This window comes from Dipodomys merriami, unplaced genomic scaffold (assembly GCF_024711535.1).
Source record: "Dipodomys merriami isolate MVZ:Mamm:240054 unplaced genomic scaffold, mDipMer1.0.p SCAF_16, whole genome shotgun sequence".
NCBI classification, from domain to species: Eukaryota; Metazoa; Chordata; class Mammalia; order Rodentia; family Heteromyidae; genus Dipodomys; species Dipodomys merriami.
This window is the reverse complement of record NW_027202937.1, coordinates 29,095,229-29,156,176: the sequence shown is the minus strand read 5'-3', so window position 1 is coordinate 29,156,176 and position 60,948 is coordinate 29,095,229. Positions and strand designations below refer to the sequence as shown.

The 60,948-nt window shown below is 44.3% G+C and overlaps 3 protein-coding genes across 3 annotated transcripts; all 3 read right to left on the bottom strand.

The window, feature by feature from the left end:
- Positions 1 to 7,350: 7,350 nt before the first annotated feature.
- LOC138827714 (PRAME family member 12-like) lies at positions 7,351 to 8,961 on the bottom strand. Its single transcript, XM_070023327.1, has one exon. The coding sequence runs from the start codon at positions 8,959 to 8,961 to the stop codon at positions 7,351 to 7,353; it is 1,611 nt and encodes a 536-aa protein (XP_069879428.1).
- A 7,244-nt stretch (positions 8,962 to 16,205) lies between these two features.
- LOC138827713 (PRAME family member 8-like) lies at positions 16,206 to 17,825 on the bottom strand. The gene has a single exon (XM_070023326.1). It carries the CDS (start codon positions 17,823 to 17,825, stop codon positions 16,206 to 16,208), a length of 1,620 nt encoding a protein of 539 aa, XP_069879427.1.
- Positions 17,826 to 34,153: 16,328 nt separating this feature from the next.
- LOC138827877 (thioredoxin-like) lies at positions 34,154 to 34,447 on the bottom strand. The gene is given in 3 exon segments (XM_070023486.1): positions 34,154 to 34,191; positions 34,194 to 34,272; positions 34,322 to 34,447. Coding segments are annotated over 3 exon segments (243 nt in total).
- Positions 34,448 to 60,948: the final 26,501 nt, after the last annotated feature.

Here is a 60,948-nt window from a genome sequence, read left to right as displayed (position 1 = left end):
CAATAACTGTCATCCCAGACTGGTGTATCCAGCAAAGCTAGCATTCACATTTGACAGAGAAACCAAAAAAAATTTTTTTTTCAGCTAAGGGGTAAGTTTATTCAGTAGACCTGCTGGGACCAGGCAAGGTTGGCACTCCACGCGGTGGGGAAAGACCTGGGAAAGAGAGCTGGGAGAGCTGGAAAAAGAGAGAGAGCTGGGAAAGAGAGAAAAGAGCTAGAAAAGAGCTAGAAAAGAGAGCATCTGGGAAAGAGGTGGGAAAGAGAGAGCTAGGAAAGAGAAGAGAGCTGGGAAAGAGAAGAGAAGGAAAGAGCTGAGAAAGAGCTAGAAAAGAGCAGAGAGAGAGCAGAGAGAGAGAGTCTGGGCCTGGGCTAGGCCTTATCTAAGGTATAGGTGGAGAAAGGTGTGGCCACATCAAATTCAGATGTGACCTCAGCAGATGCAGATGTGACCTTCCAGGTGTCCCAGTTGCCTAGGTAACACAGGTACTGGGTGGAGACTTTGCTGCGAGGAGGGTGGAGTCTGCTCGCCATCCAGGAGCGGACCTTACATTCTAGTCTTTTAATAATCATGAAATAGGGCGAGGATTTTCTCTGGCTACTTCCTGCTGACAAGGGGCATCGACAATAGGGGTAAATGGCTGGAATTTGGTCCCTCCCAGAGAAGGCAGTGAACAGCAGCTGTCCCTTGGTGGATTGAGTCCTTGGGTGAAGTCTGGAGAAGTCTCATGAGCATTGAGGGGCTGGAAAAAAAATACTAGAGAGCAAATAAATGGCAAGAGGAAGGACTTAGGGCTGAAAATGTTGGTAGAAATGTCCTTAGCTACTTCTGATATCTGGCGAGTAGGTAGAGAAGTCAGGTGACAAAGGCAAGAATATAAATTCCTGTTCAGTTAATAGGTAGACAGGTATAGGCATTGGATGGGCAGGCTTCTTACGTTTACTGACCTCCCGGCTCTGGTTAATTTTGAAAGGGCAGGCACAAAGTAGCTGATGTGACATCATCTCCTCTTACTCCTCTCCATGTTCCCTTGCTCCCCAGACTGGCTGAGTCTAGGTGCTCATTGCTGGGATGGCCTGTCCCAGTTGGTATTCAAGGAGGTTTGAACTCAAGGCCTGGGCACTGTCCCTGAGCACTTCTGCTCAAGGCTAGTGCCCTACCACATTGAGTTACAATAGCACTTCCAGTGTTTGGCTGGTTAGAGATAAGAGTCTTGAGCCATGCTTCCAGCCTGGCTCTTTGCAGGTTAGTTGGGAGATGGAGTCTTAGGGATTTTTTGGCCTGGGCTGGCTTTGAACTGCAATCTTTGCCACAAAAGCCCTTAATTATTTCCAATTAAAGCAACAAGGAGATCAAATAGAATAAGTAGAGCTTACCTGCTCCTTATCAAGAACTGACCAACAAATATTCTGCGATGACAAAACTCATTAGATGTGATGAGAATTTTAGCACAGATATGCCCAGTATTTTAGAACCATGTAGTCAGTAGAATACACAACACAAAACAAAAAAGGCAACACTCAAAATCTAAAATTTTGACAACAATATTTAGACATCTTTGCTAACAAAGCACATCATATGGTTGCGCCTCAGTTGCCAGGGCCAGAGTAGAGAAGTGGTGTGGACGTGGCTGTGAAGGCCAGCAATGGTATCCATGCGCTGTGTCGGCAGCAGACAGACGGGTTCGCAAAAGGCTGTCAGAACTGTAGGTATTCCTCAGAGCAGAAAGGGAAGAACAAACAAAAAAGAAAAAAGAGGAAAAAAAAACAGAGAGGAATCCCACCTATCTTGACTTTAAGCCCTTTATCCGAGTCACGGCACCATTTATGTTTTTAAAAAGAGGTAGCCGAGTAAGAACAGCACCACGCTCGTGGTATTCAGGTAAGGGGTAGGTTTATTCAGTAGACCTGCTGGGAAAGAGCTGGGAAAGAGAAGAGAGATCTGGAAAAAAGAGAGCTGAGAATGAGCTAGAAAAGAGCAGAGAGAGAGCATCTGGGAAAGGTGAGAAAGAGAGAGATAGGAAAGAGAAGAGAGCTGGGAAAGAGACGAGAAAAGAGCTAGAAAAGAGCTAGAAAAGAGAGCATCTGGGAAAGGTGGGAAAGCGAGAGCTAGGAAAGAGAAGAGAAGGAAAGAGCTGAGAAAGAGCTAGGAAAAAGCAGAGAACAGAGAGCTTAAATTGCTCTTTAAGAATAAAAAAAAGCACACTTTTTTCTTTTTTATTAACTAAGATGGGCTTATGCAACTAAAATCTGGAAAGAAATACTTTCAGCCTTGCATTTTGTACATAATTTGTGGATAATTTAAATGGAATTCACAGATTTCAAAGAAGGAAGGGGGAAAAATAATTGGTCTCAGTGAAAAAGCAAGGCAATATTTTATATAATGGAAAATTCAGCCTCATCAACACAGAGACATTGATAGTCAAATGACAGAGCTAATCTTCCCTTCTGATGAGACACAAATGGGAATTGTTTTTTCGTGGACCATATTCATGTACAGGAAATCAAGATGGTAAATGCGGGAACAATAATTGACATCAACAAGTGAAGATACGTCAGTCTGGAGGTAACATCCTAGACTCCCGTGCTCTGGGACTTTGGTGTTCTCTGACCCCTGGGAATCTTTATAGCCCAACCACATCCTCTCCATTGCAGATTTAACGATCCCAGTGCAGCTTCTGATGGGATTTCTGAGCCTCACGCCTTGCTTGGGTATTGCCCTTGAGAAGAATCCAATCAGTGGAGTTCACCAAAAAGTGATAGGGTTAAAGGTGTGACCTACACAGCCCAGCTTCTCTTTGAAATATAAAACAGAATGCACCAGAAAGACTTCCCATCCATCTACATAAATTCCTCCAGATATTCCCAGAGGTGTTCCATTGGCTGAACCAGCAAGGGACCCAACATGAGCATCCAGCTCAACTTTCTAACCTCCACAAAGACTTCAGGAAATTGTTTCTGTATTTCTTTCCCTCCAACCCTCCTTCCCTCCCTCCTTCCCTCCTACCCTCCCTCGTTTCCTTCCTTCCTTCCTTCCTTCCTTCCTTCCTTCCTTCCTTCCTTCCTTCCTTCTTTTCTTTCTTCCTTCCTTCCTTCCATCCTTCCTTCCTTTCCTCCTACGGCCTGATTCCTACCTTCCTGCCTTCCTCCCTTCCTTCATTGTTGTGAGTTCAACATTCCAATATGTGAGACTGCAAAATGATGGGGAGTTTGGAAGGCCTTGTCCGAACATATTCCTATCACTAAGAATTTCCTGGAAAAGTGAATCAGTCCTGGATTAAGGGGAAATCAGATTTCTGTCCCGGATGTGGGCCAAGTGCCCCCTAAAATGTGTGGGAGAATGAGGGGAGATTCAGGTTTATGGAAGTTTTAAGGTGTTTACCACTTAGCTCTACTTCCCAAGATAAGGAAGTCATCTACCACTTGTACACCAAATATTGTCACATGTTGAAGGTTATACTTTACTTTCTGCACACACATCCCTGTACAAAAACCAATAAAAAATGTTGGTTCATAGAACCTTGGAATCTGAAGTTTGCAGAAGGCTATAGGTCTCCTGGTATCCCAAACCTCAGTTTCATGAGTTGGACTCCTTTACTGCCTTGATCTCGGTCACAGCAGGTTAAGGGCCATGAGCAGGTTACAACCCCTTCCTTCCTTATTTCCTTATTTCTCTCCTTCTGCATTCCTTCCTCCCTCTCGCTAACCCTCCCTGCCTACCTTCCTTCCTTTTTTCCTTTTTCCTTCCTTTCTAATTTTGTACTGAAAAGGGACTTGAACTCAGGGCCCTGGGCTGTACCTGACCTGCTTCTTGTCAAGGCTAGTGCTCTATCACTGGCACCACAACAGTAATTATGGAATCCTAGAAACTCTTGCCTATTTTTGGCCCACTTTGCTTTCAACTGAGAGTCTCAGAGGTAAGACTTCTTGAGGCACTAGGATTATGAGTCCTAGAATGTGTTCTAAGGTATTTCTTGGAGATAATACTCTCACATACATACATACCGGCCTGGCTGGCTTCTGAGATCCTCAAGATCTCAGCCTCCTGAATAAAATTCCAGATATGAGACACTGTAACAGGGAGTGAGTATTACATTCTCTTTTTGTTTTAGATTGTGTGTGTGTGAGTGTGAGTGTGTGTGTGTGTGCCCACGTGCACCTGGTTGGGCAAAAGTGAATATATCTTCTAGAAGTGCAAAGGAACTGTGATCTGCATATCAAAGGCACATTGGATCAAATCTCAACCACTATAGCTTTTCTTTTTTTTTTTTTAACATATTTTTATTGTGAAAATATTGTACAGAGGGGTTACAATTACGTGGGTAAGATAATGAGCACATTTCTTATCAAGCATTGTAGCCTCCTGCTTTCTTTCCCCTTCCTGTCCCTTCGTATCCTCCTCCCCTACCCCCCCGTACCACCCCACCAAAGTTGTAAAGTTGGTTTTTAGACATAACGACTTCTACATCCCATTGTTGCAATGGGTCCTCCTGTATCCCTGTTTTAACAATTTGTTTTTTCCCTTCCCCTCCACATATACCGACATCATATATAGTGAAAGCAGGGTTATACCATGGGGGAGGGACATACAAGGCAACAAAGACAATCTTATAAATATGTTAGAAACAATTGCATGAAAGATCTCTCTCACTCTCTCTCTCTCTCTCTTTCTCTCTCTCTCTCTCTTTCTCTCTCTCTCTCTCCCTCTCTCTCTCTCTCTCTCTCTCTCTCTCTCTCTCTCTCTCTCTCTCTCTCTCTCTCTCTCTCTCTCTCTCTCTGTCTCTTTTTTGTTTTGTCAGTCGTGGGGCTTGAGCTCTGAGCCTGGGAGCTGTCCCTGAACAATTCAGCTGAAGGCTCATGCTCTATCACTTGAGCCATCACGACACTTCTAGTTTTTTGGTGCTTTTTTTTTTCATTGTGATTAAGTGATTACATAATTTCCCAAATTTCACAGTATTGTGGAATAATGATGCTCATTTAAAGTCACAAGCTCATTCTAACTTTCCTGGAGCAAACTATCTATTACGGTCTATAACATATAACAGTGTACACATACACATCATACATGTGATCAGCAGCATGGGGATATTTAGTAGTGGTGCAACCAGGTGAGTGGAAGTTGTTTGTTTCTTAAGTCCTGTTAATTTTGTCATATCACCTAACATTTTGGATTTAACATCCACTTATCAGGGAGACCATGTAAAGTTTGTCTCTTTGCTCTTGGCTTACCTTGCTCAACATGATTCCTTCTAGCTCCATCCATTTCCCTGCAAATGCCATTATTTTGTCATTTCTAATGGCTGCATAATATTCCATTGTGTATAGATACCACAATTTTTGGATCCATTCATCTGTGGTGGGGCATCTAGGTTGTTTGCATATCCTAGCTATTGTGAACAGTGCTGCAATAAACATGGAGGTGCACGTGTCCTTGTATATTGGTTCCTGTTGTTCAGGGTGAATGCCTAGAAGTGGTATGACTGGGTCATAAGGGAGGTCAATCTTTAGCTTTCTGAGGACCCTCCAGACTGCTTTCCAAAGTGTACATTCCCACCAGCAGTGTAATAGGGTTCCTCTTTCTCCACATCCCCTCCAGCATTTGTCGTTGGCTGATTTGTGGATGTGGGACATTCTGACTGGGATAAGGTAGTATCTCAGGGTTGTCTTTATTTGCATTTCCTTCACCACCAGGGATGATGAACATTTCCTCATGTTTTCATCTGAGAAGTCCCTCTTTAGTTCCCTTGCCCATTTAGTAATTGGTTTGTTAGGTTTGGGAGGGATTAGTTTCTTGAGTTCCCTGTATATACTGGATGTTAACCCTTTGTCTGATATATTGCTGGTGAATATTTTTTCCCAATTAGTTGGTTGTCTTTCTAGCTTGGTTGCGATAGCTTTATCTGTGCAGAAGCTTTTTATTTTAAGGTAGTCCCATTTGTCCAGTCTCTCTCCAATTTGTTGTGACCCTGGGACTCTGTTCAGGAAGTTCCTTCCTGTGCCTATTAGTTCAAGTGTCTCTCCTACTCTGTCCTGCAGTAGTTTCAGAGATTCAGGTTTAATGTTAAGGTCTTTAATCCATTTTGAGTTGATGTTGGTGCATGGTGATAGGCTGGGGTCCACTTTTAGTTTTCTGCATGTGGCCGCCCAGTTTTCCCAGCACCAGTGTTTGAAGGGGCTGTGATTGTTCCATTGTATGTCTTTGGCTCTTTGTCTAATATCAGCTGACTGTAGGCCTGTGGATTTATTTCTGGATCTTCTATTCTATTCCATTGGCTTTCGGGTCTGATTTTGTGCCAGTACCATGCTGTCTTTGTTAGTATAGCTCTATAGTAGAGTTTGAAGTTCGGCATGGATATCCCTCCCATGTTGTCTTTATTCCCTAGAATTGTTTTGGCTATTCTAGGTCTTTTCTTGTGCCATATGAATTTTTGGACTGTTTTCTGTATCTCAGTGCTGTATGTCATTGAGATTTTAATAGGAATTGCATTGAATTTGTATATTAATTTTGGCAGTATTACCATTTTCACTATATTAAGTCTGCCTATCCAAGAGCTTGGAGGTCTTTCCATGTCCTCCACAATAACTTTTCTAATGAGCATTCACAACCCCAAATAGGTTTGAGATGTAGAAAGATTTCTCTTAGTTGGAATGTTATATCATTTGATATTTGATATGCTGTTTTCTCTTACAACTTTTCCCCAGAAGTGATCTATGTCTGCTTGACCTTGGGCATGGGTTTGACGGTCTGTGCCATTGTGCCAGGTCTAGCACCCAGGTGCTGGCCTTGAGCTTTTGTGCTCAATACCAGAACGTTACTATTGGATCAGAGCTCCACTTGTAGCTCTTTGGGAAGTTCACTTGAAATGATTGTCTCAAGGACTTTCATGCCCAGGTTGGCATTGAACTGGGATCCTCAGATCTCAGACTTGCTGAGTAGCTAGCATTCTATACGCATTACTCTCAGTCCCTGGTGCCACAAAATGATCTCACAGTACCATGGGTTTCCATTCTTTTTATTTTTGATTGAGTAATACAGTACATTCTAGATAGAGATTGCCCCACAACTTATAAGTTTGCTTACAACCATTAGAAACACAAATGGTGTTGCACATGTTTCCAGGCTAACTTGACTCCAGAATCCTGATGGTGCATGCACAGGGCACATGTATCTCCAAAGCGCTCAGAGACTGCTGGGGTTTGAGAGCTACCATTGAACTGGAAAGCTCAAGACCAGACTCCCTGTGTCATCCACCCACAGTGAACTTTGGAGCTTATGTCCCCTGGAGAATGTACTTCTCTCCTGGCTTTTGTTTCTGATGCCAAGAAGAGATTCTAGGAGAGAGTTGCCTGATTACACGGCAAGAGCAGAAAGTCTTGCACTACCCTTCCTTGTTTTCACCCAGGAGCCATCAGGCCACAGGATATAGAATTCACAGTCTGAGTCGGAAAAATATTTCTTGCACCAGTTACTATCCTTATTGACACAGATCTGGACCTTGTGGGTTGTCTCCATGTGTGTCAGTGCCTGTGCCAGATCAGCCTGAACCTGGGCAAATCTCCTAGGGCTGTAGAACCCTTGCTTCAGATCCTGAGAAAGATGGTAGCTCTCCAGAGGGGCAGGATAGATCCCTAGTCTCAAGTGGCGCAACCTGGACATGTGCCTCAAGAGGTTCTGCAGGGCGGCCATGGAGATTTTGTTTCCATAGAAACTGAAGAAGCTGAGGTGGAAGCACTGGATCAGAGCAGGCAGGATGGCAGAGAGCCTGTCATCAGTGAAGTCACAGAACTCTAGGGCCAGGGACTCCAGGGTGCTGGTCACTGGATGCAGCAGGGCTCTCAGTCGTTCAGGCCTGAAGGTGTTTAGGACCAAATTCCTCAGACGCAGGTGCTTGAGTTGTCTGGTGCAGGGACATTGAGCCAGAAAACCAAGGTCGGCATCCTGCATCCTAACTTCATTCAGAGACAAGGTCTTCAAAGGCGTCAGTCTCCTCAGGATAGTGGGCAGGTTTCCATCAGAGAAGAAGACGTCATGCACATGAAGCTCCTGCAGGTGCTGTAGGTGCCTTAGCTGTGCCCAGAAGAAGTGGAGATGAATCCATTTTTCAAATGAAGTGTATTGGTGATAGGACCTAAACTTGAGGATGTGAAGGTTTTCCATCTGCCTGAGGTAAGGAGCCAACTTGAAAATCATTTTAACAGAGCAGCTTACTTCATTGAGGACAAGTTCCTGGATGGAGTCCAGACTCACCACCAGCAGAGTCTCGTAGACTTTGGACAAGGAGCTCTGGAGAATCCGTAGCTTTCTCGAGCACAGCTGTACTCTTTTCTTCTTCTTCCTGGCCCACTGGAGCAGGTAGGCTTGGAGATCATCCTGGGCTCCATTTTTGATGGTCAGGTCAATGGCAATCAAGAAGGGCTGCTCTTCAGTCATCCCTGAACGGCGACTTCCTGTGGGTCTGTCAATCAGAACCCCTGAAGAAAAGATTCGGGCCATGGAGGGGTAGCCCTGTGTCCAGATGTCTGGGTGCTCCTTCCGCAGATCTAGCACTTGCAGTTTCACCCCATGAGGGCGCTCCTTGTTGGCAAGTATCAGGTCCAGCCCATCCAGAACAGCCTTGAAGGTTTCCAGGTCTGGTGACTTGGCCAGGTCCCCCAGGGGGAGGCAGGAGAAGGGCCAGGCCTGCACCATGGCCTTGAGCACGTCTGTGTGGCCCCTGGCATAGGCCTCCTGGAAGAGCGAAGGGAACAGCAGCACTGGCAGATCCTCCAGGGCAGATGTGGCCAGGGCCTGGTAGCTCAGCAGACTCTGCATGGCCAGATGCTGGAGTGAGGGTGGAGTCCTGATGCTCATCTTGAGGGAGGAGTCCTGGAGCAAGTGTGGGGCAGCTCTAGGAATCCCAGCAGGGCCAGGCACTGACTGCAGGCTCTGGGACTCTGGTGCTCTTCTCTGATCCCTGGGCATCTTTATATCCCAACCCCACCCTTTCCATTGCAGATGTTCCAATCAGAGTGCAGCTTCTGATGGGATTTCTGAGCCTCTCAGATCACACCTTGCTTGGGTATTGCCCTTGAGAAGAATCCCATCAGTGGAGTACACCAAAAAGTAATAGGGTTAAAGGTGCGACCTACACAGCCCAGCTTCTCTTTGAAATGTAAAACACAATGCACCAGAAAGACTTCCCATCCATCTACAGAAATCCCTCCAAACATTCCCACAGGTGTTCCATTGGCTGAGCCAGCAAGGGACCCAACATGAGCATCCAGCTCAACTTTCTAACCTCCACAAAGACTTCAGGAAATTCTGTTTCTGTATTTCTTTCCCTCCATCCCTTCCTCCCTTCTTCTCTCGTTTCCTTTGTCCCTCCCTTCTTTCCTTCCTTCCTTCCTTCTTCCCTTCATTTCTTCTTGTGAGTTCAACATTTCAATCTGTGAGACCGCAAATTGATGAAGAGTTTGGATGACCTCCTCTGAACATATCCCGAACACTGAGAATTTCCTGGAAAAGTCAACCAGTCCTGGCTTAAGGGGAAATCAGATTTCTGTCCTGGATGTGGCCCAAGTCCCCTCTCAACTGTGTGGGAGCATGGGGAGAGACTCAGGTTTATGGAACTTTTAAGGTATTTACCACTTAGCTCTACGTCCCAAATTAAGGAAGTCATCTACTAGTCACATGTTGAAGTGTATACCTTACTTTGTGCACACACTTTGCTGTACAAAAACCAGTAAAACACTTGGTTCATAGAACCTTGGAATCTGATGTTTGCAGAAGGCTCCAGGTCCCCTGATATCCCAAACTCAGTTTCATGGGTTGGACTCCTTTACTGCCTTGATCCTCGTCACAGCAGGTTAAGGGCCATAAGCAGGTTACAACCGCTTGCTTCCTTATTTCTCTCCTTCTGTCTTTCCTTCCTCCCTCTCTCTGACCCGCCCTTCTTTCCTTCCTGCCTACCTTCCTTCCTTTTTTTCTGTTCTTCCTTCCTTTCTAATTTTGTACTGAAAAGGGGCTTGAAATCAGGGCCGGGGGCTGTACCTGACCTGCTTCTTGTCAAGGCTAGTGCTCTATCACTTGAGCCACAATACTAATTATGGAATCCTAGAAACTCTTTCCTATTTTTGGTACACTTCGCTTTCTTTCTTTCCTTTTTTTCAGTAAGGGATAGGTTTATTCAGTAGACCTGGTGGGACCAGGCAAGATTGGCACTCCATGCGGCTGCAAAAGAGGGTGTCTGGCCCCGGGTTAGGCCTTATATAGGGTAAGGGGCAGTGGGGGGGGGGAGGGTCGGGTGGGGAGAAAGGTGTGTCCAAGTAAGGGGAAGTGGGATCAGGTGGGAGAAAGGTGTGGGCACATTAGATTAAGATGTGACCTCAGTGGATACAGATGTTACCTCTTCCAGGTGTCCCAGTTGCCTAGGTAACGCAGGTCCTAGGCGAAGTCTGTTCGCTGTCCAGGAATGGACCTTACATTGCAGCCTTTTGATAATTATGAAAAAGGGCAAAGATTCTCTCTGGCTACTTCCTGCTGGCAAGGAGCGTCAACAATAGGGGTAAAAGGCTGAGATGTGGTCCCATCTGGGAGAAGGCAGTAGGCAGCAGCTGTCACTTGGGTGTTGAAAATGTTGGTAGAAATGTCCCTATCTACTTCTGACATCTGGCGACTAAGTAGAGAAGTAAGGTGATAAAGGTGAGAATATAAATTCCTGTTCGGTTAATAGGTAGACAGGTATAGACATTGGATGGGCAGGCTTCTTACTTCTATTGACCTCCCGGCTCTGGTTAATTTTGAAAGGGCAGGCACAAAGTAGCTGATGTGACATCATCTCCTCTTACTCTTCTCCATGGTCCCTTCTTCCCCAGACTGGCTGTGTCTAGGTGCTCGTTGCTGGGATGGCTTGTCCCAGTTGGTATTCAAGGAGGTTTGAACTCAAGGCATGGGCACTGTCCCTGAGCACTTCTGCTCAAGGCCAGCACTGAACCACTTTGAGTTATAGTACCACTTGCAGAGTTTGGCTGGTTAGAGATAAGAGTCTTGAGCCATGCTTCCAGCCTGGCTCTTTGCAGGTTAGTTGGGACATGGAGTCTTAGGGACTTTTTGGCCTGGGCTGGCTTTGAACTGCAATCTTTGCCACAATCATTGGGCCTTTGAGTAATGTGGTTTAATTTGTCATAATTAACAGGGAGATAGGCTGCCTTTTGAAGGCCAGCCACTAATCAAGTTATCATCCTATTTCTGCTTTCCCGCCCAGGAGCATCATGTTGATAATTCCAATTGGGCTCTTCCCTAGGCACAACTGTTGCTCCCACTGGAAAGTTAATATCTAAGTGGTGGGCATCATCGGCATGTGCCTGGGCTGCAGTCCACACCCTTTCCTTTTCCTCAGCAGTAAGGGTAGAGGATAGTATTAGATATATGTCCTGCCAAGTAAGGTCATAGGTCTGAGCCAGGTTCTTAAACTGCTTGACATAATTACTAGAATCTTGGGCATAAGATCCCAGCCGCTTCTCAATCTGAGCAATATCAAACATTGAGAATGGTGCATGCACCCTAATTATACCTTCAGCCCCTGCCAGCTCTCGCAAAGGGCACATGGGGTCTGGTGGAGGTTGTGTGCCACCGGTATGAGACCGGGTGTGAGCTGCAGGGGGGGAAGGGAGAGAGGGTGAAGGGGAGGAGAGTGAAGATGGGGAAGGCACCAGATGCTCGGCAGGAAGAGGGGCAGAGTCAAAAAGAGGGTCAGGCACATCAGGCTCCGGAGGGGGCCCTGCGCTATCAGAGTTGGGTGCTCCACATGCCAGGAGGAGTGGAAAGGCCGGGCATGATTGGCATAGGGCAGGGTTGTCCCGGAGAGCAAAGAATGGCTGAATATGAATGACCTCAGACCATTTACCATTACAACGGCAAAAATCATCAAAATCTCTGAGAATGACATAGTCAAAAGTCCCCTCTTTGGGCCATTGAGAATGATTATCCAGTTGGTACTGTGGCCAAACTTGAGTGCAATAATAAATCAGGCGTTCCTTGTTGATGCAGTCAATGGACAAGACATCCAGGGAACGCAGGAGGCATTCCAATGGTGTTTCCTCCTTTGGGCATGACTTACAACAACCCATTAGAAATGCAAGAGAGAAAAATGTAGGAGGGAAAATTCAGTGAGCGAAGGAGGGCTTACCAAATGGAAGCAGTGTAAAAACATAGGAGGAAAATTTAGTGAGTGAAGGAGGGCTTACTGAATGGAAGCGGTGTCCCGACTTACCTCCGAGCCCACTAGAGAGAAGTGGCCGAGCCACCAGAGTCAAGTGTCCTCTGCTCCAGAGGTGACCAGCCTTTCATTTAAAGGCCTAGTAGGTTCTCCGGCATGGTACCATATCTGGAAAGAGGCTGAACGACAGAGATCCCTTAGAAAGTAGAAGTGTGGAGGAAGATGCAGAGGCCAGGAATGGAATTGGTGTGCTGTGTCCGCAGCAGACAGACGGGTTCGCAAAAGGTTGTCAGAACTGTGGGTATTCCTCAGAGCAAAAAGGGAAAAACAAAAAGAATAAAGAGGAAAAAAAACCAGAGAGGAATCCCAGCTATCCTGACCCTTTATCTGAGGTACGGCACCATTTATGTTAGGTCTTTAAAAGGAGGTAGCCGAGTAAGAATAGCACCATGTACGTACGTGGTATTCAGGTAAGGGATAGGTTTATTTAGTAGACCTACTGGGACCAGGCAAGATTGGCACTCCACGCAGCTGGCAAAAGAGCTACATGTTGCTTTCAACTGAGAGTCTCAGATGTCAGACTTCTTGAGGCACTAGGATTATGAGTCCTAGAATGTGTTCTGAGGTATTTCTTGGAGATAATACTCTCACATACATACATACTTGCCTGGCTGGCTTCTGAGATCCTCAAGATTTCAGCCTCCTGAATAGAATTCCAGATATGAGACACTGTAACAGGGAGTGAGAATTACATACTCTTTTTGTTTTAGATTGTGTTTGTGTGTGAGTGTGTGTGTGTGTGTGTGTGTGTGTGTGTGTGTGTGTGTGTGTCCACCTGCATCTGGTTGGGCACAAAGTGAATATTTCTTGTAGAGGTGCAAAGGAACTGTGATCTGCATGTCAAAGGCACATTGGATCAAATCTCAACCACTATAGCTTTTCTATTTTTTTAAATATATTTTTATTGTGAAATACTGTACAGAGGGGTTACAATTATGTGGGTAAGATAATGAGCACATTTCTTATCAAGCATTGTAGCCTCCTGCTTTCTTTCCCCTTCCTGTCCCTTTGTATCCTCTGTCACCCACCCCCGTCCCCCGCCACCAAAGTTGTAAAGTTCATTTTTCGAAATAACAACTTGTACATCTCATTGTTGCAATGGGTCCTCTTGTATCTCTGTTTTAACAATTAGTTTTTTCCCTTTCCCTCCACATATACCAACATCATATATAGTGAAATCAGGTGTTGTACCATGGGGGAGGGACATACAAGGCAACAAAGACATAATCTTATAAATATGTTAGAAAAAATCTCATGAAAGATCTCTCTCTCTCTCTCTCTCTCTCTCTCTCTCTCTCTCTCTCTCTCTCTCTCTCTCTCTCTCTCTCTCTGTCTCTCTCTCTCTCTCTTTTTTGGGCAGTCGTGGGGCTTGAGCACTTGGCCTGGGAGCTGTCCCTGAGCAATTCAGCTCAAGGCTCATGCTCTACTACTTGAGCCATCGCGCCACTTCTAGTTTTCCGGTGCTGGTTTTATTTTTATTGTGATTAAGTGATTACATAATTTCCCAAATTTCACAGTATTGTGGAATAATGATGCTCATTTAAAGTCACAAGCTCATTCTAACTTTCCTGGAGCAAATTGTCTATCACAGTCTATAACATATAAGGGTGTACACATATACACCATACATGTGATCAGCAGCATGGGGATATTTAGTAGTGGTTCGACCAGATGAGTGGAAGTTCTTTGTTTCTTAAGTCCTGTTAATTTTGTCATATCACCTAACATTTTGGATTTAACATCCACTTATCAGGGAGACCATGTAAAGTTTGTCTCTTTGCTCTTGGCTTACCTCGCTCAACATGATTTCTTCTAGCTCCATCCATTCCCCTGCAAATGCCATCATTTTGTCATTTCTAATGGCTGCATAGTATTCCATTGTGTGTAGATACAATTTTTGGATCCATTCATCTGTGGTGGGGTATCTGGGTTGTTTCCATATCCTAGCTATTGTGAACAGTGCTGCAATAAACATGGAGGTGCATGTGTCCTTGAATATTGGTTCCTGTTGTTCAGGGTAGATGCCTAGAAGTGGTATGACTGGGTTGTAAAGGAGGTCAATCTTTAACTTTCTAAGGACCCTCCAGCCTGCTTTCCAAAGTGGTTGTATAAGTGTACATTCCCACCAGCAGTGTAATAGGGTTCCTCTTTCTCCACATCCCCTCCAGCATTTGTTGTTGGCTGATTTGTGGATGTGGGACACTTCTGACTGGGGTAAGGTAGTATCTCAGAGTTGTCTTTATTTACATTTCCTTCACCACCAGGGATGATGAACATTTTCTCATGTGTTTCTTTGCCATTTTTATTTCTTCATCTGAGAAGTCCCTCTTTAGTTCCCTTGCCCATTTAGTAATTGGTTTGTTAGGTTTGGGGGAGATTAGTTTCTTGAATTCTCTTTATATATTGGATGTTAACCCCTTGTCTGATATATTGCTGGTAAATATTTTATTCCAATTAGTTGTTTGTCTTTCTAGCTTGGTGGTGATAGATTTAGCTGTGCAGAAGCTTTTTATTTTAAGGTAGTCCCATTTGCTGAGCCTCTCTCCAATTTGTTGTGACCCTGGGACTCTGTTCAGGAAGTTCCTTCCTGTGCCTATTAGTTCAAGTGTCTCTCCTACTCTGTCCTGCAGTAGTTTCAGAGATTCAGGTTTAATGTGAAAGTCTTTAATCCATTTTGAGTTGATGTTGGTGCATGGTGATAGGCTGGGGTCCACTTTTAGTTTTCTGCATGTGGCCGCCCAGTTTTCCCAGCACCAGTGGTTGAAGAGGCTGTTTTTCTTCCATTGTATGTTTTTGACTCCTTTGTCAAATATCAGCTGATCGTAGGCCTGTGGATTTATTTCTGGATCTTCTATTCTGTTCCATTGGTCTTCCGGTCTTTATTTGTGCCAGTACCATGCTATCTTTGTTATTATAGCTCTATAGTAGAGTTTGAAGTTCGGCATGGATATCCCTCCCATGTTGTCTTTATTCCCTAGAATTGTTTTGGCTATTCTAGGTCTTTTATTGTTCCATATGAATTTTTGGACTGTTTTCTGTATCTCAGTGCTGTATGTCATTGAGGTTTTAATAGGAATTGCATTGAATTTGTATATTAATTTTGGCAGTATTACCATTTTCACTATATTAAGTCTGCCTATCCAAGAGCATGGGAGGTCTTTCCATGTCCTCCACTATAGCTTTTCTACAGAGCATTCTCTTCCCCAAATAGGTTTGAGATCTAGAAAGATTTCTCTTGGCTAGAATATGATATTTGATATTTGATGTGGCATTTTCCCTTACATCTTTTCCCCAGAATATGATGTATGTCTGATTGATCTAGGGTATGTGTTTGATGGTCTGTGCCTTTGTGCCAGGTCTAGCACCGAGGTGCTGGCCTTGTGCTTTTGTGCTCAATGCCAGAACTTTCCTATTGGACCAGAGCTCCACTTGTAGCTCTTTGGGAAGTACACTTGAGATGATTGTCTCAAGGACTTTCATGCCCAGGTTGGCATTGAACTGGGATCCTCAGATCTCAGACTTGCTGAGTAGCTAGCATTCTAGCCATTCGCAATACTCTCAGTCTCTGGTGCCACAAAATGATCTCACAGTACCATGGGTTTCCATTCTTTTTATTTTTGATTGAGTAATACAGTACATTCTAGATAGAGATTGCCCCACAACTTAGAAGTTTGCTTACAACCGTTAGAAACACAAATGGTGTTGCACATGTTTCCAGGCTAACTTGACTCCAGAATCCTGATGGTGCATGCACAGGGCACATGTATCTCCAAAGCGCTCAGAGACTGCTGGGGTTCCAGAGCTACCACTGAACTGGAAATCTCAGGACCAGACTCCCTGTGTCATCCACCCACAGTGAACTTTGGAGCTTATGTCCCTTGGACAATGTACTTCTCTCCTGGCTTTTGTTTCTGATGCCAAGAAGAGATTCTAGGAGAGAGTTGCCTGATTACACGGCAAGAGCAGAAAGTCTTGCACTACCCTTCCTTGTTTTCACCCAGGAGCCATCAGGCCACAGGATATAGAATTCACAGTCTGAGTCGGAAAAATATTTCTTGCTCCAGTTACTATCCTTATTGACACAGATCTGGACCTTGTGGGTTGTCTTCATGTGTGTCAGTGCCTGTGCCAGATCAGCCTGAACCTGGGCAAATCTCCTAGGGCTGTAGAGCACTTGCTTCAGATCCCGAGAAAGATGGTAGCTCTCCAGAGGGGCAGGATAGATCCCTAGTCTCAAGTGGTGCAGCCTGGACATGTGCCTCAAGAGCTTCTGCAGGGCGGCCATGGAGATTTTGTTTCCATAGAAACTGAAGAAGCTGAGGTGGAAGCACTGGATCAGAGCAGGCAGGATGGCAGAGAGCCTGTCATCAGTGAAGTCACAGAACTCCAGGGCCAGGGACTCCAGGGTGCTGGTCACTGGATGCAGCAGGGCTCTCAGTCGTTCAGGCCTGAAGGTGTTGAGGACCAAATTCCTCAGACGCAGGTGCTTGAGTTGCTTGGTGCAGGGACACTGAGCCAGAAAACCAAGGTTGGCATCCTGCATCCTAACTTCATTCAGAGACAAGGTCTTCAAAGGCGTCAGTCTCCTCAGGATAGTGGGCAGGTTTCCATCAGAGAAGAAGACGTCATGCACATGAAGCTCCTGCAGGTGCTGTAGGTGCCTCAGCTGTGCCCAGAAGAAGTGGAGATGAATCCATTCTTCAAATTGAGTATATTGGTGAGAGGGCCTAACCTTGGTGCATTTGAGGATGTGAAGGTTTTCCATCTGCCTGAGGTAAGGAGCCAACTTGAAAATCATTTTAACAGAGCAGCTTACTTCATTCAGGACAAGTTCCTGGATGGAGTCCAGACTCACCACCAGCAGAGTCTCGTAGACTTTGGACAAGGAGCTCTGGAGAATCTGTAGCTTTCTCGAGCACAGCTGTACTCTTTCCTTCTTCTTCCTGGCCCACTGGAGCAGGTAGGCTTGGAGATCATCCTGGGCTCCATTTTTGATGGTCAGGTCAATGGCAATCAAGAAGGGCTGCTCTTCAGTCATCCCTGAGCGGCGACTTCCTGTGGGTCTGTCAATCAGAACTCCTGAAGGAAAGATTCGGACCATGGAGGGGTAGCCCTGTGTCCAGATATCTGGGTGCTCCTTCCGCAGATCTAGCACTTGCAGTTTCACCCCATGAGGGCGCTCCTTGTTGGCAAGTATCAGGTCCAGCCCAACCAGAATAGCCTTGAAGGTTTCCAGGTCTGGTGACTTGGCCAGGTCCCCCAGGGGGAGGCAGGAGAAGGGCCAGGCCTGCACCATGGCCTTGAGCACGTCTGTGTGGCCCCTGGCATAGGCCTCCTGGAAGAGCGAAGGGAACAGCAGCACTGGCAGATCCTCCAGGGCAGATGTGGCCAGGGCCTGGTAGCTCAGCAGACTCTGCATGGCCAGATGCTGGAGTGAGGGTGGAGTCCTGATGCTCATCTTGAGGGAGGAGTCCTGGAGCAAGTGTGGGGCAGCTCTAGGAATCCCAGCAGGGCCAGGCACTGACTGCAGGCTCTGGGACTCTGGTGCTCTTCTCTGATCCCTGGGCATCTTTATACCCCAACCCCACCCTCTCCATTGCAGATGTTCCAATCAGAGTGCAGCTTCTGATGGGATTTCTGAGCCTCTCAGATCACACCTTGCTTGGGTATTGCCCTTGAGAAGAATCCACTCAATGGAGTACACCAAAAAGTGATAGGGTTAAAGGTGTGACCCACACAGCCCAGCTCCTCTTTGAAATGTAAAACACAATGCACCAGAAAGACTTCCCATCCATCTACAGAAATCCCTCCAGACATTCCCACAGGTGTTCCATTGGCTGAGCCAGCAAGGGACCCAACATGAGCATCCAGCTCAATTTTCTAACCTCCACAAAATCTTCAGGAAATTTGTTTCTGTACTTCTTTCCCTCCCTCCCTCCCTCCCTCCCTGCCTCCCTCCCTCCCTCCCTGCCTCCCTCCGTCCCTCCCTCCCTCCTTCCCTCCTACTTCCTTCCTTCCTTCCTTCCTTCCTTCCTTCCTTCCTTCCTTCCTTCCTTCCTTCCTTCCTTCCTGCCTTCCTTCCTTCTCTCTTTTTTTTTTTTTTTACTGGCCCTACAACTTTAACTCTGAGCCTGGATGCTGTCCCCTACCTTCTGTAACTTCTGTTTGTCAAGGCTAATTCTGTACTACTTGAACCACAGTACTACTTCTGACTTTCTGTGGAGTTGATTGTTGACAATCAGGGTCTGCCCAGCACTTGGGTGTTTGATAATCATTTAGAAAAGCAAGATAATATTCCAGTTCTTTCCAGGCTGAATTCACTGCAGATTCTTGATGGTGTTTGCACCACATGAACCCCCAAAACCTCACTGACACAGCCTGGCTTCTCTTTCAAATGTATAACAAACTGAACACAAAAGAGATCCTACCCAAGCACCTTAATTTCTCAAGACATTCCCACTGATTGTCTGATGGCCTGCACCTACAAACAACCCAAGATCAGCCAGCCCAACTTACAGCATCCACCATCATATCTGGTCATTTATGTCTACCTTTCTTTTCCTTCCCTCTTTTTCCCCCTCTCTCCTACCCTCTAACCTCCCCTTTCCTTCCTTCCTTCCTTCCTTCCTTCCTTCCTTCTTGTGAGTGGGCAACATTCCAAGCTGTGAGACCCCAAAGTGATGGGGAGTTTGATAGACTTCCTTCCCACATATTGTCAGAACACTCCCAGGGGCTCAGGCATGAAGATGTCCTGGACCAAATTCCTCAGATGCAGGTGGCTGAGCTGTCTGGTGCAGGGACACTGTGACAGAATCCAAAGGTTGGCTTCCTGAATCCAAATTTCATTAAGAGACAAAATCTTCAGGCTCCTGAGGATAGTGAGCAGGTTTCCATCAAAGTGGAAAACTTCATTCACATGAAGCTCCTGAAGCTGCTATGGAAAGCCCAGCTGTATCCCCAAACTACAGAGATATAAGTCTGTTTCAAAGGAAGTAGATCAGTGATAGAAACTAAACTTGATGCATTTGAGGATGTGAAGGTTCTTCACCTGCCTTAGGTAATGAGCCCATTTGATCATTGTTCCAAAAGAGCAGTTTAATTCATTCAGGACAAGTTCCTGGATGGAGTCCAGCCTCACCACCAGTAGAGTCTCATTGATTTTGTACAAGGAGTTCTGGAGAATCTGTAACTTTCCTCTCCTTGGCGCAGTGGAGCAGGTAGGTTTGGAGATCATCCTGGGCTCCATTTTTGATGGTCAGATCAATGGCCATCAACAAGGGCTGCTCTTCAGTCATCCCTGAACAGCGACTCCCTGTGGGTCTGTCAGTCAGAAACTCTGGAGAAGAGATTCGGGCCATGGAGGGGCACCCCCGTATTTTGATCTGGGGATACTCATTCTGCAGATCGAGCACTTGGAGTTTCCTTTTTGGGAAGTATCAGATAGAGCCCATCCAGGAGAACCTTGAAGGTTTCCAGGTCTGGTGACTTGGCCAGGTCCCCCGGGGGAGGCAGGAGAAGGGCCAGGCCTTCAGCATCTCTGTGTTATCCCAGGCATGCAAAGGGAACAGCAGCACTGGCAGATCTTCTAGGGCAGAAGTGGCCAGGGACTGGTAGCTCAGCAAATTCTGCATGGCAATCCTGAGTTCTCAGCTTCCCGAATAGCTAAGAGTACGGGCATGAGCCCACAGCTCCCGGCCCCTGAAAATAACTTTTATTTTTTTTAACCAGTCCTGGGGCTAGAACTCAGGGCCTGCGCACTGTCCCTTAACTTCTTTTGCTCAAGGCTAGCACTCTACCACTTGAGTCACAGGGCCACTTCTGGGTTTTTCTGTTTATGTGGTGCTAAGGAACTGAACCCAGGGATTCATGCTTGCTAGGCAAGCACTCTACCACTAAGCCATATTCCCAGCGCTGGAAATAACTATTTATATGTTGTCTTTCAGCTGCCTACAAGGGAAGCTCCCGACTGTCTGTGTCATGTCACATGGCCCAGAAGGGAATCCTATCCTACATTTTGCCTTTCAATTGATCACCACAATCCGCTAAACATTAGGTCTCTCATGGGACCTAGGCATTGCTCCTTTCCTGGCTTCTTATACGTACACACACACACGCACACACACAAAGTAGGCCCTAGATATTCAAAGTGGATGCTAAAGTCCAGTATAGAATGTTGCAACTTATTTGTATTGTATTGTACTAAAGACACCCTTCCATGTGCTTTCAATCCCTAGATTACTTATAATACCTTCTATAATATAAACATATATAAGTAGCTAGCTAGTATTCTGTATTTTCCAGGGATAACAAGAAAAAAAGCCTATATATGTTTAAGATAGTCGTAAATTTTCCCTCAATTATTTTCACATGTCCATTTTTATTGTGTGAATGTGAGGACCTTGCCTCTTCACTTCACCTTTTTCTTCAAGGCTGGCTCTCTAACACTTGAACCACAACTCCACTTCTGGCATTTTGCTGGTTAGAGATAACCGTCTCACGAAACTAATTTGTCTAGACAAATTAGGCTTCCAACTGTAATCCTCAGGTCTCAGCCTCATGAGTATCTAGGATTACAGGCATGAGACACCCAGCCTCAATCTGTTGTTGAGTAAATTTATGATGAAGAAGGGGCTGAAAATAAATGTATGATGTAAGGGGCTTACTTTGTATACGTGTGTGTACATATATATATGCATATATATACATATATGTACTTATATAAATTCTATTTTATAGTTACATAGGTACAAAGACAAAATGGTAGTTATACACTAAGATACATCATTTGACGTAAAAGGTTTTTTTCTTCAACTTTAAGAGATAAAAACATCTCCAAGGACCCCTATAAGGGTGAGGGCTCTGTGTGCTGCTCCAATTCATGCTGCCCTGTGGCTGCAATGTCTTTGTCTCCAGAAACAAGCACCTGATGCTGCTGCTTGTACTCAGGCCTCCCCACAATCCTTTGCCGTGGCACTTGATGTGAATAACAAGCACACGTCTTCATTATCCTTAGAGTTCTCAGAGCAGAGGCATCTTTTGAGAAAGTTTTCCTCCTCAACCTTAGCCAAGTTCCTACCCATGAAAAGAACTCAGTAAAATCTGGGAAATGACAACACTGAAGGAGCTGTACACGGGGCTTCACTAAGATGCCCCTCACTGACGTACCCCTGGCTGAACTTGAAGCTTGGAACCATCCTATGTGGATGTAACCAGGAGGACAGATGAAGAGCAGGCTGGAGTTAGCCTGGCTGTGTGAGAACTCAGGCTTGGAAGGCAGCTATGCTCACCACTATACCACCAACGCTTAGGCTGGGACACTTTGTAGTTGTGCAGTTTTACAAAACCTTCCTGGCCTCTCCAAGCCTGTTTCCCAACTTAGAAAATGTGGAATTGTGGACTATGCTACAAACCAAAGGAGATAATACTGGAAAATTTCACATGAAACCTGACACATAATAAGGACTTAGTACATGTTGAGTATTATTTTCAGTTAGCTTGATTCTCTTGATTTGCATAAATAGAAATGGATCTTTGTTATTTTATCATTATGAAAGCAGAGGGAGCTGATAAAGGCTGACATACTTTCGTGTGATGTAGTGAGAATATTGAGGCAACATAATGCTGCATCCCCTAGTTCCAAAACTCCCTAAACCAGACTATGGTCTGGTTAAGTGTCCCCAAATGGCCCTTGTGTTGAAGGTTTAGTCCTTATGATAGCACAATTGAGAGATGGTAGCGGCCTTTAAGAGGTGGAGCCGGGCATTGGTGGCTCACTAGCTACTCCAGGGGCTGAGATCTGAGAATAATGGTTCAAAGCTAGCCCAGGCAGGAAAATCCATGAGACTCTTATCTTCAATTAACCATCAGTAAACCAGAAGTGGTGCTGTGGCTCAAGAGGTAGAGTGCTGGCCTTGAGCTGAGGAGCTCAGGGGCAGTGCCCAGGTCTAGAGTTCAAACCCCATGACAGACAAAAAAACAAGGAAGTTAGGTCATTGGGAGTGTTCTTACAGGAGCTTAGAGGATCCCAGCCTAGGGCCTTCCTTTGGAAGCACAGTTATGGGTTTGAACTCTGGGCCTGGGCCCTGCCCCTCAGCTCTTCAGCTCAAGGCAAGAGCTCTACGACTTGAGCCACAGCACCACTTCAAGTTTCCTGGTGGTTAATTGGAGATAAGAGTCTCACAGACTTTCCTGCCCAGGCTGGCTTTGAACCACAATCCTCAGATCTCAGCCTCCTTAGAAGCTAGGATCACAGGAGGGAGCGACCAGTACCGTTGGGCCTTCTTTTCTCTGTTTGTTTTGTGGCTTCTGTAAGGTGAACAGGCCTCCTTTTTCATGCATTGTCACCACAGTGTTCTGCCTCACCACAGGCCCAAAGCAACAGGGCCAAGCTACAATTGACTGAAGTCTCTGAAACTAGAAGCCAAAATGCGACCTTTCTCCTTAAAGTTGCATGTTTCAAGTATTTTGTCATAGTAATGGAAAGCTGACTAACGCAACAGGAGGCTTGAAATGAACTAGTTACCTTACTGATCCAAAAAATACAGATGATGGCTATCTCATAATGTGGCTTTGGGGATGGAATGTGAGCACAAGGCTTTGAAAGCCCAAAGTGCTATAAGAAAATGTGACTACACTGGTGCTACTACTGTGACCAGGCACTCACCAACATTGTTGATTAAGTTAGGCTTAATGATGTCAACCATTGGTCCTATCCTCTTCATTTTTCCCTCTGCCCACCTATAGCTACTTTGGCTTTAGCAAAGTTGCTTTAATGAGATCTACTATAGGGTTTATCCATGTTCTTTACCTCCTGCTTTTGTTGGTAGTGGTTTTATGTGCTGGTCCTGGGGCTTGAACTCAGGGTCTGGGTGCTGTTCCTGAGCTTCTTTTGTTCAAGGCTAGCACTCTACTACTTGAGCCACAGCTTCACTTCCTGCTTTTCTTGTGATTAACTGGAGATAAGAGTCTCATGGACTTTCTTACTCTGTCTGGCTTTGAACCATAATTCTCCAGTCTCAGCTTCCTGTGTTGCTAGGATTACAGATATGAGCCACTGGCAGCCGGCTCTTCACCTCTTTAATGAGATCTCTTTAGTGAGATCTACTATGGAGTTTATTCATGTTCTTTATTCCTTCAACTTTCACTGACTTGAACCCTTTCCCCTCTTGCTAGCTTTAAGCCTATATAACTTTCCCTAGCTGGAGGTTTCTCAAATGAGCTTGCTTCTGTGGGAAGTTTGTAGTGTGGAGCTTGAAACCACCATCTCTGAAATTCACCAGCACTATCTGCATTATATTATCTAAAAGGCACCATCACTCTGTTTCCTCCCATTTTCTGCAGAACAGGCTCAGAGACGTCTTTCCTTTGTATAAAGCCACTGTTCCAGGGTTAACTGTGCAAAAGTGGAGCAAGGCTCTGATAGATTCATCCTCAAAGGGCCGGCTGACACCACCCTCTCCTTGCTGCAGTAGACAGGTAACAAAGGCAAGAATGTAAATTCCTGTCCAGTTAGAAGGTAGATAGGTATGGACAGTAGATGGGCAAGCGTCATATTTCTATTGACCTCCTGGTTCTGGCTCATCAGGATTGTCAGGAATAGAATAAAGTGAAGGGAATTGTGTCATTCCTGACTCAAAAACTCCTCCTGGGTCACGGCACCATATGTAAGGTAAATTAAATAGGAAGGTTTAATTAGGTAGGAAATAAAGAGAACACCATGCAGTATTCAGGCAGGAAAGAGAAGTTTACTTACCAAACTGCTGCCCCACTATGCATAGTGGAGGTGCACAGGCAGAAGGCTGGAGCTGGGGTCTTCCCTGGGTTTAAGTAGGGAAGGGGGTGGGAAGAAGGTGTGGCCAGGTGAGGGAAGGTATGGCCACACTGGATGTGGATGTGACCTCAGGGCCTAGGACCCTTCCTCAGTCCCTTGGGAGGCATGGTGGGGATGGCCCAAGATGTGACCTTGGAAAGGGAGGTGACTGCCACCAGGTCTTCCAGTTATCTAGATGACACAGGTACTAGGTGGAGAATTAGCCAAGAGGTGGGGAGGAGTCTGCCCTACCTTTCCAGAGCAGACCTGTCACTGAGGAGGCTGAGCTCTGAAGATTGAGGTTCAAAGCTAGCCAGAACAGGATAGTTTGTGGAACTCTCTCTAATGAGCCACCAAAAAGAAGCCAGAAATGCAACCATAGTTCAAAAAAAAAGCTAAGGGACAGCACCCAGGCCCTGAGTTCAAGTCCTAGTGTCAGCACAATCAATCAATGGAAATCTGGTAAAGAAACCTGGTCTTAGATGCTATCATTGGGCAAATCACATGCCTTCAACAAGCTCATTTATTTATTTGAAGAATGAAAATTATGCTATTTCTAACCTTAATATGATGTTTTGGTAGACCGAGTGCCAACTTTCCTCAAGTTCCATGAATGTAGTTTATATTATATATCTGAATTATACCATGTTTTCAATTTAACAATGAATATCAACAGCAGGAAATAAAGAATAAAACAACACTTAGAATTCTCACCATGTGGCAAGAAACAGTTGAAATTCTAACAGCCAAACACACCTGGAAAAAGGAGAAAACCACACCTCCCTCTTCTACATAGACAACTATCCATTGGTAGGTGCACATCACAGGGCTTGTCTGTAGCTGAGTCCCAGATTACTGCATAGAAGCATTTAGGGAACATCATCACTGATTGCTCCTCGGTCTCTACTCTCAGTGTGAGGATGGTAATCGGAAAATATAGTAATCAGTTTTTGTCAAAGCAATGTTGACAAAAAAATTAAAGTAATAATCCATCTCTGGTAAATGGAAAAAAATCAGGAAAAATATAAATTAAGTGACTGCATAAAATTATAGTTTATATTGAAAATGTTTCCCTTTTTGTGAATGTGTATGCCAGTACTGGCACTTGAACCCAAGGCCTCATAGTCTCATTCAGCTTTCTTTGCTCATAGCTGGTGCTCAACCACTTCAGCCATGGCTTTCTCTCTGTACTTTTGCTGGTTAATTGGAGTTAAGAATCTCTCCATTTTTTTTTGTCCTGCCTGGCTTGGTACTCTGATCCTCAGATCTTAGCGTCATGAGTAGCTAGGATTACAGATGTGAGCCACCAGTGCCTGTTTCTGATGTGTTTTGAGAGCCATAGCCTGACATCTGACACAAGTGAGGAGAAATGTACTCCCAGTGGCTTTTGATGGGAAATATAATCCAGAAGCCCAGAAGTATTCTGTGGTTAAATGCACAGTGGAAGCATTTATTTTAACACGTCTACAAAGTCTGGAGAAATATCTCCATAAATGATGATTTCCTATAAAGATCAAACCCATCATACTTTCATCCATCAGTCTTTCTGCAAGAAGATCAATCAGAAATTTGTACGTGACTATTGTTTCTGAAGCAAAGATTATAGATTAAATAATCACAAAAATACAGAACTCAGCTGGACCCAATTCTGTGTTTTAAAGCAACCATGCACGGTAAAGTACATTTTGGATAACACATTAGATGTCTGCTACATCTACCAAAATAAGTCAACAAGCACTTCTCCATTTATGAGCCAAGCATTTGAGCCCCATTATGCAGCCATCCCCTGGTTCTGACAAAACCAGAGGATTTTCCCAATATTTGTTCTGGTTCCCTAGAGCTAAACAAAAGGATGAGAGGAGGATGAGTAGGAACAGACAAAACACAGGAAAATGGAGAAACTAAGATGCAGTGCTGTTGAGCATAACCTTAATCAAGTCATCCTTGAAAACTGTCTTCCAGCTGTTGGCAAAGACAGGTGGAGTAGGAAGGACAGAGGGGAAAGCCAGCAACATCTGTTTAAATGCTCTCAACTGTTTTCTGAAGCCTTGGGCTTTAAACAGCTTCCTGGAGTCTGGAAGCGTAGGCTGCAGCTCTTCTTGATTGGCCTACAAGATTCTCTGTTGCTGAGATTCTGTCTGACTTTATGTCTCTTATTAATACAACCATTGAAATACTCTCCTGAGATATATCCGAAGACATGGATAATCAGATGAGACATATGTGAAGAATTTGGGTAATACTTTCCAGAACTAGGGTATACGCTGCAGTAGGATGGCTAGGAGGCCGTATGAGGCTGAAACTTGGATTCATTTACAGGTAGATGAAAGAGGTTGCAGTGGAGGCCCCATATGGGACACGAAAGATGTCATAAAGTGGTCTGATACTACTAAATACTCTTGTAAGTCCAAGAAGTCACATGACATCTATGTGAATGTTTCCCAAGATGATCCAAGGATCAGGAACAAGGCTGGCTGGATCCTCCACTGTTTTAGGTTAACAAAGGGCATCATTCCAGTGCGGAGTTTACATGAAGGGTGGGTTCTCTTTTTCCCTCCTGGATATATTAAGTGGCCATTTGTTCACAAACACCCCCTTCCTGAATGTTGCATCCTTTAGGGAGTATAAAACAATAATATCAGATCTTGAAATAGTGAGGTAAACATCTAAATCTGGAGGATGGAAGAGGAACAGGAAAGTGTTAAGGATCACTTGGATTCAAGAGACCGCTGCTCCCTTCTCATCCCTGTTTAGAAGAGACAGATAATGGGAATAACTTATCCTATAGGAAATGTGCTTCTGGTTCATGGCAGGGTGTCTTTGATGAAAGACTGAATAACTTTTATGACAGGATGTGATTGCTTTCACTTCTACTGAGGTCATCTAAAAGAAAAGCATTCAAGCAACTTAGCAAAGAACAGGGAAGAAAGGACATAAGTGGGTGTCTGCCTCTTGTTACCAGTAACACCTGCAAGGCAGGACTGCCGGTGAGAACCCCTGCACGTGGATAGTAAGGAAGTGGCTTGTGGATCCAGCTAGAACATTCTCTTTTTTTTTTGTCGGTTGTGGGGCTTGAACTCTGGGCTTGGGCACTAATCCTGCGCTCTTCAGCTCAAGGCAAGCGCTTTACGGCTTGAGCCACAGCACCACTTCCGGTTTTCTAGTGGTTTATTGGAGATAAGAGTCTCTCGGACTTTTCTGCCTGGGATGGCTTTGAACTGTGATCCTCAGCCTCTTCAGCAGCTAGGATTACAGGCATGAGCCACCGGTGCCCAGCCAAGCTATAACATTCTTAACACTTTCTCCCTCTCTCCTCTCCCCCAGGTGCCCGTGGCTCATACCTATAATCCTAGCTATTCAGGAGGCTGAGAACTGAGGATCACAGTTCAAAGCCAGCTCTGGCAGGAAAGTCTGCGAGACTCTTATCTCCAATGAGCCATCAGAAAACTGAAGTGGTGCTGTGGTTCAAAATGGTAGTGATAGCCTTGAGAAAAAGATGCTCAGGCCCTGAGACAGGCCCTGAGTCCAGGACTGGACATGTGCGTATGCATGCATACACACACACACACACACACACACACACACACACACACACACACACACACACACACACACACACACACACACATGTTCTTAATCCTATGGAAATGAACTTGTCTGATTATGTAACACAAAAGCAGCATTTCAGTATTCCAATGTAATTATATCTTCACTAGTTCTAATGGGTCCTAGTCTGTGGTAGTCTATTTCAGGCCATTAATTGGAGTCCTGTAGCTTTGCTGTATATATTTTGATTCCCATAACTTGAAGGCATCTGTTATTGGAAGAAAGCCAGAGTTTCTAAGTCAAAATATCAGTCTTAACAACGTGGACATGATTATTCCAGAAAGCATACAGAGTTTAACACCATCCTCCATTAATGAGTTGAACTCAGAAACAGGAATTTTCTTCAGCACAGCAGGGAAAAATCTCTTTTTTAGTGAGGTTTTGATGTGTTGAACAAATCTAGGACATTTTACTCTACACATCTGTGTGTTGAGCATAATGCCATACAGAAACATATTAATCAAAGATCCATCACAATATAGACAACCAATGGTCAAATCAGATCTAGGTTTCATGGAAAATGAAACATTAGTCTGCTCTCTGAGTTCTCGTCTGCAAGTTCTATTTCTTTTTTTTTTAATTTAATTTTATTTTATTTGAGAGCATACTGTACAGAGGGGTTACAATTACATTGGCAGGATAATGCATACATTTCTTACCAAGCATTGCAGCCTCCTCCTTTGTTTACCCTTCACCTCCCTTCCCAGCCTCCCCCTCCCCCCCACCCAATCATACCCCCTCCCCCCCACACACCGACATTGTAAAGCTTGCTTTGACATGACATTTTGTAATTCTCCTTGTTGCAACAGGTCCACCTGAATCCTTGAACGACTTGTTTGTCCCCATCTCCTCCACTTGTTATACTGACATCAAATAAAGTGAAAGCGGGGGTTACACTGTGGGGGAGGGACATACAAAGCAACAAAGAAATAATCTTATAAATGCGTTAGAAACACATGCATGAAAGAAACGAAAACATTAAAATACATATTTAAGGGTTCGTTTTCCTAACATCACATTATCTGACCTTTTCCGCTTGACTCATACCTATACTAGATATTGCAAATAAGGGAAACCATGGGACCTATGTTTCTTTGGGCCTGGCTTACTTCACTTAATATAATTTTTTCCAAGCCTTTCCATTTCCTAACAAATGGGGCAATGTCATTCTTTCTGATGGAGGCATAGAATTCCATTGTGTATATATACCACATTTTCTTGATCCATTCATCTACTGAGGGGCTTCTGGGTTGGTTCCATATCTTAGCTATGGTAAATAATGCTGCAATAAACATAGTTGTGCTGGTAGCTTTAGTGTGGTCTTTGCAAGTTCTATTTCTTTTATCAATTGTCTCCTCTAGGCTGAGTCTTTCAAATCTGGATGGAAGCTGGGTGCCAGTGGCTCACCTCTATAATTTCAGCTATTCAGGAAGCTAGGATTTGGGGATTATGGTTTGAAACCAGCCCAGCCAGCCCATGTGTAAGCATGGTGATTCTGTTAAATTCAGTTTGTTTGTTGGCCAAAAGTGTTTGTTTTTAAGCATTTGCTGTTCTAGCATTAACCATGTGGTTCTAGCATACAGTGGGGGGGAAATGTCTTTGCCACCAAAATTCCAGAAAACTTATGGCAGACTTTCATTTTAAAACCGAAGCATGACTAAAAACTTTCATGCACAAGTGTGTGTGTGTGTATGTGTGTGTGTGTGTGTGTGTGTGTGTGTGTGTGTGAGAGAGAGAGAGAGAGAGAGAGAGAGACAGAGAAAGAGAGAGAGACAGAGAAAGAGAGAGAGAGAGAGAGAACATGTTCAAAATAATCTCATTTTAATGCATGAGAATTGTCATTATACTGTGAGAAAAAAGTCTTTTCTACCAAACTAAGGTGCTTCTGTTTTCTTTTGCTTTTTTTTCCGGTCCTGGGGCTTGAACTCTGGGCCTGGGCACTGTTTCTGAGCTGCTTTTGCTTAACATGAGCATGCTATTACTGGAGCCACTGTCAGAGGCATCCACTTGTGTGACTCCATCTGAGCTCCTGTGTGCTGTGAGGGTGCATGGCAGCATGCATTCCCTCGGGGGAAGAAGGAGACACCCCTTCTTTCAAGTAAGGGCTAAGGTCTGATGCCCAGCTGCCAGACTCAAGTGAAGGTTTGCAGGAATTGCCATTCATGCTCCTCCAAGTTAACCTTGTTAAAACAATGCCTCCAGACACCCTTTGTGTACTCACTTGTGTTTTACCTACTTTTACAAACTTTGATCACTGGAACTGCTCCACATTTGTTGACAAGGATTAGCTATTCCTGCTTACTGACTTAAAGTTAAACTCTCATTGTCTGTGCTCCCATAAAACTGTTTAAGATTAACTCTCTGCTACCTGACTAAAGATTTATGTCTCCTGACTGCATTTATGTCTCCTGCATGCTGTATATAAGCATGTGATGTTCCAATAAACTGTGTCCATACCCACATGGTGTAGTCCCCTTTCTGCCTACCAGACACTACGTTCCCAGGTCTTGCTGTGTGAACAGCAACAAGCCACAATGTGACTTTTGAGTAGTTTATTGGAGAGAAGAGTCTTTTTTTTTTTTTGGTTCCGGTTGTGGGGCCTGGGCGCTGTCCCTCAGCTCTTCAGCTCAAGGCTAGTGCTCTACCACTTGAGCCACAGCACCACTTCAGCTTTTTTCTTTTTGTTTATGTGGTGCTGAGGAATCGAACCCAGGGCCTCGGGCATGCAAGGCAAGCACTCTACCACTGAGCCAACTCCCCAGCCCCTGGAGAGAAGAGTCTTAAGGACTTCCCTGCCCAGGCTGGCTGCAAACTGTGACCCTCAGATTTTAACCTCCTGAATAGCAAAGATTACAGGCACGAGACAGTGGCACCCAGCTTATGTTTGCTTTTTGGCTTCAATTGGAACTACTTAACTGGATCCACACTATAAAGAAAAAATTGGCAGTTTTAAACTCATATTACAAAGAAGCTCATCAGATTTGGTTCCTTACTAATGTTAATTTTTGCTGTCTACTATCTGATTCACAAGTATGTAAGCTACCTTTGATACAGTGTCAATGGTATTTTCAACTTAAATTAGTATCCTAAAGTACACCATTCAGGTAAAAATTAACTAGATTTTTTTAAACCAGTTGCTGTTTTGAAACTCTCATCATGACCATTATTGAGTTTTTTTTTTAAAATCACAGATTTGATCCTCTGCAGCATTTAGAGTCACACCCATAGAGGGTTAAATTCCTCTTGCAAATATATATTGGTCACACTTAACTATTATTGGTAATAAGTTCCAGGTAAGCCCAGCTTAAAAACAATTTCTATTGATCACTTTGTTGCTTCAGTTGGAAATAAAAAGGGTCTCTTGGCATTGATACTTGCTTAATCTGTCAATCACCGCCCTCCCCCCCATCCAACATGGGACATGCCATCAATCAACTGGGACATGCCATCTCTTCAATGCGAAAGAAGAGCCTGCTAGACCCAGGGGTCATTCCAGGGATGCACAGCTGGTTCAATATACACCAGCCAACTAATGTTATTCAGCACATCAATAGGAGCAAGGAAAAGAACCACATGATGATCTTCATAAATGCAGAACCCTTTATGATAAAAGCTCTGAGAAGGTAGGAATCTATAGAGTATTCCTCAATATAATAAGGGCTGTATATAACAAACCTAGACCCAGCAATAGACTTAATTAGGAACAAGGGCTGGGAAGGTGGCTCAGTGGTAGAGTGCTTGCCTTGCATGAAAGAGGCCCTGGGTTCGAATCCTCAGTACCACATAAGCAGAAAAAGCCAGAAGTGGTACTGTGGCTCAAGTGGTAGAGCTCTAGCCTTGAGCTGAAGAGCTGAGGGACAGCGCCCAGACCCAGAGTTCAGGTCCCACAACCAACAACAACAAAAGAACCCCTTAGATTCCCCTCTCCATTCCTTATCAATACAGTACTGGAATTCTTAGGAAAAGCAGTGAGTGACAAACATAAAGGGAATACAAATGGAAAAGAAGCAAAACTCTCCCACTTTGCCCATAACATGATCCTGTATTTAAAGAACCCCTTCAGCCTGGTGCGGATGGCTCTTGCCTGTAATCCTACCTACTCAGGAGGCTGAGACCTGAGGATCATGGTTCAAAGCCAGCCATGATACGCTTATCTCCAATAAACCAACAGAAAACCGGAAGTGGCACTATGGCTCAAATGGTAGAATGTTAGCTTTGAGCTGAAGAGCTGAGGGACAGCATCCAGGCCCAGAGTTCAGGCCCCACGACCAACAACAAAAAAAGAATCCCTTAGATTCCTCACTGAAGTTACTGCAAGTGATCTGAAAGTTTGACCGAGTGGCCAGGTGAAAAATTAATCGACAAAATCCAGTAGCATTTCTGTATGCCACAATGAGAAGAGCAAACAAATCAGAAAAGCAATTCTATTCATAATAGCCTCAAAAAAATCACCTAAGAATTACCTTAACCAAAGATGTGAAGAACCTTTATGATGAAAACTTTAAAAATGTGAATAAAGGAAATTAATGCAGATTTAAGGAAATGGAAAAATCTCCCATGCTCTTGGATTGGGAGGATTAACATCATGAATATGGCAACACTGCCAAAGTTATCTCCAAATTCAATGCAATACTATCAAAATCCCAACAACCTTCCTCAATGATATAGAAGAAGCAATCCCCAAATTCATATGGAATAATAGAAGATCTCAAATAGCAAAAGCAGTCCTTAGCAAAAAGAACAAGGCTGGAGGAATTTCAATACCAAGCTTCCAACTCTATAGCAAAGCCTTAGTAATACAGTCAGTTTGTTAGTGGCACAAAAATAGGCCTGAGGATCAATAAAATACAATAGGGGACCCAGAAATCAACACATCACAAACATGTAGCCAACTAGAAAACCAAGAAAGAGGAGGGAGAAAGATAACCTCTTTAACAATGGTCTTGGCATAAACTAGGCCACATGAATGCCACCAGCACAACTATGTTCACTGCAGCATTGATTATCATTTCCCACACATGGAATCAACCATGATGCCCCTCACTGGATGAATAGAAAATATGGTTTATATACACCCTGGAATTCTATCCTTCCATGAGAAAGAATGTCATTTCCCCATTCGTATGAAAATGGAAAGAAATTATACTTAGCTAAGTAAGCCAGACCCAGAGAGACATAGGCTACATGGTTTCCCTCATTTGTAGTAACTAGAATATGACTAGAAATCTACAAGTAAACCCAATGGATAGTGAAAGAAAAATGTTTACACTTGGACAGAATGAACTAAACAACACTATAAATATTCACACAGTGAGAACAAAGGATATTCTTAGGAGAGGATCACAGGGGCTCAATAGCTATGTGCTTATGATCATATAGAATTATCAATGTGGGTATTGGTGGCATACACCTGTAATCCTAGCTACTCAAGTGGCTGAGATCTGAGGATGGTTTCCAAGCTGGCCTGGGCAGAGAAGTCCCCAGGAGACTCTTTTTTCCAATAAACCACTCAAAAACCTGAAATGGCACCATGGCTCACAGTGGGTGAGAGCTAGCCTTGAGCCAAAAGAGCTCAGGGATGAAGCTCAGGCCCTGAGTTCAAGTTCAACAACCAAACAAAAGTAAAAAGGTCCTTCTTGAATAAAACTCCAAGAAGTAGAAAGAAGAGAGGTTTTTTTCTTTCTTTTTAAAAAAATACTCTTTATAGTTCTTCTTCCCACCAACAAATGGCTTATTTCCTTTTGTAACTGTTACTTTTTTTGTACCCTTTGTGTTATATATGAAGTGATCTGATATGGGGAGGGGAAGGGGGAACATAAAATGGTAGAACAAAGAGTGAAACAATTCAGCAGGAATACTCACTAGACACTATGTAGGAAATGAACTTTACACCTTGGGGGGGATGGAGTGGGGAGGGGAAAATTTAGAAGGGAATGCATGAGAGTGTGATAGTGTGCAAAAGGAAATGCACTCATTATCTGAATCATGACACTGTAATCCCTCTGCACACCACCTCACAATATAATTTTTAAAATTATATATAAATTATGGATATACAATATATATATAAATTAAAGATAGAGTCTCACAGACTTTCCTGCCAGCCTGGTTTTGAACTGCCATCCTCTGATCTCATGCTTTGATTTGTAGAATTGCAGGCATGATCCACCAGATCCCAATATGAATCTTTCATTTTTTTTCCTTCTCTTTTTTTTTTCTTTTTATGTCTGGGTGGAAAGAAGGTGAATAGTTCTTATAGAAGAACAAATTAAGTGTGACCTGCTTTCTCAAGGCAAGTTTGATCAAATCTCAACCACTACAGATTTAACTACTGAGAGTTCTCCTTTTTTAAAAAAAAGGGTAGAATTAGTATTTTACTGTCATTTATAATGAGATAGCAGTCGGATATATAGTCTCCATAGTTCATACTTTTGTAAATTTAAAAAAAACCCATGTTTTCAAGCAGCTGACTGGTAATGTGATTACACTAATTCATTAATAGTGGCTTTGAGTTTTTCTTACTAGCTCCAGAAAATTCTCACACCTTCTCACCCTTTTTTTTAAAAAAAAACTGGAAGGTTGGCATGCATTTGAATTCAGTCTGCAGCCACATCCGGACAGTCATCAACATCGATTTTGAGGAACATCACACTTGGATACTTTTCAGAGAGATCATGAAAGAAAGGCTTGATCATTGGAAGGTCCACAGGACGTTCATCTCCTGCAATGTCCAAGGCTTCTTGAACGGCATCCTTGCTGTCCATCTGCTTCACCATTTTGGCTGTTTTGGATTAGTTGGAATGACTATAAAAAGGATAGAATTGGATCCAAGGTGCAGGACAGAGCTCCTCTTGTGAATTCTTATCACAAGTATGTGAGGGATATGAGAGAGTTCTTTTGCCCTCAAGGGAGGCCACTTGGTACTTGAAGTTGAAATTCTAACCTCCCCCCACCTACCTTTCCCCCAAAATCTTATCTATCTATCTATCTATCTATCTATCTATCTATCTATCTATCTATCTATCTATTTATCTATCTATCTGATGTTAGTGGTGTGGCTTTCTTGTTTGTTGTGTTTTGTTTTCATTGCCAGTTGGAGGCCTTAAACTCAGGACCAGGATGCTGTCCCTGGGTGCTGTTCCAGTACATTACTGCTTGAGAAACAACCACACTTTGGGCTTTTTGGGAAGTTTACTAGAGATGACATTCTCCAGAACATTCTTGCATTTGAACTGTGACTTTAGAACTCAGATTACCTCAATAGCTAGAATTCTAGGCAGAAATAATTCTCTCATTCTATGGTGCTGACAAATGATCTATTTCTATATGCTCTTTACATTTATTTCAAATTAAATTGATAGAATCATTCATACAGTAAATGGCCAGTCAGGGTCTGGCCATGACTTGGGGGTTTTACACACAATCATTTAGAAAAACAAGATCATGCTCCAATTCTTTCCAGGCTGAATTTTCTCTAGAGTCCTGATGTTGTGTGCACAGGACACATGTACCCCCAAATCCTCAGAGGCACAGGCTAGATTCTCTTTCATATGTATAAAAGACTGAAAACAAAAAGTCTCCCCTCAATATACCCTACCACCTCAAGACATTCCCACTTCCCTGAGCCTGCAGAACATCTAAAGAACAGCCAGACCAAATAACAGCATCCATCAAGAAACCTGGAAATTCTATCTCTGCTTGCTTTCCTCATTCCCTTCCTCGCTTCCTCCCTGTGTAACTTCGTTCCTTCTTCCCTTCCTTCTTTCTTTCTTACTTTTCTTCCTTGTATTCTTCCTTCCTTCCTCCCTCCTTTCCTTCCTGCCAACCTTCCTTCCTTCTTTCCTTCTGTCTTTCTTTTTTGTGCCGGTTATACAACTTTACTTCTGAGCTTGGATGCTGTTCCCTAGCTTCTGCTTGTCAAAGCTAGTACTCTACCACTTAAACCACAATAGGACTTCTGGCTTTTTCTGAGGAGTTGATTGTAGACAGTCAGAGACTGCCCAGCACTTGGTGTTTGATAATCATTTAGAAAAGCAAGATTATATTCCAGTTCATTCCAGGCTGAATTCCCTCCAATTCTTGATGGTGTTTGCACAGGACACATGAACCCTCAAAGCCTCACAGACACAGCCCGGCTTCTCTTTCAAATGTGTAACAAACTGAACACAAAAGAGATCCCACCCTAGTACCTTAATTCTTCAAGACATCCCCACTGATGGCCCAATGGGTAGAGACTGTAAACGACCCAACAAGATCAGCAGCCCAACTTACAGCATCCACCAACATATCTGGTCATTCTATGTTTACCTTTCTTTTCTTCCCTACCTCTCTCCCCCCACCCACTTTTCCCTTCCTTCCTACCTTCCTTCCTTTTTTACTTCCTGTGAGAGCCCCAAAAATCCAATCTGTGAGACCCCAAAATGATTGGGAGTTTGAAGGCCTCCTCCCAACATACTTTTAGAACACTGAGAGTTTCCTGGAAATGTCGATCAGTCCTGGCTTAAAGAGAATTCAGATTTCTGCCCTGGGTGTGGGCTAAGTCACCCCCACACTGTGTGGGAGCATGAGGGTAGACTCAGGTTTATGGAACCTTCTTCTCTCCTTTCTTCCCTGACTACCTTCCTCCCTTAGTTTCCTCCTTCCTTTATTTTGTACTCAACAGGGACTTGAACTCAGGGCCTGGGGACTGTACCTGACTTTCTTTTTGTCAAGGCTAGGGCTCTATCATGTGAGCCACAACACTAATTATGGAATCCTAGAAACTCTCACCTATTTTTGGCCCAGTTTGGGTTTCAGCTGAGACCATCAGATGTCAGACTTCTTGACGTGCTAGGATTCTAAGAGTCCTAGAATGTGTTCTGAGGAGTTTCTTGGAGATAATACTCTCACATTCCTGCCTGGCTGGCTTCCAACTGAGATCCCAGACCTCAGCCTCCTGAATAGAATTCCAGATATGAGACACTGGAACCTGGTGTGAATATTGTTTTTTCCCTTTTTGTTGTGGATTGTTTGTGTGTGTGTGTGTGTGTGTGTGTGTGTGTGTGTGTGTGTGTGTGTGTGTGTGTGTGTTTGTGCCTGGTTGGGCACAAAGTGAATCTTCTAGAAGTGCAAAGGAAATGTGATCTGAATTTCAAAGGCACATTGAGTCAAATCTCAACCAGTACAGCTTTAAATACTGAGCATTCTCCTCCCCAAATGTGTTGGAGAAGTAGAAAGAATTCTCCTGGCTTGAATGGGATCTCATTTTGTATTTGATGATGTACTTTCCCTATACCTTTTCCCTAGAAAGTGATTTATGTTTGATTGTCCTTGGTCATGGGTTTATTTGTGTGTGCATTTGTGCCAGTTCTGGCACGTAGGTGCTGGCCTTGTGCTTTGGGAGCCACAGCTCCACTTGTAGCTCTTTTGGAAGTTCACTCGAGATGAGAGTCTCTCGGACTTTCCTGCCCAGGCTGGATTTGAACTGGGATCCTCAGATCTCAGACTTGATGAGTAGCTAGCATTCTAGCCATATGCAATACTCTCAGTCTCTGGTGCCACAAAATGATCTCTCCCTACTCATGCCTTTCCTTTCTGAATATTTTTGATTGAATGGTACAGTACATTCTAGATAGTAAGAGATTGCCCCACAACACAAGATGGTGTTCCAGATCTTTCTAGGCTGAGTTGACTCCAGATTCTTGACAGATTCCTGTACACAGGACACATGTATACCCAAAGCACTCAGGAACTGCTGGGGTTCCAGAGCTACCTGAAAAGCTCAGGGCCAGACTCCCTTTCTCTTCCACCCACACTGAACTTTGGAGTTTATGTCCCCTGGAGAATACACTTCTCTCCCGGCTTTTGTTTCTGATGCCGAGAAGATTCCAGGAGAGAAGCACCTGAACACACAGGAAGAGCAGAAAGGCCAGGACGACCCTCCTCTGTGACCTCCCAGGGATCATCAGGTGCCGCCATGCTACAGAATTAGCAGGCTGAATCCCACGAATCATCTTCCCAGTAAGGATCCAAATTGACACAGATCTGGATCTTGTGGGTTGTTGCTGTATCTGTCAATGCCTGTGCCAGATCAGCCTGAACCTGGGCAAATCTCCTAGGGCTGTAGAACCCTTGCTTCAGATCCTGAGAAAGATGGTAGCTCTCTAGAGGGACAGGATAGATCCCTAGTCTCAAGTGGTGCAGCCTGGACATGTGCCTCAAGAGGTTCTGCAGGGCGGCCATGGAGATTTTGTTTCCATAGAAACTGAAGAAGCTGAGGTGGGAGCACTGGATCAGAGCAGGCAGGATGGCAGAGAGCCTGTCATCAGTGAGGTCACAGAACTCCAGGGCCAGGGACTCATTGGCTGCAGCAGGGCTCCAGGGGCTCAGGCCTGAAGATGTCCTGGATCAAATTCCTCAGATGCAGGTGGTTGAGCTGCCTGGTGCAGGGACACTGTGACAGAATCCAAAAGTCGGCTTCCAGCATCTAAATTTCATTCAGAGATAAGGTCTTCAAAGGTATCAGGCTCCTGAGGATAGTGGGCAGGTTTCCATCAAAGAAGAAGAGGTATTGCATGTGAAGCTCCTGGAGATGCTTCAGCTGCCCAAGCTCTGCCCTCAAACTGCGGGAATACCATGATTTGTCATTGGAATCATAATCCTAAGAACTAAACTTGGTGCATTAGAGGGTGTGAAAGTTCTTCATCTTCCTCAGGTAAGGAGCCAAGTTGAGCATCTTTCCTGGAGAGCAGTTTAATTCATTCAGGACAAGTTCCTGAATGGAGTCCAGCCTCAGCACCAGCAGACTCTTGTCGATTTTGTACAAGGAGTTCTGGAGAATCTGTAGCTTTCTTCAGCACAGCTGGACTTGTTCTTTCCTCTTCCTGACCCACTAGAGCAGGGAGGTTTGGAGATCATCCTGGGCACCATTTTTGATAGGTCAATGGCCATTAACAAGGGCTGCTCTTCAGTCACCCCTGAATGGCGACTCCCTGTAGGCTGTCGATCAATACCTCTGGAGAAGAGATTCGGGCCATGGAGGGGTACCCCTGTGTCCAGATCCCTGGTTGGTCATTCTGCAGATTGAACACTTGTAGTTTGCACTGACTGCGGTGCTCCTTGTTGGATCTTTGCACCATGGCCTTCAGCACCTCTGTGTGGCTCCAGGCATAGAGGTGGCCAGGGACTGGTAGCTCAGCAGACCCTGCATGGCCAGATGCTGGAGGGAGGGTGGGGTCCTGATGCTCTTCTTGAGGGAGGAGACCTGGACCAGGTAACACCTTGGTTGGGTGTTGCACTTGAGATGAATTCAAACAGTAGTGTTCACCAAAAAATGATAGGATTAAAGGCATGACCTACACAACCCAGCTTCCCTTTGCAATGTAAAACATGCACCAGAAAGGCTTCCTACCCATCTACATAAATCCCTCCAGACATTCCCACAGGTGTTCCAATGGCTGAGCCTACAAGGACCCAACAAGAGCATCCAGCTCAACGTTCCAACATCCACAAAAACTCCAGGAGATTCTGTCTCTGTATTTCTTTCCCTCCCTCCCTCATTCCTTTCCTCCCTCCTTCCTTCCATTTTTCTTTTGGGTTGGTCCTAGAACTTTAACTCTGAGATTGGATGCTGTCCCCTAGCTTCTGCTTGTCAAGGCTAATACTTTACCGTTTGAGCCACAATACTACTTCTGACTTGTTCTGAGGAGTTGATTGTAGACAGTCAGGGACTACCCAGCACTTGGGTGTTTGATAACTATTTAGAAAAGCAAGATTATATTCCAGTTCATTCCAGGCTGAATTCTTTCCAATTCCAGATGTTATTTGCACAGGACACATGAACCCCCAAAGCCTCACCGACACAGCCTGGCTTCTCTTTCTAATGTATAACAAACTGAACACAAAAGAAATCCCACCCTAGTACCCTAATTTCTCAAGGCATCCCCACTGATGGCCCAATGGCCAGAGCGTGCAAACCACCCAACAAGGGCCAACCTAACTTACAGCATCCACCATAGTATCTGATCATTTATGTCTACCTTTCTTTCCTTCCCTTCCTCTCTCACTTCCTCCCTCCCACTTTCTTCCTTCCTTTTTTCCTTCCTTCCTTCCTTTCTTCTTTCCTTCCTTCTGTCCTTGTGAGAAAGAATCTTGGAATCTGAAGCTAGCAGAAGGCTACAGGTCCCCTGGTACCCCAAACAAGCTCTGAGACTCCAAAATGATTGGGAATTTGGAAGGCCCCCTTCCCACATAGTGTCAGAACACTGAGAGTTTCCTGGAAAGGTCAATCTGTCTTGGTTTAAGGGGAATTCAAATTTCTATCCTGGGTGTGTGCTAAGTCCCCCCTAAACTTTATGGGAGCATGGGGTTAGACTCAGGTTTATGCAAGTTGTAACGTGTTTACTATTTAGCTCTACTTCCCAAGATAAGGCAGTCATCTACCACTTGTACACCTAATATTGACACATGTTGAAGTTTATACTTTCTGCACACATTTCAAAGAACAACAAAAACCTTCATTCATGGAACCTTGGAATCTGAAGCTAGCAGAAGGCTACAGGTCCCCTGGGACCCCAATCATCAATTCCAGAGTCTGGTCTCCTTTACTGTCTTGATCCCAGTCACAGAAGCTTAAGGGCCATGGGACAGGTTACAATCCCTTCCTTCCTTATTTCCTATTTCCCTCTCACCGATCCTTCCTCCTTTGCTTCCTGGCTACCTTCCCCTTGTTTTCTTCCTTCCTTCTTTTATATTTTGTACTCAGAAGGGACTTGAACTCAGGGCTTGGGCACTGTCTCTGAGCTTCTTTTATTCTAGCACTCTACCACTTGAGCCACACCACTTCCACCTTTTTCTGTTTATATGTTAGTGAGGAATCAAACTGAGGGCTTCATGCACGCTAGGCAATTACTGTACAACGAAGTCATCTTCGCAACATATATATACATACACATGTATAAATGTATACATTTGCATATGTATACATGTATATAGACATACATATATGTATATATACACACAAATGTATATATACATATATATGCATATAATACATATATGTATATACATATATATGCATATAATACATATATATATATATATAAAGAGACAACATCTCTTCCTTCCGTTAAATGAGTGCCCAGAAACCACATATTGACCATTTGACCATCAGGGGGCGACAGAGAGATCAGGTAGGAACAAAAATGAAAATGTATTACTATAAAATCAGGAAACATTCTGCGACATTTGAGCACTTTCAGCCACCATCGTGCTTTAGGCCAGAAAGGCACAGTTGCTTCCTGACTCCATGGTACTGGAAATTGTGTGGTTCCCTCAGGACTCTGGTTTATGGTTTGCTGATAGGAAACAGCCCTGTGATTGTAGTGAGCACAGTAATCATGTGGGTGAGTTGAGGTATTTATTGCTCAATTACTGCTATTCCATTACCATCTATTAGGTCTTGCACTTTACCCACCCAGTACACTCATAGTGAGTGTAGCTATAGTAGCCAAGCACAATAACTGAGGTGGTGCATGAAGATATGTATTTGCTCAAACACTGATATTCTACTATCATCCAGCAGATGTCGGACTTTACCCACATAATACAATCCAGTCCCTACTTCATCTTATCAGTCTATCTCACCTAAACTTGGTCCCAGGTTTAGTAGCAAAAGATCCTGGAGTGTCTTGGTCTGGTTGGCCAGGAACAGCCTTGGGCCGCTGGGGAAGTTTGGTGGCAGCCTACTTCATAGGCCAGGGAGTCTGTGACCCCATGTTCCTCCGAAGAGAGGGAAATTGGTTTCGATTTGCTCTGGTTTTTTTGCCTGATCATCTTCCAGGCATGTCTGGCCAACTCCTTAGTTCATATGCATATCTCCAGCCCACATGTATTCCCTTGATTTCATCTGGGTGTGAGCAATTCAGTTTCCTATCTTAAGCCCCCATATAGTCTTGGTGCTTCTTGGTGTAGCAGTCCTGGGGTTGTTTATATATGCTAGCTATGTTCCTAACATTCCATCCCGATTCTCTGGAGGCCTCCCAGGGCTGAAAATGGGAATCAACACAAATACCAAAAATATTCCAAATGAAATCAATTCAAATCAAATCAAAAGAAGCCAAACACACACTCTACACTCCAACAATTAATCTATCAGATATAAGTCCTAAATATCTGAATACAATCAAACCAAATATAATAAAAAAACAAGCCAAATACACACTCAATTAATCAGTAGTCTAATTGCCATACTTAAGGCCTAAAAAAGGATAGTCTGAATTCAAATTAAATCATCTATTTAATCATCAAACAAGCAGCATCTAGTTCCTCTTGTTCATGGGCATTTGCAATTAAACTTTGTATGTGAATGTGCCCCAGGTGTAACATGAATTTGCCAGAATCTATCCTGTTGGGCACGGAATTTTTTAAAAAACATAGTTCTATTTGTTTCATGCAAACTTGAGCAAAGGGTTGCAATAATTCTCATAGACAGTGTTCTTCCAAAGTTCTCATGGGAATCAGGATTCTTCTCTATTGATTCCATTGAGCACCAATCATATTTTAACATATGTGATACCTGTTTATGATCTAGTAAAAGTGTATGTTACGTAATTATAGGATACATATATTTACGTTTAGACATATGTAACATGGCAAAAATCCTAGAAGCCTTATTATGTGTTCCTCATTTCTCATGCTAGTATGGTGGGAAAGAATATGATTAATAAATTGAGCAAAAACATGTATCCTTTTGTTCAATTGGCCTTAATCTAATCATAATTGACCATCATCTCTTACAAAAGTCACATTCAGAAGGAATCATGTGTCCAATAAGTCTTGTTACTCTACTACAGACAGCTCCATCAATGGATGCATAAAGGCATCTTTGGAAGAAGCCAAGCGTACCCATTTCTCCTTGCAGTTCTGAGGCATCATTGTTGCATGGTGATTCCTGAAAGAAGATTGACTGTAAGTCCATTGATTTTTTTTTTTTTTTTAATGAGAGATGCCTGCAAAGGTACATCTGCCAAAAAAAAAACAAACAAAAAGACTCGCAAAATTATACAGGTGCAAACAGAAAAATAACAAAATATGGGCTTGTTTTGTCCAATGCCATGGACTCCATGTCCAAATGCATGTGGCATCCAAGCAGACCAATCTCCTTAATGTGTCCAAGAGTCCACAATATGCCAAATTGGTGACCTGATGGATCCACGTAATGGTGTCAGTTTGTAACACATGAGATAGGTGGTCAATAGGATCCACTTGTGTATTCATATGTTGGATGGAACTATTTATCTTGCCATCCATCTTCTGGAGTGGTTGTTTGTTGTGATGTAAAATAACGTCTACTTTCTGTATTGTTGCTCTTCTTCAAAGTATCGCTCATCTACCCATCATCTATCCCTCATCTATCCCTCCCCCCTCATTCTAGCTTGAATTACATTGCTGAGCTGAAATTATGTGTATGCTGGTAGGTTACCATGCTGATCTCCCAGAAAAGTGTCTGGTAACTTTATACGCATTAGTTATAGAAGAGCATCTGGGTTTCCCTGTACCAGTACAATTCTCTGGTGTCTGTGTATATCCATTATGGGACATATTAGAAGCAATAATTTTGTGAGGTTTCATGATGCACATGGCAAATCTGAAGCTTCCCAAATCAAATACTTCAACCATGAATATTGTGGTTGCTAAGCTGGAACTTTTCAATGCCAGCAGTTGTGGTTTCGTTGCTATGTACATGTTGGCTCCCAAGTGTATAACACCAGTTGAGCGTGTACTATGCTGCTTCAGGGGAAATATTTGCCCATAGGTATGGATGCGTAGGTGTAACACATTTGTCTCCCCCAAGGGTTTGGTAGGGCCTTGGCTAAGTATGCTGGCACTGAATCATCTCAAAGCTAATATTTGGAGTATATGTATCTTGCTTGTACCATGTTCACAGAAGGAGCTATATGTAGGGTCCAAGATGGCTTTGAAGGTAGTCGTTTCTGCGCCAGATCCAGTGGAGACCAGAAATCCCAAAGTCTCAGTGCGTTGCAATGGGAGTTTTATTGTATGCACTGCTCCCTTTGTTTGTTATCCCATATAAGTTTCAGCATGTACGATGCTGCTTGATTCTGTTCCGCAGTTGTGTCAAAAGGTTGTCTGTGTTAAGCTGGTTGATGATAGTATGGGACATCTGCATGGCATCTGACAATGTACAGAGATGGCTACGGCCCGGGTTTCCCAACTGCTTGGTATTTGAAATATCTGCCCGTCTTGGAGCCATGACTGCAAATGCTCCCACAGCCAAGAACTGAAATGGTGTGTGTGCTGCCTGACGATTAGCTGAGGAGTACAAGAGCACTGGCAAAGCCCATAGGTCTGGTATGTCACAAAGTGCCGGTGGAAGCCAGTTACGAAAATTAAAAGCTATGGTGATCGGTTGTATTCGTGGGTTGATTAGTCGGGAAGACACCGATAAATCTGGAAGTATCATTGAGGCAGCCGTTGCTTCGACTGGTTCTTCTGGAGCAAAAAGTACACCTGGTTGATAAATGCGCTGTATAAAATTTATGCATTTGGTTGTATCCTCTATCTATATTGCAGGGAATTTCACTGTCTGAGGGTATCCTACAAGTCTCAAAGCAAATAGGGAAAATAGTCTACTACATTTGGGTCATAATCCTTATCAATAAATGTATCATGGGTTGTGTTGATAGCTGAGGTATGTGTGACTCAATTGAACACTCCCCATTCATGTATCCTTGGTAAAGGTAGTATCATGGAAAACAGTAAGGGAATCTGCCATGATGGTGTTTGAACTTCTGTATTGATTCTGCAAAATGCATTCCTGCCTTATGCTACCATGGAAGTGACGATCCATTGGCCTCTTTAATTGAATATCACGGGCAGAGAGTATTATAATTAAGGACATCTGGTCAAGATCATTGTGTGACATGCAAGGAAATATATATTCCACTGACAATGCATTAACTGTCCAGAATCAACTCTGATTATTAGGAACTGGATAATACTTACTGTGTTCATGATGTAAGTGGATATCAAGTGAAATTTGAAAATCCATTGGTTCATTCTGGATAAGTGGTAAGTGTGTTTTGCATAAAAGCAAACATGGACATTGGGCATCCAAATGGATGGGTATAATTATACCAGGTCACAGGTGTTATATTAGTAAGGTTACTTTTTGTCAAAGAATATCATGGAATTCAACATCATTTTTGTTTTACTCCTTACATGATATGGGGGTTCTGAAAGATCCAGCACAATTTTGTTTAACCTTGACATTTTACCCAATATATGGAAATATTTTCATTAGAAAAATCTTGGTCGCAATTTTTACTATTACATCTGAATATCCTAGTTGCATGTTTGTCAGATTATATCCTTCTAAGCCCCCTTGAATGTATAATTAAAAGTTACAGAATTGTAGCTGTGATCTATCATCATGCGTTTACTCATATCATTATATCTCATTGTCTGATTATTAAGAGAAAATATAAACTTCATTGGCTTTCAGATGTTATTCTGGTAATCACATATGCCTATGCATAGTATGGCATCAAACAAATTCTTTGTTGTTGTTACATTCCTCAGCATGTCTTGTAAGAGGATTGCAAGTAAGCATACTGCGTTACAATGAATGCAAGTGAGTGGTTGTCATGTGGTCTCAATGTCATCTGTAGCAAAGGGTTGGGGTAATGGATCCATTAAAATAATAGGGAATTTATAATGTGTCCCCAACGTTAAAATCTTCTGCCATGATGGTACTGTTGGGAAAGAAAAATTAGATATATAATATTCTGACCAAGCATTGTATAAAGTTCCTATAATAAGGTAAATTCGAGATTCCAGCTACATAAAGTACTGTGGTTGTAGTATTGTTTAGCTCCGGATAATTTTCAGAAAGGTTGCCTATGCATTTGTCTCCATGTGGTTTTGGTGTATGTAGCCACTGGATCATCGGTGATGGACGTATTATGTTGCCAGGGACTTCTTCACAGGGCATTGCCATCCTTGTGGAGTTTGTTGGTGTTTCAGTCGTGGTTTCTTCATAATAATAATCATAATGTGAGCACCCCAAAATCCAAACTGTGAGACCCCCAGAAAGAACCGGGAGTTGGAATGCCTTCTTCCGATACACTCTCGGAAGACTGACAGTTTTCCTGAAAATGTCTATCAGTCCTGGCTGAAAGGGAACTCAGATTCCACCCTAAACTGTGTGGGAGCCTTAGGGTAAGCTTAGGTTCATGCAAATTGAAGACTGTTTACTATTTAGCTCTCCTTCCCAGAATAAGAAGGTCACTTACCTCTTGGATATAAAATATTGTCATATATTGAAGTTTGTACCTTACTTCCTTGCACAAGATCAATAAAAACCTTGGTTAATAGACCCTTGGGAATCTGTTGCCGGTGGAAGGCTACATAAAGGTGCCCTGGTACCCCAAATCTCAGTTTCATGGTCCGGTCTGGTCTCCGTTATTGTGTTGCTCTCGGTCGCGGTGGATTAAGGAGTATGTGGCGTGGTGTGACTTCGTAAGAACTATGATCACAAAATCCGCTAGTGGCATTGTATATGAGTATGTCATTGCATACTAGCATTTCATGAGCCCACGGGGTATAAAAGGCTGAAAGAAACTTGGTATTGACAGCATACTTGCATGGGAATACTTGGTCGGTGTCTCTCGTTGAAGTCAGAAAAGTAGTTATATTAGTATTATTCATGTTCTTGATACCAGACACTTGGGTGGAGCGCATTGATATCTTCCTCATATGGAAGAGGTACATCGCTAAAGCTGTGGTTCTCTATCTCCATAGTTCTGTTCTGTGGCAACATAATGAGTTTTCTTCATAAATATTCATTTTATCTATACCTGTGACTACAAACTGGACTATATTGCCTTGTGCTCGCCTCCATTCATGGCAATATGAGTATGCTCACACTGATGCTTGCACAATGCGCATACTCGACATAGAAAGATTGCTGAGCATACATCGGATTCAGAGCTCCATATATTTAGGTTGTCTTTTTGGTATGGGTTTAGCTGTAGCCTCCTGTCTGGTCGATTTTATCCTAGACTGAAATGGATTGCCTGCTTTTATGATATTAGCTGTACTTGAATGTTGCAGCAGTTTCTGATTTCCAATTCCAGGTGCTATTCTTTGATGAACGGCCCTGGATTAGCCACATGAGGTGTGCTCTGTACTACCTGGCTGCTTGAATAGTAACTGGCTTTGGATTACTGGAACTCTTTAACCAAATGTGATCTCTGCTTCTGTTGAGCTTCTTTTTATCTATTCATTCATTCTAGAAATAATTTTGTCTATTAGTTGGCAGGTATAGAGATTCTGCAGTGAACTCAACCAGTACTCTATCCTTACACACTATATTTCCGGACCAGGAGGCTTTGCTTTCCTTCATGAAAACTATGCACAGTTTCTCAGAACCTTTGTGTGTGTGAGAGGGGGGTGGGAAGGAGAGCTAGAATGAGAAAGAAAGGAGAGAGAGAGTTTTGTGTGCCTTGCACTCAGGGCTTGGGCATTCTTCTGAGCTTTTTTTCCCTTCTTCTTCTTCTTTTTTGGGTCCGGTCATGGGGCCTGAACTCTGGGCCTGGGCACTGTCCCTCAGCTCTTCAGCTCAAGGATAGTGCTCTACCATTTGAGCCACAGCGCCACTTCCAGTTTTTTTTCTTTTTGCTTATGTGGTGCTGAGGAATCGAACCCAGGGCCTCAGGCATGCAAGGCAAGCACTCTACCACTAAGCCACCTTCCCAGCCCCTGTTCTGAGCTTTTATGCTCAAGGCTAGCACATCTTTGCGCCACTGCTCCACTTCTGGTTTTCTGGTGGTTAATTGGAGATGAGAGTCTCATGATCTTTCCTGCTGGAGCTGGCTTTGAACTGCGATCCTCAGATCTCAGCTTCCTGAGTAGCTAGGATTGTAGGTGTGAACCACTGATGGCCCCTTGCTTTTCTTAATTTTATAGGATAGACATTGAATTCTTGACTGCATTCTCTGTAAAAGTTCCTTATATATTTTAGATATAAAACCCTTCTTAGGCTGGGAATGTGGCTTAATGGTAGAGTGCTTGCCTAGCATGCATGAAGCCCCGGGTTCTTTTCCTCACTACCACATAAACAGAAAATGCTGGAAGTAGTGTGGTGGCTCTAGTGGTGGAATGTTAGCCTTGAGCAAAAGAAGCTCAGGGACAGTGTCCAGGCCCTGAGATCAATCAAGCACCAGGACTGGCCAAAAAAAAAAAAAAAAGACCCTTATCAGCATATGCAAATTTTCTTCCATTCTATGGGTGGTCTTTTCACTTTCCCCCCACTTCTCCACCATCCCTCTCTTTCAGACAGGGTATTGCTATGTAGTACAGGCTAACCTCAAACTCAGTATCTTTCTGCCCCAACTTCCCAAATGCTGGGCTTACATGGAAGAGCAATCATGCCTAACTTTTCTTTTCACTTTGTTGATATGTTTCAGGCATAAAAGTTCCTGCTTTCAATATATTTGATGTCAGTACAACTTATGGAGGAGATGGGGAAAAACAAGTTGCCACGCCGACCCCAGGAGAGTCTGCTTAGCATGGGAAACCATCTATCAGACCATGATAGGGGCCTCGAGACCTATCTCTGAGTTTTGGGACTTCACCGAAGTCTACCTCAGAGAATGGGGCTTTACAGAAACCTATCTCCAAGTTTTGGGATTTCACCGAAGTCTACCTCGGAGAATAGGGCTTCTAAGAGGCCTAACTCCTGGAAATAGGCTGGAAAAACCCCTGGGATTTCGACTGATCTGTCACGAAGGACAGAACTGGCTTTTGTTCTTCATTTTTCTGGAATAAGTTCTGAAAACAAGTAAGTGCTGAGTGGTTTTATTTGCTTCATCTTCTGGGTGAACAACTTTGTGATCTTTGAAGGCTTTTTTGCCCATCAACATCATATGTCTTCTCATCTTTTATTCATTCCATAGCTGGGAAGAGAGGAAAGAATTGTCTCCCACTGAGGGCCATTGGTGCTCCTCCCAGGGCTCCCTGCCCCTTCTCTGAGGGTAACTGGACACTGCTGTGCTCAACACCATGCTTGCTGCTAAAGCCCATGTTGAATGGTAGAACCATAGTGCAGTGATGGCAAATTGCTCTACAGACTCCAGAGGTGCAGTCTGTGGGAAGTTTCAGAAAAGTTCAGAGCAACCCAGGTCACCGGCAGCCATCCTGGTTGGTCTTTGACCTCATAGGAACACAGTGTATTTCATTCTTGTCAAGAATCAAGGGGCCACTCAGATGCTAAAGCAGGAGCTCTACCAGTAGACCACATCCTCAGCCCCATAGGAGGTGGCCAGATTGTTTTATTGAAGCAAACTCTTCAGACCCTATTTAAGGATTGTTGCCAATGGAATCTCTTGCTTTGGTCCTCAAACTAGGCCACAGCTGCTTTCCTTTGTAAATTTTTCAGGCTTCTTTCAGCCAGGCGGGGACTGGCCAATGCAGGCAGCTCTTCCATTTCCACAAGAACAGTCTAAAGTTGAAATATTAGTTTTAGAAGATAACATTCAAATGTAACTTTGTTTTTGTGCTTGTACTGAGGCTTGAACTCAAGGCGTTGAGCTTTCACTTGGCTCTTTTGCTTAAGGCTGGTGCTGTACCACTTGTGCCATACCTCCACTTCTGGCTTTTTGCTGGTTAGTTGGAGATAAGAATCTCACAGACTTTTCTGCCGAGGCTGGCTTCGAACCACGATCCTCAGATCATGGGTAGGATTACAAGCATGAGCCATCAGTGCTTTTGAATTGCATAATGAAAATTGACCTGGGGAAATCAAACTTGCAGTGTTGTGCAGATCCTCCATCCCTTCTCCACACCCACATGTCCATCTACCAGTCTGAGCCCTCCTCCTCATCCCCTCAATACATCCTCCAGGAGAGTGGTGCAGCCTTCACTGGTTGGCAGAGTAGAGGCCCTGCTGGGCTGGCCTTGTCCTTGGCCCTTACCTTCCTCTGTCCCCAGGGAAGGAAGAAACATCCAACCTAGAGAGAGAAGAGCGTGTGGCCTGTGGTTTGCATCCACTAACATCAGACACTGTGAGGCTCTTTTTGTCCATGCCTCAGCTGGTTTCCAGAGCTGCACCTGTGCGCCTCCTGCACAGGCAGGGAGGACAGTGAGGTGCAGGTTAGCCAGGAGCACACTAGTGAAGGCTTCAGCGAGTCAGCCCCCAGGGCTGCTCTGTCTTATATGGTAGAGAATCTAAGAGCAAGCAGGAGGCTGAGCCTTGGCCAGAACATCAAATTCCCTGTACAGAGAGCAACTTTTCAGGTGCCTACAATTTTTCCTTATCCTTCTTTTCTTAGCTTGGTAAAATTTTAGTCTCTTCATGTCTTTTTGCCCAGGAAGGACAGGCTCTTCTTAAGCCACCTTCCTCTGACCTCTCCAGGGCAATTCCCAATTAACCAAGGGCTTCGTCCATCTCATCTAGAGGAACTCGGGGTCCTCACGGGCCTAGCTGCCAGCATCCACTGCCCCCCAGAACTCCAGGGGTCCTGACAGCAGCCATGGACAGTAGCAGCTCACCTCCCCATTGACCACCTTTCCCTGCATCTCCCAGGCCCCCCCCCCTCCCTTGGGTTTTTCTCCTCTCATTGTGTTTGGCCTATTCCTTCTAGCTCTCCCCAGAAGTGCCCCAGCTTTATCCCTCCCCACCCCCAACTCCCTTTGATGTGCTGGCTTTGCCACAGCATGGCTTCTGTGATGGCACTCCCAGAAGGAACTGTAGTGTCAGGGACCAGAGATTTGGGGTTGTGTGGGGAGTGGCTTGGAGGAGGGGTGCAAAGAATATTTTGAATGCTTTGCTTTTTCTGCTCGCCACTGCCTTAAGTTGCAGAGAGCAAGCTGCCACCCAAGAGGGCAGAAAGAGACACTGAGCCATACTCCTCCAGGGACATGGAATCTAAGAAGGGTTGGGGTAGGGTAAACAGGTTTGGGGACCTTAATGCTAAGAAAAGGGATGGTTGGGGACCCAGAGAAGGATGATGCCTTTCAAAAGAACCGATTTGCTTTCTCACTAATCTTGTGGTCATGACTCTTCTCTCTTCTTTTTCTTTTGTCTTGCCTTTTATTCCTCTCCTCGGTTAGGAAGGTAGCTGTGGAGCCCCCCTTGACCCTCAAAAAGGGCCCCTCACTACGCCACACCTCCAATCCGCACACCCCATGCTGCAGAAGCCTGGGAAACTCGCCAGATTGGGGTCTCCTCTGCCCCTTTGTGCCAGAGCAGAAGCTGCTGGGTTCTCTGCACCTCTGGCCTCCTCACCCCACTGCCTGCCTGCCTACCGCGGGCCACTGACACTGGGGACAGCACAGCACGGCTTCTCTGCGCTAGGTAATAGGACTGGGAGGTGTAGTTGGCCAGCCTCAAGCCTGTCAGAAGAGGTTCATTGAAATCTGTCAGAAATGTGAAGTAGGAACAATGATAGGTGGATGGAAAGGGTTTTAAAACCTTTTCAAGAAAAATACATTGACATATAGGCTGGGAATATGAGTTAGTGGATGCATGCAGCCCTGGGTCTGATTCCTCAGAAAAAGCTGGTGAAGTAGTGCTGTGGAAATGAACTGGGGAAAAAGAACAAAGGAGCAGGTTAGAGTTTGATAGGGAACACAGAGGTAATGGTGTTGGTGAGAGGGTTGTATGGAAGGGTGGGGAGACTTGGAGGTCCACTGGGTGTGCCCGCCCCAGCCCCTCCCTCCCCCCCCCCTTCAAGGACAAGGGAATGTCGGTGTAGCACTTTGGGTATGGAAAATGTGTCCCACAGATTAGGAGCCTTTGGGTTCCAAGGCAAATGCCTTTTTCCAAGAGTCCTTCCCAGCAGGCCAGAGGTTGGCTTCTCCTTTATTTCTCTGCACCTCTTCAACTCTGACATCTGTTTTTCTCCCCCACATCTCCCCTCTCCCTCCCTCCTGCCTATAACATCCCTCCATAATTACCTTCGCCTCTCTGATGAGAGCCGATCCTGACCGCCCCCCCCCCTTTCCCTCTGTGTCCATGGGAGAGCTGGGGGTGGCCAGAGTCCCTTCTCCCTGAGAACCTGACCCACTCTTCTACTGCATCCTTCAGGACCCAGGGGGACCTGCCAGGACCTGTCAGAGTCCTTCTTTCCCTTTCTTGGACGACTGGTTGTCTGGGTCACAAATAGCCTAATACTTTGTAGCTTTTCTTTTCATAGAAGGCATCTTTGTTCTCCCAACATGGCCTCTGAATGCTGTCTCTCAGGCAGCCCAATCTGTTGCCAGACCCCTAGGTCCCACCTGGGTGGCTCTTACTAAGTATCTAGAGAAGCACACTGGCTTGCCACCAGACTCCAGCTCACCATGGAAGGTCTAAGGGCCATCTTCTTCCAGGGAAACCTTTTAAGGAGCTCTGTCCATGTACCAATCCCAATTCCCTCTACAGTGGCCACTGGTGGCTCTAATACTGCTCTATGCTGTAAAATTTCACCATCTTAGAGTTTACTCTTAGTTTCTATAACTCCATTTTGTGGTTGTGACTCCATTTTAGTGGGCTACACCCCTACCCATAAGACTAGTTCCTCATACTTTGACATGTAAGATATATATATATTCCATTTCTAGATAGCCGCCATAGTAACAGGTTGTGGACATGATCATAGGAATGAGTTGTAGAAATGATCATAGGAACAGTTATAGGAATGCCATGTGAACTGTTAGGTTACCCCACTTATGACTGCTTGCAGCATTGTTCCAGCATGCTTATGCTTGCTTCCAATATTGTTTTAGATTCTGTAACTTCACGCTTGGCTTGCACCTGCACGAAAGAACCATTACTTACTTTCCTCCACTTAGCGAATAATGGGGTGCGGGGGGATCTTTCTGCCTTAAAAAGGGCCATGAGATCAGACTGGACACTGCACTTCTTTTTGGAAACACGGCTGTCCAGTGTGGTCCTGGCCACTAATAAAGACTTTCTTTGGCTATAGTTTGTGTCTGCATGGTCTTCCCTTCACCAATGCTATCTATTGCATTTATTACCCTCTTGGCCTGCTACTGCCAGCCAGTGAGGGAGTTGGTCTTCAGATCCGCTTAGTCAGGTAAGACAGGGACTCACTGGCTCTCCAAGGACATGTACTCAACATTGCAAACTCCTCATTTCCATGTATTTTGTGTATATACCAGGGAACCTCTGAACTGATGTTGCTTTGGGGTCTCTAAAGGAGATGCTACTGCTTCCCCCAGATCCAAATTCTCTGAAGGACTTTGTTTCTTGGCAGTCGATCCCAGCAAAAAACCTTAAGATTACTTTTAGTCATGTTTGTGTAGATAAGCCTGGGTCTCAAGGATCTGTGAAATCTTCACACCCACCCCTCCCTGGTAGATATGCTAATATATCCCTTTGATGTGAGATTGTCTTGAGATGAGACAGGGGCCACTCCTCACTAGCCTTCCTCTCTTCTTTTCTTCATAGCCAGACTTTCTTCCCTGCTCCATGCCCAGCATATAGAAAGATCCTTCCTTCCCCACCCCTGTATGTATGGCAGACTAGCTACTCCACTGTGCCTGGCACTGTGGGAATCCTGTGAAGGGCTGGCTGCTCTGCCTGGCTGAATGCTGGAAGCCAGGCATGTCCACTGGTCCTGGGGTCTCTAAGGTTTCCTGTACCTGGAGGTGATTTGAAGGGAGGGGGGTGAAGAAGTTAACCACTGGGCCACTGTGCTGCTCTCAATTTTCCTACAACCACTAGGACCTGGGCTTTGCCATGCAGCCTGTGCATCCTGTACCTAGAGAAGGCTCACAGCAGGGACGCCCCCCTGAATGGACCGGGTTGTGACTCTGGTCCATGGATGTCAAGATTGCCATGTCCCCATCCCAGAAAGGGCCTCTAGGATGCGGTCTGGTACCAAGGTATCCACACGGCCTAGGGCTTCCCTGGGAGCTTTGGGTGACCTCTCGTGGTAGTGGTTTCATGGTCAGTAAAGAAAATATAAAGTCCACCTTTAACAGTCATCTCAAAGTTTTATATACATTCATTATCTCTTATAGCCCTCACAATAACCCATTGAGTCTTTATTGTCCTCCTTTATCTGAGGATGTTTATAGGAAACAGGCACAGGGAAGGAGAGTACCCAAGGTTACACAAGAGAACTAGAACTCACATTCCTCTACCTTCATGTGGGTGTTCTGTGTACTACATTGGCCTCACAGTTATTCATGGGCTCCTGTTGTGGACTACATAATTTCATCGACAGTACAATAAAACCTATTCATTCACTCATGGAACAGGCATTCTTACAATTCTCATTATCAGAGGGGTGGAACTGGCCCCAAACTGTTGGATCTTAGGTATAAAGGTGCTTCTTAACACTTGGGGAAGATATTTGTTTTGTTTGTTTTTGCTAGTCCTGAAGTTGCTACTCAGTGCCTGAGCACTGTTCCTGACCTTTTGCTCAAGGCTAGCACTCTACCACTTGAGCCACAGAACCACTTCTGGTTTTTTTCTGTTTATGTGGTACTGAGGAACCGAACCCAGGACTTCATGCATGATAGGCAAGCATTCTACTTCTTAACCACATTTCCAACCTGTGGGGGAGGTATTTATGCTTGTGTCTATGAAACTTGTTTCCTCTTGACTGTGGTAGTGGTGATTTGTCCGTCTCTTCTTCCCTTTAGTAATTCCATCTCTTCTGTCAAGCTGTAGGTAGAGCCAGGCACTGGTGGCTCAAGCCTGTAATCCTAACTACTCAGAGACTGAGATCTGAGAATCACTGTTATCTACAGTTTAACTAGCAAAAAGTTGAAACTGGAGCTGAGGCTCAACTGGTAGAGCACTAGCCATGAACAAAAAAGCAGAGAGACAGTGCCCAGGCCCTGAGTTCAAGCCTGAGTACTGACATTCACATAGAGACAGAAACATAGACAGAGACACAGACACACAGACACACACACACACACACACAAACTAGTAGGTGGAGAGGGAGAAAAATAATGAAAGGACTGGCACTGGTCAAGATACACATGATTGCACACATAACTGTATATTGAATTGAAGGCCCATTTTACAATTATTGGGCACTATCCCTGGCCTTTTTCACTCAAAGTTAAGCATTTTACCACTCTGAGCCATAGCTTCACTTCCAGTTTTCTGGTGGTTAGAAATAAGAATCTCACATGGGGCGGGGGGTGGGTGGGTAGTGAGGTCATATAGGAGAAAAATGAAGGGGTGACAAGTTTGACAAGAAATGTACCCTACTTATATAACTATAACCCCTATGTACATCACTTTGATGATAAAATTAAAATTAAAAAAAGAAAATAAGAGCTGAGTACCAGTGGCTCACACCTGTAGTCCTAGCTACTCGGGAGGCTGAGTTCTGAGGATCAGGGTTCAAAGCCCAGGCAGGAAATCTGTGAGACTCTTATCTCCAGTTAGCCACCAGAAAACTAGAAGGGGTGCTGTGGCTCAAGTGGTAGAGTGCTCGTCTTGAGCTGAAGATCTCAGGGACAGAGCCCAGGCCCAGAGTTCAAGCCCCATGACCAACCAAAAAGAAAAAGAAAAGAAAAGAAAAGAAAAGAAAAAAAAGAGGTCTCACAGACTTTTTTGCTCGGGCTGGCTTTGAACCTTGATTCTCAGATCTCAGCTTCCTGAGTAGCTAGGGTTATAGGTATGAGCTACCAGTGCCTGGCATTGTACAACTATTTAGAGATAAATGATAGTGATAATAATATTCATGTAGGTGGAATTGGAAACCTGTTAACTAGCATAGTTTGAATAAAGAAGCTTTAGGCATCTAAATTCTTGTTTCCCTTCTGTCATCTTAGGGTCCGCTTTCTCCACAGACTCCACCATTCCCACCCCTCTGGCCCCACTCTATAACAGCCACTTCTCCAACTTCTCCTCTTTCCTAGTCCCCTCCGCCCCACATCCTCCCACCGGATCTGCTTTCCCAGTTCCCCCTCTTCCTCTCTCTCAGGTCCTGACCCTCAACTCACGATGGGTGGTTCTCCCTCCAGAAAAAGAGGAGGAGGGACCAGGACCTGAATTGCACAGTGGACGCCTTGATGGGCTTAGGCTTTTTGAGGCACTTCCTGGGGCTGTGATACCTTTCCAAGCCCCTGGAATTGTCCACCCTTCCCCTGTGACCCCTTCAGGAGCTCCTAGCATGGAGGAGCACCTGGCTGTGATGTGTGAGAAACGAAGACAGGAGTTCAGTGATACAATATCTCAGCATGCTTTACTTAGACTGTGTGGAGAGGGGTAGTGTGTCTCTATTTTAATGGAACAAAAGTAATGCCTGTGTATATTACGAAACCTTTAACGTCTTTCTTCATGCACACTATTGTTCTCACATAATTACTGAACAAACGAAAACTCCTGCCGAAGATGTGCTTCACAGCCTTAAAGTACCTGGTAAATTTCTGGCCGGTGGAATCCTGAGAAGTTATTAGACTCAGCCTTTAACATTGTATGTAAGCACTTAAACCTCATATAGAGCTGGGAGTGTGGCTTAGTGGTAGAATGCTTGCCTAGCATGCATGAGGCCCTGCATTTGATTCCTTGGTACCACATCAAAAAAAAAAAAAAAAAAAGGAAAGAAGCAATAAAATTTAAAAACAACAACAACAGTGAGGTCAACTGAGGATTTTTGAAATCTTGAAAGTTGGGGCTATTCTGATTTAATTGCTCAAAGGCCAATCTGAATGTTGACATTTAAAAAAGTTCTCCAGGTGGTCAGACTGTAATTCAAACTCAGAAGGTTGAGGTAGGAGGATTAAAAATTCAAGGGCAGCCTTGGTTACATTAATGGGCCTGCCTCAAAAACCATTCTCCAGGTGACTGATTACGTAGAGAAGTTCTCATTTAAACAAATGTTTGAAGCCAAGATGCTAGAGGCTAACCACTGTAATCCTGGCTACTCAGGAGGCTGAGATCTGAGGGTCATGGTATGAAGCCAGCCCAGGAAGAAAATTCTCCATAAAACTCTTACCTTAGGGCTGGGAATGTGGCTTAGCGGTAGAGTATTTGTCTAGCATGCATGATGCCCTGGGTTCCATTCTTCAGTACCACATAAACAGAAAAGGCCAGAAGTGGTGCTGTGGCTCAACGGTAGAGTGTTAGCCTTGAGCAAAAGAAGCTGGGGACAGTGCCCAGGCCCTGAGTTCAAGCCCCCGGACTGGCAAAAAAAATCAGCCCAAAACCTTGACTGGAGCTGTGGCTTAAGAGGTAGTGTGCCAGCTGGCAGTAAACATGCCAATCAAGAGAGCAAAGCCCTGAGTTCAGGCCATAGTGCCACCGCAAACAAAACAAAAACATGGTGTGCTCTTGACCATACTAGGAAGTGAATAAGGTTGACAAACACAGAAAATCCAGGGCTGCCAATAGAGGTGGGAGAGTTCCTTCTGTCAGAGATATGGAGACAAGGATGGCTCTTGAAGCTTTCTCCTTCCTGAGGTTTCAGACTAGAACATTAAGGTATAGCTGTGTGACTCCACCTTGAAAGCATTCCTCTTCTGTGATTGACAGAACTCTTCCCAAAGCACACAGCCACACCTTCCTTCAAAGCACCCTCAGAAGTCCCAGTGTTCTTCCTGCTCCCGCCTCTGGCCATTATTCTGTGAAAATGGATGATTCCGTTATGGCTCCCCCATCTCCACCCCCACAGAGCTGCTGCCACAGAACAGATTTGCTGTCTGATTTGTACCCCCTGTCCTAACCAGCCCTTCCCATGTAGGATGCATCCTCTCATGATCACTCTCCTCTCATTGTATGCCTGTCCTGGGGTGCCTTGCTTTGAACTCTCCTTCTTTTCCTATTCAGGTACGGCTGTTCAGAGGAGATCCTGATAGTGGCTGCCATACTTCAACCCCATCTTCTACCGGCCTAAGGACAAGGTTGTCCATGCTGACAATGCCCGTGTCAATTTCTTCCTCCCTGGTGGGAACCACCTGGTTCTGCTAAACGTTGTATATATAGGTCACTGAGCTTTTGTGAGTGGGAATGTGGACAAAGTTACTTTCACCACTAGCAGTGCTGACACCTAGTGGCTACTGTGTTACAAGGTAAGTTATCAGAGAAGCCACATTTTGGAAGATGGGATCTTGGTGTGTTTATTACACAGCAGGCTGCAGGCAGAGCATTGTAACAAAGGCCTGCAGCACTGAATTGGGACGCCATGATGATTGTTGATGAGCCAGGAGCCAGGACACAGGACAGGATCACAGAGACACACATGGCATGGCATCCTGGCACCTATGCTCCTCCAGGCCTAAAGAGGGTCCAGGCAGGGGACAGGTTCACAGGACACTCCCAGTCCCAGGCACTGGGATTGGCAACCTATCAGCCAAGTGCATGCACCTGTCTTCAGAGATCCAGGTATGCCCACCATCTGAGGAGGGGTCACCCTCTCCCACTATCAAGACAAGATGACATCTGCATTTCTCTAAAGCAGAGCCCTCCTAGTTCACCCCCATTGAGCCAGGCATCTGCACTTCAAAGGATGGCTTGTGTCACCTCTGGGCCTGGGAGCTGGGTTCACAACCCCTCATCTCTTGCCTAGGAACCCAGATGACTGCAAGAAATTTAGGCCCAGCCACCTTACTTCAACTGCACAGTGAAGAAGCAGAAGACAGCGTTCATTCATCCCAGCTCCTCCCTCTTTGAGCAGCAGCCATGCTGGTTGCTCTACCATGAACTTGTCTTGACCACCAAGGAGTTTTTGAGACAGGTAAGGAGGGATCATTACCTGCCCAGGTAGGTGGAGAATGTGTGGCGAGGTGGAATGTTGACAGGCTAAGATCCAAATTTCTTGTTTCTGGGACTAGTACAGAAAAGTACATTGTTTTAATGTAGGATCAGATGGAAAGACTTCCTCTTCTTTTTTACTTTCTTGTGTCTATTATTGGGGCTTAAACTCAGAGCCCCTTGCTCTCACTGGATTTTACACTCTACCACTGGAGCCACACCTCCACTTCTGGCTTTAGAGACTCTTAACTTGTCTGCCTGGGCTCCTTTCAAACCGAGATTCTCAGATCTCAGTTTAGGACTTTCTAAATGTTATTCCTGGTGCTTTAATTTATCATCTGGCTGAGAGCTTATTTGCTGAAGACTACTGGTCTAGCATTTGAGCCATAGATTCACTTCCAGGGTTTTTTCTGTAGTTAATTGGAGGTAAGAGTCTTACAGACTTTCTTGCTGGGATAACTTTGAACCTTGATGCTCAGATCTTAGTTTTCTGAGTTGCTAGGATTACAGGCATGAGTCTACCAGCCCTCAGTTTATATATGATTAATTCACTGCATTTCTCCTTTCTAGCTGGAGCTATTTTGTAGGAGAGTAATAACTATCTCCTTCTAGCAAGATCTAATCCAGTTGTTTTCTTCACTTGGAGTTTGAACTTCTGGCCTCAAGCCCAAGTTTTCCTGATTTTTAGAATGAATTTCTTCTGTATCTTCTAACACATGTATTTGATGTATTCATTAAAACCATTAATCCAACCCTTTATCCAAATATTCATTTGCTCATAGAAACACACCTGAATCTGCGATTTTTTTTTTCTGGAGGTGAGGTGTGATGCCTATGTAAGAATGAACAATTAGCATTCATTGGAAACACCCTAAAGACTCTGAGGGGTAGTACTGGGGCTTGAACTCAGGGCCAGTTCACTGGTCTTTAGTTTTTTCACTCAAAGCTAGTACTCTACTACTTGAGTCACAGCTTCACTTCTGGCATTGGGTAGCTAATTGGACATAAGCATTACCCTGACTTTCCTGTCTGAGTTGGCTTCAAACCTTGATGCTCAGATCTCAACCTCCTGTGTAGCTAGGATCGCAGGCAGGAGCTACCAGCTCCCAGTATAGAATTCTGTTGTCACCACAGCACATCCTGGATTGTTCTAGTAGAAGGGTTGTCAATAGCCTGTCCTGGGTTTTGCTTTTGAATGAATCTTTATGACTTGTAGGTTGGTATTAAAGAACAAAGAAGTGAACCCTATGGCATATTTATTTTACAAAGGACCATTAGAGAACATGTAGTTTCCTGAGCAGGCATCATTAGTTGCATATCTAAATCTATTCCTTACTCTTTCTTGATTATAGAAACCAAATGCTTAGAGAAAAGTCCCCCTGATCTTAGAGGCCAATTTTCACTGGTCATAGGTGATTATATGACTACTTCCTCTTTGCCAGTGATTGGTTTAGGAATGATTAAAGGACACTGCTCTAGCCAATGTGATATGAAAGAGAGTCTGCTGGGAAGGCTTTGTTGTCCCTGGAAACTGTGGTACATTTGCATTCATGAGTGGAGGCCACATAGAGAATAGGCCAGTGTTCTAGAGTCTAATATTAGAAAAGTTTGGGGTGATGTTGATACTAAGTCTGGAAGGCCCCCAAATGGAGCCTTCTTAATACATGAGGTAAAACTTCCTTGAATCATTGTTAGCTGCAGCCCCAAACCTCCTAACTGAAATACCCACTCTTTTCAGTTTATGTGTGGTCATTTGGAGCCTCTGGTTAGTAAGAGTCTTGTGGATGTATTTGCCCAGGCTGGCTTCAAACATCAATCTTCAGATCTCTGCCTCCTGAGTAGCTGGGATCACAGGTGTGAACCACCAGCGCCCATGTTAATTCTGTTCTTCTTAGAGATGCTGCTGTTCTCTTCATGGAGGAGTTGAGCAGTGGACTTTCACAGCTTTACTATGATGCACAGGATTTCTCTTTCTCCATTATCCTGATGTTACTGTGCATTATAAGGACGCAAGTGTTCATGTGTTCTTTGAGTCACTTTTGGCCATTCGCTTAGACTTGGCATTCTCCTTTTCCCTGGAGAATATTGTAGAATAGTTATTTGTAGTTGTACCACTTACAATGGCATTGACACCCTTCCAGCCTTCTAGCAAATCATATCTGAAGGGATGTCATTACACATTGAAAGTTGTGGCACATGGGCTTAATGCTCCCAGAACAACAATGGCAAGGGAGAGGCAGAACATATTATTTTCATTTCATATTTTGTTTTTCTTATTATGCTCTTTGAAATTTTCTACAAAGTCAGTAGAAATCCAAAATAAACCTTTAGCCTATATTTGACTTCCAGATCAGTTTATTTTTCTTATGTTTAGGGTTATACAGCAGAAGTCAATAGATGGATATCTTTAACTAAATGTTTGTTTGGTTTTTGCTTTTACCATGTAGATTGTATACTTAAGTTTCTTCTTTACATATGGCCCAAGTATATTTGAAATTGGGTAGGCATTGAATACACTTAAATATTCTGTGTTTTTTTAAAGATAATCTTACA

What these genes read in the sequence shown, in the direction of transcription:
- LOC138827714 (XM_070023327.1), bottom strand. Translation starts at nt 8,961, where the DNA reads ATGCCCAGGGATCAGAGAAGAGCACCAGAGTCCCAGAGCCTGCAGTCA.
- LOC138827713 (XM_070023326.1), bottom strand. Translation starts at nt 17,825, where the DNA reads ATGCCCAGGGATCAGAGAAGAGCACCAGAGTCCCAGAGCCTGCAGTCA.